The sequence below is a fragment of the Bidens hawaiensis genome, unplaced genomic scaffold (assembly GCF_021521415.1).
Source record: "Bidens hawaiensis isolate Kalapana, Puna unplaced genomic scaffold, B.hawaiensis_p1.1 tig00028598_1, whole genome shotgun sequence".
NCBI classification, from domain to species: Eukaryota; Viridiplantae; Streptophyta; class Magnoliopsida; order Asterales; family Asteraceae; genus Bidens; species Bidens hawaiensis.
In genome coordinates this window covers 125,686-196,317 of record NW_027505126.1, presented here as the reverse complement: position 1 = coordinate 196,317, position 70,632 = coordinate 125,686, and the positions used below count along the sequence as shown (strand labels likewise).

Sequence of the window (70,632 nt, the reverse complement as noted above, 5' to 3'; positions counted from 1 at the left end):
AAAACAGAGGATGGGTCGGACCACCGAATCGGATCATAAATTCGGTCTAGTAAACTGCCATACAATATTTTAAGACCCATTGAAAGAATCGGATCAATAATTTTGACCTCGCGCCACCCCTTGGTTCGTTCGAATTTTGGCATTATTGCCAAAGGGATAGTACACGAGCCGGAGGAAAAACTGAGGATGGGTTGAACCACTGAATCGGATCATAAATTCGGTCTAGGAGACTGCCATACAATATTTTATGAACCTAAGAAAGAATCGGATCAATAATTATGCCCTCACGCCACCCTTTGGCCCTTTCGAAATTTTGTCAATATTGCCAAAGGGGGTAGTACACGAGCCGGGGGAAAAACAGAGGATGTGTCGAACCACTGAATCGGATAATAAATTCGGTCTAGGAGACTGCCATACAATATTTTAAGACCCTAATAAAGAATCGGATTAATAATTATGCCCTCTCGCCACCGCGTGGCCCGTACGAAATTTTGGCTGTATTGCCAAAGGGGGTAGTACACGAGCCGGGGGAAAACTGAGGATGGGTCGAACCACTGAATCGGATCATAAATTCGGTCTAGTAAACTGCCATACAGTATTTTAAGACCCTAAGAAAGAATCGGATCAATAATTATGCCCTAACGCCTTCCCGTGGCCCGTTCGAAATTTTGGCAGTATTGACAAAGTGGGTACACGAGCCGGAGGAAAAACTGAGTATGGGTCGAACCACTTAATCGCCTCATAAATTCGGTCAAGGAGACTGCCATACAATATTTTATGACCCTAAGAAAGAATCGGATCAATAATTATGCCCTCACGCCACTCCCTGGCCCGTTCGAAATTTTGGCATTATTGCCAAAGAGGTAGTACACGAGCCGGAAGAAAAACTGAGGATGGGTTGAACCACTGAATCGGATAATAAATTCGGTCTAGGAGACTGCCATGCAATATTTTATGACCCTAAGAAAGAAACGGAACAATAATTATGCCCTCACGCCACCCCGTGGCACGTTCGAAATTTCGGCAGTATTGCCAAAGGGGGTAGTACACGAGCCGGGGGAAAATTGAGAATGGGTAGAACCACTGAATCGGATCATAAATTCGGTCTAGTAAACTGCCATACAATATTTTAAGACCCTTTGAAAGAATCGGATCAATAATTTTGACCTCGCGCCACCCCGTGGTTCGTTCGAATTTTGGCATTATTGCCAAAGGGATAGTACACGAGCCGGAGGAAAAACTGAGGATGGGTTGAACCACTGAATCGGATCATAAATTCGGTCTAGGAGACTGCCATACAATATTTTATGAACCTAAGAAAGAATCGGATCAATAATTATTCCCTCACGCCACCCCTTGGCCCGTTCGAAATTTTGGCAATATTGCCAAAGGGGGTAGTACACGAGCCGGGGGAAAAACAGAGGATGTGTCGAACCACTGAATCGGATCATAAATTCAGTCTAGGAGACTGCCATACAATATTTTAAGACCCTAATAAAGAATCGGATTAATAATTATGCCCTCTCGCCACCCCGTGGCCCGTACGAAATTTTGGTTGTATTGCCAAATGGGGTAGTACACGAGCAGAAAGAAAAATTGAGTATGGGTCGAACCTACAGAATCGGATAAAAAATTTAGTCTAGGAAACAGCCATACAATATTTTATGACCCTAAGAAAGAATCAAATCAATATTTATGCCCTCACGCCACACCGTGGCCCGTTCGAAATTTTGGCAGTATTGCTAAAGGGGGTAGTACACGAGCCGGGGGTAAAACAGAGGATGTGACGAACCACTGAATCGGATAATAAATTCGGTCTACGAGACTGCCATAAAATATTTTATGACTCTAAGGAAGAATCGGATCAATAATTATGCCCTAACGCCACCCCGTGGCCCGTTCGAAATTTTGGCAGTATTGCCAAAAGCGGTAGTACGTGAGCCGGAGGAAAAACTGAGGTTGGGTCGAACCACTGAATCGGATCATAAATTCGGTCTAGGAGACCGCCATACAATATTTTATGACCCTAAGAAAAAATCGGATCAATAATTATGCCCTCACGCCACCCCGTGGCCCGTTAGAAATTTTGGCATTATTGCCAAAGGGGTAGTACACGAGCCGAAGGAAAAACTGAGGATGGGTTGAACCACTGAATCGGATAATAAATTCGGTCTAGTAGACTGCCATACAATATTTTATGACCCAAAGAAAGAATCGGATTAATAATTATGCCTTCATGCAACCCGTGGCCTGTTTAAAATTTTGGCAGTATTGCCGAAGGGGGTAGTTCACGAGCCGGGGGAAAAACAGAGGATGTGTCGAACCACTTAATCGGATCATAAATTCGGTGTAGGAGACTGCTATACAATATTTTATGACCCTAATAATGAATCGGATCAATATTTATGCCCTCTCGCCACCCCGTGGCCTGTACGAAATTTTGGCTGTATTGCCAAAGGGGGTAGTACACGAGCAGGAAGAAAAATTGAGTATGGGTCGAACCTACAGAATCGGATCAAAAATTTAGCCTAAGAAATAGCCATACAATATTTTATAACCCTAAGAAAAAATCGGATCTATATTTATGCCCTCACGCCACACCGTGGCCCGTTCGAAATTTTGGCAGTATTGCCAAAGGGGGTGGTACACGAGCCGGGGGAAAAACAGAAGATTTGACGAACCACTGAATCGGATAATAAATTCGGTCTAAGAGACTGCCATAAAATATTTTATGACCCTAAGAAAAAATCGGATCAATAATTATGCCCACAAGCCACCCCGTGGCCCGTTCGAAATTTATGCCCTCACGCCACCTCGTGGCCCTTTCGAAATTTTGGAAGTATTGCCAAAAGGGGTAGTACACGAGTCGGGGGAAAAACAGAGGATGTGACGAACTACTGAATCGGATAAGAAATTCGGTCTAAGAGACTGCCACACAATACTTTATGACCCTAAGAAAGATTCGGATCAATAATTATGCCCTCACGCCACCCCGTGGCACGTTCGAAATTTTGGCAGTATTGCCAAAGGGGGTGGTAAACGAGTCGGGGGGAAAACAGAGGATGTGTCGAACCACTGAATCAGATCATAAATTCGGTCTAGGAGAGTGCCAAACAATATTTTATGACCCTAAAAAAGAAACAGATTAATAATTATGCCCTCACGCCATCCCGTGGCAATTTCGAAAATTCGGCAGTATTGCCAAAGGGGGTAGTACACGAGCCGGGAGAAAACTGAGGATAGGTCGAACCACTTAATCGGATCATAAATTCGGTCTAGTAAACTGCCAAACAATATTTTATGACCCTAAGAAAGAATCAGATCAATAATTATGCCCTCACGCCACCCCGTGGCCCGTTCAAAATTTTGGTATTATTGCCAAAGGGGGTAGTCACGAGTCGGGAGGAAAACAGAGGATGTGTCGAACCACTGAATCGGATCATAAATTCGGTCTAGGAGACTGCCATACAATATTTTATGACCCTAAGAAAGAAACGGATCAATAATTATGCCCTCACGCCACGCCGTGGCACGTTCGAAATTTTGGCAGTATTGCCAAAGGGGGTAGTACACGAGTCGGGGGAAAACTGAGGATGGGTCGAACCACTGAATCGGATCATAAATTCGGTCTAGTAAACAACCATACAGTATTTTAAGACCCTAAGAAAGAATCGGATCAATAATTATGCCCTAACGCCTCCACGTGGCCCGTTCGAAATTTTGGCAGTATTGACAAAGTGGGTACACGAGCCGGAGGAAAAACTGAGTATGGGTCGAACCACTGAATCGAATCATAAATTCGGTCAAGGAGACTGCCATACAATATTTTATGACCCTAAGAAAGAATCGGATCAATAATTATGCCCTCACGCCACTCCTTGGCCCGTTCGAAATTTTGGCAGTATTGCCAAAGCCGTACACGAGCCGGGGGAAAAACAGAGGATGGGTCGGACCACCGAATCGGATCATAAATTCGGTCTAGTAAACTGCCATACAATATTTTAAGACCCATTGAAAGAATCGGATCAATAATTTTGACCTCGCGCCACCCCGTGGTTCGTTCGAATTTTGGCATTATTGCCAAAGGGATAGTACACGAGCCGGAGGAAAAACTGAGGATGGGTTGAACCACTGAATCGAATCATAAATTCCGTCTAGGAGACTGCCATACAATATTTTATGAACCTAAGAAAGAATCGGATCAATAATTATGCCCTCACGCCACCCTTTGGCCCTTTCGAAATTTTGTCAATATTGCCAAAGGGGGTAGTACACGAGCCGGGGGAAAAACAGAGGATGTGTCGAACCACTGAATCGGATAATAAATTCGGTCTAGGAGACTGCCATACAATATTTTAAGACCCTAATAAAGAATCGGATTAATAATTATGCCCTCTCGCCACCGCGTGGCCCGTACGAAATTTTGGCTGTATTGCCAAAGGGGGTAGTACACGAGCCGGGGGAAAACTGAGGATGGGTCGAACCACTGAATCGGATCATAAATTCGGTCTAGTAAACTGCCATACAGTATTTTAAGACCCTAAGAAAGAATCGGATCAATAATTATGCCCTAACGCCTTCCCGTGGCCCGTTCGAAATTTTGGCAGTATTGACAAAGTGGGTACACGAGCCGGAGGAAAAACTGAGTATGGGTCGAACCACTTAATCGCCTCATAAATTCGGTCAAGGAGACTGCCATACAATATTTTATGACCCTAAGAAAGAATCGGATCAATAATTATGCCCTCACGCCACTCCCTGGCCCGTTCGAAATTTTGGCATTATTGCCAAAGGGGTAGTACACGAGCCGGAAGAAAAACTGAGGATGGGTTGAACCACTGAATCGGATAATAAATTCGGTCTAGGAGACTGCCATGCAATATTTTATGACCCTAAGAAAGAAACGGAACAATAATTATGCCCTCACGCCACCCCGTGGCACGTTCGAAATTTCGGCAGTATTGCCAAAGGGGGTAGTACACGAGCCGGGGGAAAATTGAGGATGGGTCGAACCACTGAATCGGATCATAAATTCGGTCTAGTAAACTGCCATACAATATTTTAAGACCCTTTGAAAGAATCGGATCAATAATTTTGACCTCGCGCCACCCCGTGGTTCGTTCGAATTTTGGCATTATTGCCAAAGGGATAGTACACGAGCCGGAGGAAAAACAGAGGATGGGTTGAACCACTGAATCGGATCATAAATTCGGTCTAGGAGACTGCCATACAATATTTTATGAACCTAAGAAAGAATCGGATCAATAATTATTCCCTCACGCCACCCCTTGGCCCGTTCGAAATTTTGGCAATATTGCCAAAGGGGGTAGTACACGAGCCGGGGGAAAAATAGAGGATGTGTCGAACCACTGAATCGGATCATAAATTCAGTCTAGGAGACTGCCATACAATATTTTAAGACCCTAATAAAGAATCGGATTAATAATTATGCCCTCTCGCCACCCCGTGGCCCGTACGAAATTTTGGTTGTATTGCCAAATGGGGTAGTACACGAGCAGAAAGAAAAATTGAGTATGGGTCGAACCTACAGAATCGGATAAAAAATTTAGTCTAGGAAACAGCCATACAATATTTTATGACCCTAAGAAAGAATCAAATCAATATTTATGCCCTCACGCCACACCGTGGCCCGTTCGAAATTTTGGCAGTATTGCTAAAGGGGGTAGTACACGAGCCGGGGGTAAAACAGAGGATGTGACGAACCACTGAATCGGATAATAAATTCGGTCTACGAGACTGCCATAAAATATTTTATGACTCTAAGGAAGAATCGGATCAATAATTATGCCCTCACGCCACCCCGTGGCCCGTTCGAAATTTTGGCAGTATTGCCAAAAGCGGTAGTACGTGAGCCGGAGGAAAAACTGAGGTTGGGTCGAACCACTGAATCGGATCATAAATTCGGTCTAGGAGACCGCCATACAATATTTTATGACCCTAAGAAAAAATCGGATCAATAATTATGCCCTCACGCCACCCCGTGGCCCGTTAGAAATTTTGGCATTATTGCCAAAGGGGTAGTACACGAGCCGAAGGAAAAACTGAGGATGGGTTGAACCACTGAATCGGATAATAAATTCGGTCTAGTAGACTGCCATACAATATTTTATGACCCAAAGAAAGAATCGGATTAATAATTATGCCTTCATGCAACCCGTGGCCTGTTTAAAATTTTGGCAGTATTGCCGAAGGGGGTAGTTCACGAGCCGGGGGAAAAACCGAGGATGTGTCGAACCACTTAATCGGATCATAAATTCGGTGTAGGAGACTGCTATACAATATTTTATGACCCTAATAATGAATCGGATCAATATTTATGCCCTCTCGCCACCCCGTGGCCTGTACGAAATTTTGGCTGTATTGCCAAAGGGGGTAGTACACGAGCAGGAAGAAAAATTGAGTATGGGTCGAACCTACAGAATCGGATCAAAAATTTAGCCTAAGAAATAGCCATACAATATTTTATAACCCTAAGAAAAAATCGGATCTATATTTATGCCCTCACGCCACACCGCGGCCCGTTCGAAATTTTGGCAGTATTGCCAAAGGGGGTGGTACACGAGCCGGGGGAAAAACAGAAGATTTGACGAACCACTGAATCGGATAATAAATTCGGTCAAAGAGACTGCCATAAAATATTTTATGACCCTAAGAAAAAATCGAATCAATAATTATGCCCACAAACCACCCCGTGGCCCGTTCGAAATTTATGCCCTCACGCCACCCCGTGGCCCTTTCGAAATTTTGGAAGTATTGCCAAAAGGGGTAGTACACGAGTCGGGGGAAAAACAGAGGATGTGACGAACTACTGAATCGGATAAGAAATTCGGTCTAAGAGACTGCCACACAATACTTTATGACCCTAAGAAAGATTCGGATCAATAATTATGCCCTCACGCCACCCCGTGGCACGTTCGAAATTTTGGCAGTATTGCCAAAGGGGGTGGTAAACGAGTCGGGGGGAAAACAGAGGATGTGTCGAACCACTGAATCAGATCATAAATTCGGTCTAGGAGAGTGCCAAACAATATTTTATGACCCTAAAAAAGAAACAGATTAATAATTATGCCCTCACGCCATCCCGTGGAAATTTCGAAAATTCGGCAGTATTGCCAAAGGGGGTAGTACACGAGCCGGGAGAAAACTGAGGATAGGTCGAACCACTTAATCGGATCATAAATTCGGTCTAGTAAACTGCCAAACAATATTTTATGACCCTAAGAAAGAATCAGATCAATAATTATGCCCTCACGCCACCCCGTGGCCCGTTCAAAATTTTGGTATTATTGCCAAAGGGGGTAGTCACGAGTCGGGAGGAAAACAGAGGATGTGTCGAACCACTGAATCGGATCATAAATTCGGTCTAGGAGACTGCCATACAATATTTTATGACCCTAAGAAAGAAACGGATCAATAATTATGCCCTCACGCCACGCCGTGGCACATTCGAAATTTTGGCAGTATTGCCAAAGGGGGTAGTACACGAGCCGGGGGAAAACTGAGGATGGGTCGAACCACTAATAGGATCATAAATTCGGTCTAGTAAACTGCCATACAATATTTTAAGACCCTAAGAAAGAATCGGATCAATAATTATGCCCTCACGCCACCCCGTGGCCCGTTAGAAATTTTGGCATTATTGCCAAAGGGGTAGTACACGAGCCGGAGGAAAAACTGAGGATGGGTTGAACCACTGAATCGGATAATAAATTCGGTCTAGGAGACTGCCATACAATATTTTATGACCCTAAGAAAGAATCGGATTAATAATTATGCCTTCACGCAACCCGTGGCCTGTTTAAAATTTTGGCAGTATTGCCAAAGGGGGTAGTTCACGAGCCGGGGGAAAAACGGAGGATGTGTCGAACCACTTAATCGGATCATAAATTCGGTGTAGGAGACTGCTATACAATATTTTATGACCCTAATAATGAATCGGATCAATAGTTATGCCCTCTCGCCACCCCGTGGCCTGTACGAAATTTTGGCTGTATTGCCAAAGGGGGTAGTACACGAGCAGGAAGAAAAATTGAGTATGGGTCGAACCTACAGAATCGGATCAAAAATTTAGCCTAAGAAATAGCCATACAATATTTTATAACCCTAAGAAAAAATCGGATCTATATTTATGCCCTCACGCCACACCGTGGCCCGTTCGAAGTTTTGGCAGTATTGCCAAATGGGGTAGTACACGAGCCGGGGGAAAAATGAGGATGGGTCGTACCACTAAATCGGATCATAAATTCGGTCTATTAAACTACCATACAATATTTTAAGACCCTAAGAAAGAAACGGATCAATAATTATGCCCTCACGCCACCCCGTGGCACGTTCGAAATTTTGGCAGTATTGCCAAAGGGGGAAGTACACGAACCGGGGAAAAACTGAGGATGGTTCGAACCACAGAATCGGATCATAAATTCGGTCTAGTAAACTGCCATACAATATTTTAAGACCCTCAGAAAGAATCAGATCAATAATTATGCCCTCGCGCCACCTCGTGGCCCGTTCGAAATTTTGGCATTATTGCCAAAGGGGTAGTACACGAGCCGTAGGAAAAACTGAGGATGGGTTGAACCACTGAATCGGAATCATAAATTCGGTCTAGGAGACTGCCATACAATATTTTATGACCCTAAAAAAGAATCGGATCAATAATTATGCCATCTCGCCACCCCGTGGCCCGTACGAAATTTTGGCTGTATTGCCAAAGGGGGTGGTACACGAGCAAGAAGAAAAACTGAGTATGGGTCGAACCTACAGAATCGGATCAAAAATTTAGTCTAGGAAACATCCATACAAATTTTATAACCCTAAGAAAAAATCGGATCAATATTTACGACCTCACGCCACCCCGTGGCAAGTTCGAAATTTTGGCAGTATTGCCAAAAGGGGTAGTACACGAGCCGTGGGAAAAACAGAGGATGTGACGAACCACTGAATCGGAAAATAAATTCGGTCTAAGAGACTGCCATACAATATTTTATAACCCTAAGAAAGAATCGGATCAAAAATTATGCCCTCACGCCACCCCGTGGCCCGTTCGAAATTTTGGCAGTATTGCCAAAGGGGGTGGTAAACGAGTCGGGGGGAAAACAGAGGATGTGTCGAACCACTGAATCAGATCATAAATTCGGTCTAGGAGAGTGCCAAACAATATTTTATGACCCTAAAAAAGAAACAGATTAATAATTATGCCCTCACGCCACCCCGTGGCAAGTTCGAAATTTTGGCAGTATTGCCAAAAGGGGTAGTACACGAGCCGTGGGAAAAACAGAGGATGTGACGAACCACTGAATCGGAAAATAAATTCGGTCTAAGAGACTGCCATACAATATTTTATAACCCTAAGAAAGAATCGGATCAAAAATTATGCCCTCACGCCACCCCGTGGCCCGTTCGAAATTTTGGCAGTATTGCCAAATGGGGGTAGTACACGAGCCGGGGTAAAAACAGAGGATGTGTCGAACCACTGAATCGGATCATAAATTCGGTCTAAGAGACTGCCATACAATATTTTATGACCCTAAGAAAGAATCGGATCAATAAATAAGCCCTCACGCCACCCCGTGGCCCGTTCAAAATTTTGGTATTATTGCCAAAGGGGTAGTACACGAGTCGGAGGAAAAACTGAGGATGGGTTGAACCACTGAATCGGATAATAAATTCGGTCTAGGAGACTGCCATACAATATTTTATGAATCTAAGAAAGAATCGGATCAATAATTATACCATCACGCCACCCCGTGGCCCGTTCGAAATTTTGGCAGTATTGCCAAATGGAGGTAGTACACGAGCCGAGGGAAAAACAGAGGATGTGTCGAACCACTGAATCGGATCATAAATTCAGTCTAGGAGACTGCCATACAATATTTTATGACACTAAGAAAGAATCGGATCAATAATTATGCCCTCTCGCCACCCCTTGGCCCGAACGAAATTTTGGCTATATTGCCAAAGAGGGTAGTACACGAGCAGAAAGAAAAATTGAGTATGGGTCGAACCTACAGAATATGATCAAAAATTTAGTCTAGGAAACAGCCATACAATATTTTATAACCCTAAGAAAAAATCGGATCAATATTTATGCCCTCACGCCACCCCGTGGCCCGTTCGAAATTTTGGCAGTATTGCTAAAGGGGGTAGTACACGAGCCGGGGGAAAATGAGGATGGATCGAACCACTGAATCGGATCATAAATTCGGTCTAGTAAACTGCCATACGATATTTTAAGAACCTAAGTAAGAAACGGATCAATAATTATGCCCTCACGCCACCCCGTGGCACGTTAGAAATTTTGGCAGTATTGCCAAAGGGAGTAGTACACGAGCCGGGGAAAAACTGAGGATGGGTCGAACCACTGAATCGGATCATAAATTCGGTCTAGTAAACTGCCATGCAATATTTTAAGACCCTAAGAAAGAATCGGATCAATAATAATGCTCTCGCCCCACCTCGTGGCCCGTTCGAAATTTTGGCATTTTTGCTAAAGGGGTAGTACACGAGCCGGAAGAAAAACTGAGGATGGGTTGAACCACTGAATCGGATCATAAATTCGGTCTAGGAGACTGCCATACAATATTTTATGACCCTAAGAAAGAATCGGATCAATAATTATGCCCTCTCGCCACCCCGTGGCCCGTACGAAATTTTGGCTGTGTTGCCAAAGGGGGTAGTACACAAGCAAGAAGAAAAATTAAGTATGGGTCGAACCTACAAAATCGGATCAAAAATTTAGTCTAGGAAACCACCATACAATATTTTATAACCCTAAGAAATATCGGATCAATATTTATGCCCTCACGCCACCCCGTGGCCCGTTCGAAATTTTGGCAGTATTGCCATAGGGGGTAGTACACGAGCCGGGGGAAAAACAGAGGATGTGTCGAACCACTGAATCGGATCATAAATTCGGTCTTGTAAACTACCATACAATATTTTAAGACCCTAAGAAAGAATCGGATCAATAATTATGCCCTCGCGCCACCTCGTGGCCCGTTCGAAATTTTGGCATTATTGCCAAATGGGTAGTACACGAGCAGGAGGAAAAACTAAGGATGGGTTGAACCACTGAATCGGATCATAAATTCGGTCTAGGAGACTGCCATACAATATTTTATGACTCTAAGAAAGGATCGGATCAATAATTATGCCCTCACGCCACCCCGTGTCCCGTTCGAAATTTTGGCAGTATTGCCAAATGGGGTAGTACACGAGCCGAGGGAAAAACAGAGGATGTGTCGAATCACTGAATCGGATCATAAATTCGGTCTAGGAGACTGCCATACAATATTTTATGACCCTATGAAAGAATCGGATCAATAATTATGCTGTATTGCCAATATGGGCTGTATTGCCAATAGGGGTAGTACACGAGTAGGAAGAAAAATTGAGTATGGGTCGAACCTACAGAATCGGATCAAAAATTTAGTCTAGGAAGCAGCCATACAATATTTTATAACCCTAAGAAACAATCGGATCAATATTTATGCCCTCACGCCACCCCGTGGCCCGTTCGAAATTTTGGCAGTATTGCTAAAGGGGGTAGTACACGAGCCGGGGGAAAAATGAGGATGGGTCAAACCACTGAATCGGATTATAAATTCGGTCTAGGAGACTACCATACAATATTTTATGACCTTAAGAAAGAATCGGATCAATAATTATGCACTCTCGCCACCCCGTGGCCCGTACGAAATTTTGGCTGTATTGCCAAAGAGGGTCGTCTACGAGCAGGAAGAAAAATTGAGTATGGGTCGAACCTACAGAATCGGATCAAAAATTTAGTCTAGGAAACAGCCATACAATATTTTATAACCCTAAGAAAAAATTGGATCAATATTTATGCCCTCTCGCCACCCCGTGGCCCGTACGAAATTTTGGCTGTATTGCCAAAGGGGGTAGTACACGAGTAGGAAGAAAAATTGAGTATGGGTCGAACCTACAGAATCGGATCAAAAATTTAGTCTAGGAAACTGCCATACAATATTTTATAACCCTAAGAAAAAATCGTATCAATATTTATGCCCTCACGCCACCCCGTGGCCCGTTCGAAATTTTGGCAGTATTGCTAAAGGGGGTAGTACACGAGCCGGGGGAAAAATGAGGATGGGTCAAACCACTGAATCGGATCATAAATTCGGTCTAGGTGACTGTCATACAATATTTTATGACCCTAAGAAAGAATCGGATCAATAATTATGCCCTCTCGCCACCCCGTGGCCCGTACGAAATTTTGCCTGTAATGCCAAAGGGGGTAGTACACGAGCAGGAAGAAAAATTGAGTACGGGTCGAACCTACAGAATCGGATCAAAAATTTAGTCTAGGAAACAGCCATACAATATTTTATAACCGTAAAAAAAAATCGGATCAATATTTATGCCCTCACGCCACCCCGTGGCCCTTTCGAAATTTTGGCAGTATTGCTAAAGGGGGGTACACGAGCCGGGGGAAAAATGAGGATGGGTCAAACCACTGAATCGGATCATAAATTCGGTCTAGTAAACTGCCATACAATATTTTAAGACCCTAAGAAATAAATGGATCAATAATTATGCCCTAACGCCACCCCGAGGCACGTTCGAAATTTTGGCAGTATTGCCAAAGGGGGTAGTACACGAGCCTGGGAAAAACTGAGGATGGGTCGAACCACTGAATCGGATTATAAATTAGGTCTAGTAAACTGCCATACAATATTTTAAGACCCTAAGAAAGAATCGGATGAAAAATTATGCCCTCGCGCCACCTCGTGTTCCGTTCGAAATTTTGGCATTATTGCCAAAGGAGTACACGAGCCGGAAGAAAAACTGAGGATGGGTTGAACCACCGAATCAGAACATAAATTCGGTCTATGAGACTGCCATACAATATTTTATGACCCCTAAGAAAGAATCGGATCAATAAATATGCCCTCTGGCCACCCCGGGGCCCGTACGAAATTTTGGTCTAGGAAAATTGAGTATGGGTCGAACCTAAAGAATCGGATCAAAAATTTAGTCTAGGAAACAGCCATACAATATTTCATAACCCTAAGAAAAAATCGGATCAATATTTATGCCCTCACGCCACCCCGTGGCCCGTTCGAAATTTTGGCAGTATTGCCAAAGGTGGTAGAACACAAGCCGTGGGAAAAACAGATGATGTGACGAACCACTGAATCGGATCATAAATTCGGTCTAGGAAACAGTCATACAATATTTTATTACCTTAAGAAAGAATCGGATTAATATTTATGCCCTCACGCCATCCCGTGGCCGGTTCGAAATTTTTGAAGTATTGCCAAAGGGGGTAGCACACGAGCCGGGGGAAAAACAGAGGATGTGTCGAACCACTGAATCGGATCATAAATTTGGTCTAGGAGACTGCCATACATTATTTTATGACTCTAAGAAAGAAACGGATCAATAATTATGCTCTCACGCCACCCCGCGGCACGTTCGAAATTTTGGCAGTATTGCCAAAGGGGGTAGTACACGATCCGTGGGAAAATTGAGGATGGGTCGAACCACTAAAGCAGATCATAAATTCGGTCTAGTAAACTGCCATACAATATTTTAAGACCCTATGAATGAATCGGATCAATAATTATGCCCTCGCGCTACCCCGTGGCCCGTTTGAAATTTTGGCATTATTGCCAAAAGGGTACATAAGCCGGGGGAAAAACAGAGGATGTGTCGAACCACTGAATCGGATCATAAATTCGGTCTAGGAGACTACCATACAATATTTTATGACCCAAAGAAAGAATCGGATCAATAATTATGCCCTCACGCCACCCCGTGGCCCGTTCGAAATTTTGGCAGTATTGCCAAAGGGGGTAATACACGAGCGGGGGGAAAAAACAGAGGATGTGTCGAACCACTGAATCGGATCATAAATTCGGTCTAGGAGACTGCCATACAATATTTTATGACCCTAAGAAAGAATCGGATCAATAGTTATGCCCACACGCCACCCCGTGGCCCATTTGAAATTTTAGCAGTATTGCCAAAGTGGGTAGTACACGAGCCGGAGGAAAAACTGAGGATGGGTCGAACCACTGAATCGGATCATAAATTCGGTCTAGGAGACTGCCATACAATTTTTTATGACCCAAAGAAAGAATCGGATCAATAATTATGCCTTCACGCCACCCCGTGGCCCGTTCGAAATTTTTGGCAGTATTGCCAATGGGGGTAGTATACGAGCGGGGGGGGGGGGGGAAACAGAGGATGTGTTGAACCACTGAATTGGATCATAAATTCGGTCTAAGAGACTGCCATACAATATTTTATGACCCTAAGAAAGAATCGGATCAATAATTATGCCCTCACGCCACCCCGTGGCTCGTTCGAAATTTTGGCAGTATTGCCAAAGGGGTTAGTACACGAGCCGAGGGGAAAACAGAGGATGTGACGAACCGCTGAATCGGATAATAAATTCGGTCTAAGAGACTGACATACAATATTTTATGACCGAAAGAAAGAATCGGATCAATAATTATGCCCTCACGCCACCCCGTGGCCCATTCGAAATTTTGGCAGTATTGCCAAAGGGGTTAGTACACGAGCCGGGGGGAAAACAGAGGATGTGTTGAACCACTGAATCGGATCATAAATTCGGTCTAAGAGAATGCCATACAATATTTTATGACCCTAAGAAAGAATCGGATCAATAATTATGCCCTCACGCCACCCCGTGGCCCGTTCGAAATTTTGGCAGTATTGCCAAAGGGGTTAGTACACGAGCCGAGGGGAAAACAGAGGATGTGACGAACCGCAGAATCGGATAATAAATTCGGTCTAAGAGACTGACATACAATATTTTATGACCGAAGAAAGAATCGGATCAATAATTATGCCCTGACGCCACCCCGAGGCACGTTCGAAATTTTGGCAGTATTGCCAAAGGGGGTAGTACACGAGCCTGGGAAAAACTGAGGATGGGTCGAACCACTGAATCGGATCATAAAATAGGTCTAGTAAACTGCCATACAATATTTTAAGACCCTAAGAAAGAATCGGATGAAAAATTATGCCCTCGCGCCACCTCGTGGTCCGTTCGAAATTTTGGCACTATTGCCAAAGGAGTTCACAAGCCGGAAGAAAAACTGAGGATGGGTTGAACCACCGAATCGGAACATAAATTCGGTCTAGGAGACTGCCATACAATATTTTATGACCCCTAAGAAAGAATCGGATCAATAATTATGCCCTCTGGCCACCCCGGGGCCCGTACGAAATTTTGGTTGTATTGCCAAAGGGGGTAGTACACCAGCAGGAAGAAAAATTGAGTATGGGTCGAACCTACAGAATCGAATCAAAAATTTAGTCTATGAAACAGCCATACAATATTTCATAACCCTAAGAAAAAATCGGATCAATATTTATGCCCTCACGCCACCCCGTGGCCCGTTCGAAATTTTGGCAGTATTGCCAAAGGGGGTAGTACACGAGCCGTGGGAAAAACAGAGGATGTGACGAACCACTGAATCGGATCATAAATTCGGTCTAGGAAACAGTCATACAATATTTTATTACCTTAAGAAAGAATCGGATCAATATTTATGCCCTCACGCCATCTCGTGGCAGGTTCGAAATTTTGGCAGTATTGCCAAAGGGGGTAGTACACGAGCCGGGGGAAAAACAGAGGATGTGTCGAACCACTAAATCGGATCATAAATTTGGTCTAGGAGACTGCCATACATTATTTTATGACTCTAAGAAAGAAACGGATCAATAATTATGCTCTCACGCCACCCCGTGGCACGTTCGAAATTTTGGCAGTATTGCCAAAGGGGGTAGTACACGAGCCGTGGGAAAATTGAGGATGGGTCGAACCACTGAATCAGATCATAAATTCGGTCTAGTAAACTGCCATACAATATTTTAAGACCCTATAATTGAATCGGATCAATAATTATGCCCTCGCGCTACCCCGTTTGAAATTTTGGCATTATTGCCAAATGGGTACATAAGCCGGGGGAAATACAGAGGATGTGTCGAACCACTGAATCGGATCATAAATTCGGTCTAGGAGACTACCATACAATATTTTATGACCCAAAGAAAGAATCGGATCAATAATTATGCCCTCACGCCACCCCGTGGCCCGTTCGAAATTTTGGCAGTATTGCCAAGGGGTTAGTACACGAGCGGGGGGAAAAACAGAGGATGTGTCGAACCACTAAATCGGATCATAAATTCGGGCTAGAAGACTGCCGTACAATATTTTATGACCCTAAGAAAGAATCGGATCAATAGTTATGCCCACAAGCCACCCCGTGGCCCATTTGAAATTGTAGCAGTATTGCCAAAGTGGGTAGTACACGAGCCGGAGGAAAAACTGAGGATGGGTCGAACCACTGAATCGGATCATAAATTCGGTCTAGTAAACTGCCATACAATATTTTAAGACCCTAATAAAGAATCGGATCAATAATTATGCTCTCACGCCACCCCGTGGCCCTTTCGAAATTTTGGCAGTATTGCCAAAGAGGGTAGTATACGAGGGGGGGGGGGAAACAGAGGATGTGTTGAACCACTAAATCGGATCATAAATTCGGTCTGAGAGACTGCCATACAATATTTTATGACCCTAAGAAAGAATCGGATCAATAATTATGCCCTCACGCCACCCCGTGGCCCGTTCGAAATTTTGGCAGTATTGTCAAAGGGGTTAGTACACGAGCCGGGGGGAAAACAGAGGATGTGACGAACCGCTGAATCGGATAATAAATTCGGTCTAAGAGACTGACATACAATATTTTATGAACGAAAGAAAGAATCGGATCAATAATTATGCCCTCACGCCACCCCGTGGCCCATTCGAAATTTTGGGAGTATTGCCAAAAAGGGTAGTACACAAGTCGGGGGAAAATAGAGGATGTGTCGAACCACTGAATCGGATCATAAATTCGGTGTAGGAGACTGCCATACAATATTTTATGACCCTAAGAAAGAAACGGATCAACAATTATGCCCCCACGCCACCACGTGGCACGTTCGAAATTTTGGCAGTATTGCCAAAGGGGGAAGTACACGAGCCGGGGAAAAACTGAGGATGGGTAGAACCACTGAATCGAATCATAAATTCGGTTTAGGAGACCGCCATACAATATTTTATGACCCTAAGAGAGAACTGGATCAATAATTATGCCATCACGCCACCCCGTGGCCCGTTCGAAATTTTTGCAGTATTGCCAAGGGGGTAGTACACGAGCCGTGGGGAAAACAGAGGATGTGTCGAAACACTGAATCGGATTATAAATTCGGTCTAGGAGACTGCCATATAATATTTTATGACCCTAAGAAAGAAACGGATCAATAATTATGCCCTCAAGCCACCCCGTGGCCCGTTCGAAATTTTGGCAGTATTGCCAAAGTGGGTTGTACACGAGCCGGGGAAAAACTGAGGATGGGTCGAACCACCGAATCGGATCATAAATTCGGTCTATGAGAATGCCATACAATATTTTATGACCCTAAGAAATAATGGGATCAATAATTATGCCCTCACGCCACCCCGTGGCCCGTTCAAAATTTTGGCATTATTGCCAAAGGGGTAGTACACGAGCCGGAGGAAAAACTGAGGATGGTTTGAACCACTGAATCGGATCATAAATTCGGTCTAGGAGACTGCCATACAATTTCTTATGACCATAAGAAAGAATCGGATCAATAATTATGCCCTCACGTCACCCCGTGGCCCGTTCGAAATTGGGCAGTACACGAGACGGGGGAAAAACAGAGGATGTGTCGAACCACTGAATCGGATCATAAATTCGGTCTAGGAGACCGCCATACAATATTTTATGAACCTAAGAAAGAATCGGATCAATAATTATGCCCTCACGCCACCCCGTGGCCCGTTCGAAATTTTGGCAGTATTGCCAAAAATGGTAGTACACGAGCCAGGGGAAAAACAGAGGATGTGTCGAACCACTGAATCGGATCATAAATTCGGTCTAGGAGACTGCCATACAATATTTTATGACCCTAGGAAAGAATCGGATCAATAATTATGCCCTCACGCAACCCCGTGGCCCGTTTAAAATATTGGCATTATTGCCAAAGAGGTAGTACACGAGCCGGAGGAAAAACTGAGGATGGGCTGAACCACTGAATCGGATCATAAATTCGGTCTAGGAGACTGCCATACAATATCTTATGACCCTAAGAAAGAATCAGATCAATAATTATGCCCTCACGCCACCCCGTGGCCCTTTCGAAATTTTGGCAGTATTGCCAAAGGGGGTAGTACACGAGCCGGGAGAAAAACAGAGGAAGTGTCGAACCACTGAATCGGATCATAAATTCGGTCTAGGTGACTGCCATACAATATTTTATGACCCTAATAAAGAATCGGATCAATAAGTATGCCCTCTCGCAACCCTGTGGCCCGTACGAAATTCTGGCTGTATTGCCAAAGGAGGTAGTACACGAGCAGGAAGAAAAATTGAGTATGGGTCGAACCTACAGAATCAGATCAAAAATTTAGTATAGGAAACAGCCATACAATATTTTATAACCCTAAGAAAAAATCGGATCAATATTTATGCCCTCACGCCTCCCCGTGGCCCGTTCGAAATTTTGGCAGTATTGCCAAAGGGGTTAGTACACGAGCCGAGGGGAAAACAGAGGATGTGACGAACCGCTGAATCGGATAATAAATTCGGTCTAAGAGACTGCCATACAATATTTTATGACCTTAAGAAAGAATCGGATCAATAATTATGCCCTCACGCCACCCCGTGGCCCATTCGAAATTTTGGCAGTATTGCCAAAAGGGGTAGTACACGAGTCGGGGGAAAACAGAGGATGTGTCGAACCACTGAATCGGTTCATAAATTCGGTCTAGGAGACTGCCATACAATATTTTATGACCCTAAGAAAGAAACGGATCAACAATTATGCCCTCACGCCACCACGTGGCACGTTCGAAATTTTGGCAGTATTGCCAAAGGGGGTAGTACACGAGCCGGGGAAAAACAGAGGATGGGTAAAACCAATGAATTCGGTTTATGAGACCGCCATACAATATTTTATGACCCTAAGAAAGAATTGGATCAATAATTATGCCATCACGCCACCCCGTGGCCCGTTCCAAATTTTGGCAGTATTGCCAAATGGAGTAGTACACGAGCCGGAGGAAAAATTGAGGATGGGTCGAACCACTGAATCGGATCATAAATTCGGTCTAGTAAACTGCCATACAATATTTTAAGACCCTAATAAAGAATCGGATCAATAATTATGCCCTCGCGCCACCTCGTGTCCCGTTTGAAATTTTGGCAGTATTGCCAAAGGGGGTAGAACACGAGCCGGAGGAGAAACTGAGGATGGGTCGAACCACTGACTCAGATCATAAATTCGGTCTAGGAGACTGCCATACAATATTTTATGACCCTAAGAAAGAATCGGATCAATAATTATGCCCTCACGCCACCCCGTGGCCCGTTCGAAATTTTTGTAGTATTGCCAAGGGGGTAGTACACGAGCCGGGGGGAAAACAGAGGATGTGTCGAACCACTGAATCGGATCATAAATTAGGTCTAGGAGACTGCCATATAATATTTTATGACCCTTAGAAAGAATCGGATCAATAATTATGCCCTCACGCAACCCCGTGGCCCGTTCGAAATTTTTGCAGTATTGCCAAAGTGGGTAGTACACGAGCCGGGGGGAACAGAGGATGTGTCGAACCACTGAATCGGATCATAAATTCGGTCTAGGAGACAGCCATACAATATTTTATTACCCTAAGAAAGAAACGGATCAATAATTATGCCTTCACGCCACCCCGTGGCCCGTTCGAAATTTTGGCAGTATTGCCAAAGTGGGTAGTACACGAGCCGGGGAAAAACTGAGGATGGGTCGAACCACTGAATCGGATCATAAATTCGGTCTAGGAGACTGCCATACAATATTTTATGACCCTAAGAAAGAATCGGATCAATAATTATGCCCTCACGCTACCCCGTGGCCCGTACGAAATTTTGGCTGCATTGCCAAAGAGGGTAGTACACGAGCAAGAAGAAAAATTGTCTATGGGTCGAACCTACAGAATCGGATCAATATTTATGCCGTTACGCCACCCCGTGGCCCGTTCAAAATTTTGGCAGTATTGCCAAAGGGGTTAGTACACGAGCCGTGGGAAAAACAGAGGATGTGACGAACCGCTGAATCGGATAATAAATTCGGTCTAAGAGACTGCCATACAATATTTTATGACCCTAAGAAAGAATCGGATCAATAATTATGCCATCACGCCACCCAGTGGCCCATTCGAAATTTTGGCAGTATTACCAAAACTGGTAGTACAAGATCCGGGGGAAAACAGAGGATGTGTCGAACCACTGAATCGGATCATAAATTCGGTCTAGGAGACTGCCATACAATATTTTATAACCCTAATAAAGAATCAGATCAATAATTATGCCCTCTCGCCACCACGTGGCACGTTCGAAATTTTGGCTGCATTGCCAAAGAGGGTAGTACACGAGCCGGGGGAAAACTGAGAATGGGTCGAACCACCGAATCGGATCATAAATTCGGTCTACTAAACTGTCATACAATAGTTTAAGACCCTAAGAAGAATCGGATCAAAAATTATGCCCTCGCGCCACAGCCGAAAGAAAAACTGAGGATGGGTTGAACCACTGAATCGGATAATAAATTCGGTCTAGGAGACTCACATACAATAATTTATGACCCTAAGAGAGAATCGGATCAATAATTATGCCCTCACGCCACCCCGTGGCCCGATCGAAATTTTGGCAGTATTGCCAAAGGGGGTAGTACACGAACCAGGGATGACCCTAAGAAAGAAACGGATCAATAATTATGCCCTCACGCCACCCCGTGGCACGTTCAAAATTTTGGCAGTATTGCCAAAGGGGGTAGTACACGAGCCGGGGGGAAAATAGAGGAAGTGTCGAACCACCGAATCGGATCGTAAATTCGGTCTAGGTGACGGCAATACAATATTTTATGACCCTAATAAAGAATCGGATCAATAAGTATGGCCTCTCGCTACCCCATGGCCCGTACGAAATTTTGGCTGTATTGCCAAAGGGGGTAGTACACGAGCAGGAAGAAAAATTGAGTATGGGTCGAACCTAAAGAATCAGATCAAAAATTTAGTCTAGGAAACAGCCATACAATATTTTATAACCCTAAGAAAAAATCGGATCAATATTTATGCCCTCACGCCTCCCCGTGACCCGTTCGAAATTTTGGCAGTATTGCCAAAGGGGTTAGTACACAAGCCGGGGGGAAAACAGAGGATGTGACGAACCGCTGAATCGGATAATAAATTCGGTCTAAGAGACTGCCATTCAATATTTTACGACCCTAAGAAAGAATCGGATCAATAATTATGCCCTCACGCCACCACGTGGCCCATTCGAAATTTTGGCAGTATTGCCAAAGGGGTAGTACACGAGCCGGAGGAAAAACTGAGGATAGGTCGAACCACTGAATCGGATCATAAATTCGGTCAAGGAGACTGCCATACAATATTTTATGACCCTAAAAAAGAATCGGATCAATAATTATGCCCTCGCGCCACCTCGTGGCCCGTTCAAAATTTTGGCATTATTGCCAAAGGGGGTAGTACATGAGCCGGAGGAAAAACAGAGAATGGATCGAACCACTGAATCGGATTATAAATTCGGTCTAAGAGACCGCCATACAATATTTTATGACCCTAAGAAAGAATCGAATCAATAATTATGCCCTCACGCCACCCCGTGGCCTGTTCGAAATTTTGGTAGTATTGCCAAAGGGGGTAGTACACGAGCCGGGGGAAAAACTAAGGATGTGTCGAACCACTGAATCGGATCATAAATTCGGTCTAAGAGACTGCCATACAATATTTTATGACCCTAAGAAAGAATCGGATCAATAATTATGCCCACAAGCCACCCTGTGGCCCGTTGGAAATTTTGGCAGTATTGCCAAAGTGGGTAGTACACGAGCCGGAGGAAAAACTGAGGATAGGTCGAACCATTGAATCGGATCATAAATTCGGTCTAGGAGACTGCCATACAATATTTTATGACCCTAAGAAAGAATCGGATCAATAATTATGCCCACACGCCACCCCTTGGCACGCTCGAAATTTTGGCAGTATTGCCAAAGGGGGTAAAATTGAGGACGGGTCGAACCACTGAATCAGATCATAAATTCGGTTTAGTAAACTGCCATACAATATTTTATGACCCTAAGAAAAAAACGGATCAATAATTATGCCCTCACGCCACCCCGTGGCACGTTCGAAATTTTGGAAGTATTGCCAAAGGGGGTAGTACACGAGCCAGGGGGAAATTGAGGATGGGTCAAACAACTGAATAAGATCATAAATTCGTTCTAGTAAACTGCTATACAATATTTTAAGACCCTAAGAAATAATCGGAACAATAATTATGCCATCGCGCCACCCCGTTGCCCTTTCGAAATTTTGGCATTATTGCCAAATGGGGTAGTACACGAGCCGGAGGAAAAACTGAGAATGGGTCGAACCACTGAATCGGATCATAATTTCGGTCTAGGAGACTTCCATACTATATTTTATGACCCTAAGATAGAATTGGATTAATAATTATGCCCTCACACCACCACGTGGCCCGTTCGAAATTTTGGCAGTATTGCCAAAGGAGTAGTACACGAGCCGGGGAAAAAACAGAGGATGTGTCGAACCACTGAATCGGATCATAAATTCGGTCTAGGAGACTGCCATACAATATTTTATGACCCTAAGAAAGAAACGGATCAATAATTACGCCTTCTCGCCTCCCCGTGGCCCGTTCAAAATTTTGGCAGTATTGCCAAAGGGGGTGGTACACGAGCCGGGTGAACACAGAGGATGTGTCGAACCACTGAATCAGATCATAAAATCGGTCTAGGAGACTGCCATACAATATTTTATGACCCTAAAAAAGAATCGGATCAATAATTATGCCCTCTCGCCTCCCCGTGCCCCGTTCGAAATTTTGGCAGTATTACCAAAAGGGATAGTACACGAGCCGTAGGAAAAACTGAGGATGGGTCGAACCACTGAATCAGATCAAAAATTCGGTTTAGAAGACTGCCATACAATATTTTATGAACCTTAGAAAGAATCAGTTCAATAATTAAGCCCTCACGCCACCCCGTGGCCCGTTCGAAATTTTGGCAGTATTGCCAAAGGGGGTAGTACACGAGCCGGAGGAAAAACAGAGGATGTGTCGAACCACTGAATCAGATCATAAAATCGGTATAGGAGACTGCCATACAATGTTTTATGACCCTGATAAAGAATCGGATCAATAATTATGCCCACGCGCCACCCCGTGGCCCGTTCGAAATTTTGGCATTACTGCCAAATTGAAGTACATGCGTTGGAGGAAAAACTGAGGATGGGTCGAACCATTGAATCGGATCATAAATTCGGTCTAGGAGACAGCCAAACAATATTTTATGACCCTAAGAAAAAATCGGATCAATAATTATGCCCTCACGCCACCCCGTGGCCCGTCGAAATTTTGGCAGTATTGCCGGTAGTACACGAGCCGGAGGAAAAACTGAGGATGGGTCGAACCACTGAATCGGATCATAAATTCAGTTTAGGAGACTGCCATACAATATTTTATGACCCTAAGAAAGAATCGAATCAATAATTATGCCCTCTCGCCACCCCGTGGCTCGTTTGAAATTTTGGCAGTATTGCCAAAGAGGGTAGTACACTAGCCGGACGGTCTATTAAACTGCCATACAATATTTTAAGACCCTAAGAAAGAATCAGATCAATAATTATGCCCTCGCGCCATCCCGTGTCTCGTTCGAAATTTTGGCAGTATTGCCAAATGGGTAGTACACGAGCCGGAGGAAAAACTGAGGATGGGTCGAACCACTGAATCGGATCATAAATTCGGTCTAGGAGACTGTCATACAATATTTTATGACCCTAAGAAAGAATCGGATCAATAATTATGCCCTCACGCCACCCCGTGGCCCATTCGAAATTTTAGCATTATTTCCAAAGGGGTAGTACACGAGCCGGAGGAAAAACTGAGGATGGGTAGAACCACTAAATCGGATCATAAATTGAGTCTAAGAGACAGCCATACAATATTTTATGACCCTAAGAATGAATCGGATCAATAACTATGCCATCACGCCAACACGTTGCCCGTTCGAAATTTTGGCAGTATTGCCAAAGGGGGTAGTACACGAGCCGGGGGGAAAACAGAGGATGTGTCGAACCACTGAATCGGATCATAAATTCGGTCTAAGAGACTGCCATAGAATATTTTATGACCCAAAGAAAGAAACGGATCAATAATTATGCCCTCACGCCACCCCGTGGCAAGTTCGAAATTTTGGCAGTATTGTCAAAGGGGGTGGTACACGAGCCAGTGGAAAATTGAGGATGAGTCGAACCACTGAATCGGATCATAAATTTGTTCTAGTAAACTGCCATACAATATTTTAAGACCCTAAGAAAGAATCAGATCAATAATTATGCCCTCGCGCCACCACGTGGCCCGTTCGAAATTTTAGCATTATTGCCAAATGGGTAGTACACGAGCCGGAGGAAAAACTGAGGATGGGTCGAACCACTAAATCGAATTATAAATTCGGTCTAGGAGACTGCCATATAATATTTTATGACCCTAAGAAAGAATCGAATCAATAATTATGCCCTCACGCCACCTCGTGGCCCGTTCGAAATTTTGGTAGTATTGCCAAAGGGGGTAGTACACGAGCAGGGGGAAAACAGAGGATGTGTCGAACCACTGAATCGGTTCATAAATTCGGTCTAGTAAACTGCCATATAATATTTTAAGACCCTATGAATGAATCGGATCAATAATTATGCCCTCGCGCCACCCCGTGGCCCGTTCGAAATTTTGGCATTATTGCCAAAGGGGGTAGTACAGGAGCAGGGGGAAAACAGAGGATGTGTCAAACCACTGAATCGGATCATAAATTCGGTCTAGGAGACTGCCATACAATATTTTAAGACTCTATGAATGAATCGGATCAATAATTATGCCCTCGCGCCACCCCGTGGCTCGTTCGAAATTTTGGCAGTATTGCCAATGGGGGTAGTACACGAGCCGGAGGAAAAATAGAGGATGGGTCGAACCACATAATCGGATTATAAATTCGGTCTAGGAGACTGCCATAGAATATTTTATGACCCTAAGAAAGAATCGGATCAATAATTATGCCCTCACGCCACCCCGTGGCCAGTTCGAAATTTTGGCAGTATTACCAAATGGGGTAGTACACAAGCCGGGTGGAAAACAGAGGATGTGTCGAACCACTGAATCGGATCATAAATTCGGTCTAGTAAGCTGCCATACAATATTTTAAGACTCTATGAATGAATCGGATCAATAATTATGCCCTCGCGCCACCCCGTGGCCCGTTCGAAATTTTGGCATTATTATCAAAGAGGGTAGTACATGAGACGGAGGAAAAACCGAGGATGGGTCGAACCACTGAATCGGATTATAAATTCGGTCTAGGAGACTGCCATAGATTATTTTTTAACGCTAAGAAAGAATCGGATCAATAATTATGCCCTCACGCCACCCCGTGGCCCGTTCGAAATTTTGGCAGTATTGCCAAAGGGGGTAGTACACAAGCCGGGGGAAAAACAGAGGATGTGTCGAACCACTGAATCGGATCATAAATTCGGTCTAGGATACTGCCATACAATATTTTACAACCCTAAGAAAGAATCGGATCAGTAATTATGCACACAAGCCACCCCGTGGCCCGTTCGAAATTTTGGCAGTATTGCCAAATTGAAGTACATGCGCCGGAGGAAAAACTGAGGATGGGTCGAACCACCGAATCGGATCATATATTCGGTGTAGGAGACTGCCATACAATATTTTATGACCCTAAGAAAAAATCGGATCAATAATTATGCCCTCACGCCACCCCCGTGGCCCTTCGAAATTTTGGCAGTATTGCCGGTAGTACACGAGCCGGAGGAAAAACTGAGGATTGGTCGAACCACTGAATTGGATCATAAATTCGGTCTAGGAGACTGCCATACAATATTTTATAACCCAAAAAAAAATGAGATCAATAATTATGCCCTCTCGCCACCTCGTGGCTCGTTAAAATTTTGGCAGTATTGCCAAAGGGGTAGTACACGAGCCGGAGGAAAAACTGAGGATGGGTCGAACCACTTAATCGGATCATAAATTCGGTCTAGGAGACTGCCATACAATATTTTATGACCCTAAGAAAGAATCGGATCAATAATTATGCCTTCACGCCACCCCGTGGCCCGTTCGAAATTTTGGCATTATTGCCAAAGGGGTAGTACACGAGCCGGAGGAAAAACTGAGGATGGGTCGAACCACTAAATCGAATTATATATTCGGTTTAAGAGACTGCCATACAATATTTTATAACCTTAAAAAAGAAACGGATCAATAATTATGCCCTCACGCCACCCCCGTGGCACGTTCGAAATTTTGGCAGTATTGCCATAGGGGGTAGTACACGAGCCAGGGGAAAACTGAGGATAGGTCGAACCACTGAATCAGATCATAAATTCGGTCTAGTAAACTAACATACAATATTTTAAGACGCTATGAATTAATCGGATCAATAATTATGTCCTCGCGCCACCCTGTGGCCTGTTCGAAATTTTGTCATTATTGCCAAAGAGGGTAGTACATGAGCCGGAGGAAAAACAGAGGATGGGTCGAACCACTGATTCGGATTATAAATTCGGTCTAAGAGACTGCCATAGAATATTTTATGACGCTAAAAAAGAATCGGATCAATAATTATGCCCTCACGCCACCCCGTGGCTCGTTCGAAATTTTCGCAGTATTGCCAAAAGAGGTAGTACACGAGCCGGAGGAAAAACTGAGGATAAGTCGAACCACTGAATCGGATCATAAATTCGGTCTAGGAGACTGCTATACAATATTTTATGACCCTAAGAAAGAAACGGATCAATAATTATGCCCTCACGCCACCCCGTGGCCCGTTCGAAATTTTGGCAGTATTGCCAAAAGAGGTAGTACACGAGCCGGAGGAAAAACTGAGGATGGGTCGAACCACTGAATCGGATCATAAATTCGGTCTAGGAGACTGCTATACAATATTTTATGACCCTAAGAAAGAAACGGATCAATAATTATGCCCTCACGCCACCCCGTGGCCCGTTCGAAATTTTGGCAGTATTGCCTAAGTGGGTAGTACACGAGCCGGGGAAAAACTGAGTATGGGTCGAACCACTGAATCGGATCATAAATTCGGTCTATGAGACTGCCATAAAATATTTTATGACCCTAAGAAAGAATCGGATCAATAATTATGCACTCACGCCACCCCGTGGCCCGTTCGAAATTTTGGCAGTATTGCCTATGTGGGTAGTACACGAGTTTGGGAAAAACTGAGGATGGGTCGAACCACTGAATCGGATTATAAATTCGGTCTATGAGACTGCGATACAATATTTTATGACCCTAACAAAGAATCGGATCAATAATTATGCCCTTACACCACCCCGTGGCCCGTTCAAAATTTTGGCAGTATTGCCAAAGGGTTAGTACACGAGCCGGAGGAAAAACCGAGGATGGGTCGAACCACTAAATCGGATTATAAATTCGTTCTATGAGACTGCCATACAATATTTTATAACCTTAAGAAAGAAACAGATCAATAATTATGCCTTCACGCCACCCCGTGCCCGTTCGAAATTTTGGCAGTATTGCCACAGGGGGTAGTACACGATCGGGGGGGAAACAGAGGATGTGTCGAACCACTGAAACGGATTATAAATTCAGTCTAGGAGACTGCCATACAATATTTTATGACCCTAAGAAAGAAACGGATCAATAATTATGCCCTCACGCCATCCAGTGGCACGTTCGAAAATTTGGCAGTATTGCCAAAGTGGGTAGTACACGAGCCGGAGGAAAAACTGAGGATGAGTCGAACCATTGAATCGGATCATAAATTCGGTCTAGGAGACTGCCATACAATATTTTATGACCCTAAGAAAGAATCGGATCAATAATTATGCCCGCAGGCCACCCCGTGGCACGCTCGAAATTTTGGCAGTATTGCCAAAGGGGGTAGTACATGAGCCGGCGGAAAATTGAGGATGGGTCGAACCACTAAATTAGATCATAAATTTGGTCTAGTAAACTGTCATACAATATTTTAAGACCCTATGAATGAATCAGATCAATAATTATGCCCTCACGCCACCTCATGGCCCGTTCAAAATTTTGGAATTATTGACAAAGGGGTAGTTCACGAGCCGGAGGAAAAACTAATGATGGGTCGAACCACTAAATCGGATTATAAATCGGTCTAAGAGACTGCCATACAATATTTTATGACTCTAAGAAAGAAACGGATCAATAATTATGCCCTCACGCCACCCCGTGGCACGTTCGAAATTTTTGCAGTATTGCCAAATGGGGTAGTACACGAGACGGGGGAAAAACTGAGGATGGGTCGAACCACTGAATCGGATCAAAAATTCGGTCTAGTAAACTGCCATACAATATTTTAAGACCCTATGAATGAATCGGATCAATAATTATGCCCTCGCGCCACCGCGTGGCCCGTTCGAAATTTTGGCATTATTGCCAAAGGGGGTAGTATAAGAGCCGGGGGAAAAACAGAGTATGTGTCGAACCGCTGAATCGGATTATAAATTCGGTCTAGAAGACTGTCATAGAATATTTTACGACGCTAAGAAACAATCGGATCAATATTTATGCCTTCACGCCACCCCGTGGCCCGTTCGAAATTTTGGCAGTATTGCCAAAGGGGGTAGTACACGAGCCGGAGGAAAAAACTGAGGATGGGTCGAACCACTGAATCGGATCATAAATTCGGTTTAGAAGACTGCCATACAATATTTTATGACCCTAAGAAAGAATCGGATCAATAATTATGCCCTCACGCCACCCCGTGGCCTGTTCGAAATTTTGGTAGTATTGCCAAAGGGGGTAGTAAACGAACCTGGGGAAAAACAGAGGATGTGTCGAACCACTGAATCGGATCATAAATTATGTCTAGGAGACTGCCGTACAATATTTTGACCCTAAGAAAGAAACGGATTAATAATTATGCCCACGCCACCCCCGTGGCACGTTCGGATTTTTGGCAGTATTGCCAAAGGGTACTCGAGCCGGGGGGAAATTGAGGATGGGTCGAACAAATGAATCAGATCATAAATTCGGTCTAGTAAACTTCCATACGATATTTTAAGACCCTAAGAAATAATCGGAACAATAATTATGAACTAGCGCCACCGCGTTGCCCGTTCGAAATTTTGGCATTATTGCCAAAGGGGTTAGTACACGAGCCGGAGGAAAAAACTGAGGATGGGTCGAACCTATGAATCGGATTATAAATTCGGTCTAGGAGACTGCCATACAATATTTTATGACCCTAAGATATAATCGAATCAATAATTATGCCCTCACGCCACCCCGTGGACCGTTCGAAATTTTGGTAGTATTGCCAAAGGGGGTAGTACACGAGCCGGGGGAAAAACAGAGGATGTGTCGAACCACTGAATCGGATCATAAATTCGGTCTAGTAAACTGCCATACAATATTTTAAGATCCTATGAATGAATCGGATCAATAATTATGCCCTCGCGCCACCCCGTGGCCCGTTCGAAATTTTGGCATTATTGCCAAAGAAGGTAGTACATGAGCCGGAGGAAAAAACAGAGGATGGGTCGAACCACTGAATCGGATTATAAATTCGGTTTAGGAGACTGCCATAGAATATTTTATAACCCTAAGAAAGAATCGGATCAATAATTATGCCCTCACGCCACCCCGTGGCCCGTTCGAAATTTTGGCGGTATTGCCAATGGGGGTAGTACACGAGCCGGGGGAAAAACGGAGGATGGGTCGAACCACTGAATCGGATCATAAATTCGGTCTAGGAGACTGCCATACAATATTTTATGACCCTAAGATAGAATCGGATCAATAATTATGCCCTCACGCCACCCCGTGGCTCGTCCGAAATTTTGGCAATATTGCTAAAGAGGGTAGTACACGAGCCGGGGAAAAACAGGGGATGTGTCGAACCACTGAATCGGATCATAAATTCGGTCTAGGAGACTGCCATACAATATTTTATGACCCTAAGATAGAATCGGATCAATAATTATGCCCTCACGCCACCCCGTGGCCCGTTCGAAATTTTGGCAGTATTGCCAAAGGGGGTAGTACACGAGCCGGGGGAAAAACAGAGAATGTGTCGAACCATTGAATCGGATCATAAATTCGGTCTAGTAAACTGCCATACAATATTTTAAGACCCTATGAATGAAAACCATCATTAGCCTTACCAATGTGTCCATTAAAATCACCTCCTATGCAAATCCTCTCCCCCCTAGGTATGCCCCCTACCACTGCGTCTTGGCAATCCCAAAATTCTCTCTTTTCCTGATCCCCTAGGCCTACATGAGGCGCGTAGGCGGAGACTACTGCCACTACTTCCTCTCCTAGTACTAATTTCAACACCATAATCCTGTCATTATGTCTTATCACCTCCACCACACTAGTGTGTATTTCCTTAGCCATTAGAAACCCCACTCCATTCCTAGCTCCATCAGACCCCGAGTACCACAACTTATACCCATTACACTCAGCCCCTCTATGTCCTTTCCACTTAGTCTCCTTGAGGCATGCTATCTGAACCCTACGTCTTTTAAGCACATCTACCAATTCTAGCAACTTACCATTTAATGTTCCTACATTCCAAGAAGCCAAACGCAATATACGCTCCCTATCTTTACTCTTTCCTACACCCCTCGTTTCAGGACATGGTCTCAAGTAATAGTCATGGTTCCTACGCTCTATGGTTGCAACTAATCACACAAACACAAGCAATAGAACACCAAATCAATAGTAATAATAATAATAATAGTAACAAAAACTAATAATAATAATAATAATAACAACAACAACAACAACAACAATAATAATAATAATAATAGTGTGTAGCAATAACACAAGCAATTGAAGTTAGATCATGAAACCCAATACCCAGCTCTATTCAAACAAATCGGGCAGCTAAACCCAACTCAAATTATGAAATTGACAAGTGCAAAAGTGCTCAGAAAGAAACATGATTAGTGAGGATGGTGAAGATTAAAGGGGTAGAAATACCTGTGTATCGCAAAAACTATAAATAAGACGTAAAAAAATTCGCCGGCCGACTTACGATCTCGTTGTCTCGCTCCTTCGGTTTCGAGCGGTGGCTTGCGGGTGGTTTGTGGTGGAGACGAGGGGCGAGTGGAGAAGAGAGACTTACCTGTTGTCGGAAGCTTTCCAGTTGATACCGCCGGAAAAACTGCCGGAGGACTTGTACGGAGATGTGAATGTTGGGGGTAATTGGTAATTGTACGGAGAGAACGTTGGGACTTTTGAACGTTATATTTTTGACAAACACAGGTTTTGGCCCAAATCGGAAAATTGAAAGTGAGAAATTGGTGTTTGTTAATTTTGAAAGAAGAGATGAAGAATGAGAGTTGAGAGATGAGGATACAATTATTACTGTGAAAGAAACATAGTTACTCATATAACATAGTTATGTAAGAAGAGATGAAAAACACTATCCGTGTAAGTTACTCATATAACATACTTATTTAACTAAATCAGAACAAACTAAATATTTTAATTAATTAATTTATTTAGAAATATTATTTAAACAATTATTTGTTAGAATTTGTATTTGTTTCTTGGGCTAAGAGCAATTAGGTTATTGGTTAAAAAAAGGTTCACAATGAAACCAGTTTAGGGTCCGAAGAAACCGAAACTGATTCGATCAATCAAGAAACCAGTTCGAAATCAAACCGAACCGCCAGTTTATAACCGGTTTGAGAACAAACTGAACCGGACTTGATGTATCTAGTGTGTAATTTATTGGTACTCTCACTTGGAACAAATTCATACTAACAGGTAGTTCGATTTAGTTACCTGATCAAACATATTAGAGATGATGAACCGAATGATTCTGTTTTAGTGGTGTCACCAAAGGTGTTTCACGTACAAAACCTGCAAGAATGGGAAAACCGATATGATTAGAGATATGAAGACAATAAAAACACGTATAAAGGGTAATTTGACGTAACAAGAATTTGATGTACGGGATAGATTCCAGCAAATTCAGAACTTTACTAAAAGGGTAATTTGGTCTTTTTGGAAAATCCGGACATGGGAAAGAATTGGGTCAGCTTTAAAGTTTGTCAAATTTGACTTTTATTGGGTCAAAGCTGCTGGTTGGTGAGTGTTGACTTTGGTGGTGCATTGATCCAAGTAGGTTGGACGATGCTGGGCTCAAATGAATAGTATTAGTAAATAAAACATTCGGGCTCTTTTGTTAAAGACTCCGTTTCTGTGTGATTACTATGAGTATTAGATAGCAATGACAGTTGGGCCATAAAGAAGGCACCAAATGAAAGAAAGAGGTAATATGTTAAATTTTGGAAATACACAAGATTACAACTTGCAGAATTAATATGTAAGGGTAGTTTTGGAATTTTTGATTCGGTGAAGGTTTATGAAGATACAGTTTGACCAAAAAATTGTAGGTTTATATTAACAAGTTACAGACTTCAGATCGCACATGTTTACTATGAGATCAAACTGAAGTTACTGCTACAAGATTCAATCAATCAATCAATCATACCCAGTAAAATCCCACCGACAGCAAAGCTATAGGTAGGGTCTGGGGAGGGTGGGATGTAGGCACACCGTACCTCTATCCAAAGGAATAAAGAGGTGGCTTCCCGAGAGACCCTCGGCTCTAAGTACATGTGTATGAAGCAAAATAAAGGAAATCAAAGTTTAACAGTTATATAAAAACTACTACTAATTATAATAATATTAATAATAAGGTCACAGTTTAACAGCAATATAAAAGCTAATAATAATAATAATAATAATAATAATAATAGTAACAAAAACTAATAATAATAATAATAATAGACACACGGCACACAGTAACAGATAAATTGGACTGACTACTCTAGCAGCATCAAGGCCTATTGCCAACAAAAAATAAAAGATATGAAACGATCTCACCGGGATTTTAGCAAGTCACCAATATTGATCAGCTTCAGTTAGGGTGATTAAGAAGAAAAAATAGCAAATAACCTTCCTTTAGGGTTATTTCTTCAATCTCATAATATTACCACCTCTGAATAACAGCAACACAACACAACAAGGCCCAATCTTCTTTGACCCGAAGAAAAATTAGGGTTTCTGATAAGAACCCTACAACTCAGTTTCTGGCAGCAACAAAAAGGAATGTTTGATTACTAAAGACAGGAGAGACGCAGCGGAAGATAAATCACCAGACTTGTAGCCCACTGATTCCAGTCGGAGACACCACCACAGAAGCGGAGATCAGTTATTGCAAAGAGACCGGGCAGGTAACCAACTGATATAGATCAATTAATTGGCCCTTGTAATCGAGTCGGAGAAACTCAGATTTGCTGTAGCGGTGTGTTTGAAGTGGCAAAGGGGGCTGACGAGTAGTTAGGGTTTGCCGATAGATCGACGAGCATGCAGTGGTCTGAGCGTCTAACGAGCAGTGGGGGCTACGAGATTGATAAAGACAAATAATAAAGGTCAAACTCATATTAGATTGAGAATTGTGGTCGTTTTTAAAAGCATTTATAAGGGTCACAGTGGAAGTACAAGGGCATTTGGGATACGGGTCGATTTATTTAACATGTGTGTTATGGGTCAAAGGGCATTCTAGTTAATTCAAGTTATTTCTGGCCGATTACACATCTAATAACCCATAAAACCCCTCATAAAAGTCAACCCAAATACTCAGATTAAAGTTATGATGTACCTGAACAGAAGTTGATGCTGAATCAAGAGTACAATAACTGCTTCTGTCATAAAATGACCTGCACTCAAACACTGAAAAGTCAATAAATTCTGAAAATCCATATCCACGGTAAACTGATTATTTCAAAACAACAAACCTTAACCGAGCGGAAGATATTTAAAACACATGCAAGCAGTGACACGTACATCCACAGAAGTATGACTCAGAGCATCAGTTATGATGTCTAGCACCTCCATCTCCGATGTGTCAGTGCGTCACACCCCAAATATGAAACAAATGAAACTGGATTAATATCATATAAATACAATAACTATGCTAATTAACTATTCTTTCTTAGCAGGTAAACTATTAGAAACAGTTTTTTTCAAACCTACTTGTTTTATGTTGATTTTTCAAACTTAAATTAGTTTTATGTTATGTTAAAAAATAAACATAAATTTAATTCCACAATAGAGTTTTGCTTAAATATAGATTTTACTAAAGTATATATAAGATTATAATAATAAAAATGAAAAAAAAAAATTAAAGTAGAACAATGGATGTCCATTGTTAATGAACATGTATATATAATCAGAGGTTACTATAGAACACTAAGTTACAGTGAGAACCAAAAAAGTTCTAAATTGTTTAATTTTCTATTAATGTTTCATATTTTTTTTTGAATTTATACATCTTAGATGCAAACACATATGCTATATACATAGAAAAAAACCATTAAACTAACTTGCAAAAAATTGATAAATGAAACAAATCAGTTTAACGATTAGAAATATATATAACATCCACATTTGCATGTAAGAAGTAATAAACTTTGAAAAAACCACAAATCACTAATTAAAAAAATAAACGATCTAGTTTGCTTTTTTATTCTCGCATAATATCAGTGTTCTATCATGAACCCCACCATATATATGTACAACATTTAACTAGTTTAAAATACTCAATTTTTAAGGAAAACCTTTAATCTGTTGGCCATCAATCACAAGCATATAGTTTCAAGAAGAATATCACAAGGCAATCTAGATGTGAAGTTGAACTTGGAAATTGAATTCCAAGATACGGATGGAAGTCCTTATTGTTGAAGGATACTTTGGAAATACTAAAACGTGATTACAATTTGCAGAAGCAAACAAAAAGGGTGGTTTTGGAATTTTTGATTGGTGAAGGTTTTTATACAGAATTGAAAGTTCAAATTAAAGTTACTGCTACAAGAATTCAGTTTATTTAATGATTTCGAGGATCGGTCTTTGTTACTAATTGATTAAAACCCCTCATAAAGTCAACTCAAATAAAATTTATGATGTACCTGAACAGAAGTTGAAGCTGAATCAGAGGTATAATAACTGTTGCTGTCATAAAATGACCTGCACTCAAATACAGAAAACGTCAAAAAAAATTCTCAAAAACACTATCCATGGTGAACTGATTATTCAAAACGACAAACCTTAACTGAGCAGGAGATATTACAATCATTAGCATGCAGTAACATATACATCCACAGTAGTATCACTCAGAGCATCAGTTATGATGTTTAGCACCCCCATCTCCGATGTGTCACACCCCAAAATGAAACCAATGAAACTGGATTAGTAGCGTATCAATACAATAAATTATGCTAATTAGTTATTCTATCCTAGCAGGTAAACCATTAGATACTATTTTCAAACTTGTTTTATATTGTTTTTTTCAAACTTAAATTAGTTTGGATTTATGTTAAAATAAACATATATTTAATTTCATAAAAGACTTTTTCTTAAATACAAATGTTACTAAACTGTAAAATAAAAACCATAATAATAATAGTTTTATGTTAAAATAAACATAATTTAATTTCATAAAAGACTTTTGCTTAAATACAGATGTTACTAAACTATATATAAAAATTATAATAATAAGAATGAGAAGAAATAATTTATACAAAAAAAATCCAAATTGTTTAATTTTCTATTAATGATTCATATTTTTTTTAATTTATACATCTTAGATACAAACACGTATGTTATATACATAAAAAAAACCACTAAACTAACTTGCAAAAAATTGTGAAATGAAACAAATCAGTTTAACGATTACAAATGTATATAACATACGCTTTTGAATGTAAGAAGTAAAAAGCTTTGAAAAAATATAAATCAGTAATTAAGAAAATAAAACGATCGAGTTCGCTTTTTCGTTCTCGCATAAAATCACCGTTCTATAATGAACCTCATCATATATATACAACATTTAAGTAGTTTAAAATAATCAATTTTCAAGTAAATGGCCAAAATGCAAAACACAAATTTTTAATAATAGATGCATAATCAGTAAGTACTTTTCTGTTATGTTTTGTCAATGACAGATGATCGGAACAAAAGGAGGTATGATCAATCATTAACCTGTAGTTGATTCCAACAATTAAAACCTATCATCATAAGTCTCCTATCATTATTTACTCTTATTGTATCTATTGTGTATCATTAACCACTTAAAAGCTATTACCATCGATCACCGATCGGTAATTACGCCTACCTGCTACCATAAGTCTCCTATCATTATTTTTACATTGAAAAAACAATTGTAACCCTAAGTGACAGCAGAATGTATGAATTTACAACCAACTCTTCAAACCTTTAATTGTAATATATATGTATAATAAGATGTTTAGAATAGGACACTAAGTTATGGCGAGACAAAAAAAAATCCAAATTGTTTAATTTTCTATTAATGATTCATATATTTTTTTTTTGAATTTATACTTCTTAAATACAAACAAATATGTTATATACATAAAAAAACCATTTAACTAACTCGCAAAAAATTGTGAAATGAAACAAATCAGTTTAACGATTACAAATGTATATAACATACGCATTTGAATGTAAGGAGTAAAAAAACTTTGCAAAAATATAAATCAGTAATTAAAAAAATAAAACGATCTATTTCGCTTTTTCGTTCTCGCATAAAATCATAGTTCTATAATGAACCTCATCATATATATATACAACATTTAAGTAGTTTAAAATAATCAATTTTCAAGTAATTGGCCAAAATGCAAAACACAAATTTTTAATAATAGATACATAATCAGTAAGTACTTTTCTGTTAGGTTATGTTTTTGTCAATGGCAGGTGATCGGAACAAAAGGAGGTATGATCGATCATTAACCTATAGTTGATTCCAACAATTAAAAGCTATCATCATAAGTTACCTATCATTATTTACTCTTATTGTATCGATTTTGTATCATTAACCACTTAAAAGCTATTACCATCTATCACCGGTCGGTAATTACGCCTACCTGCTACCATAAGTCACCTATCATTATTTACATTGAAAAAATAATTGTAACCCTAAGTAACGGCAGAATGTATTATTTTACAACCAACTCTTCAAACCTTTAACTGTAATATATATGAATAGTAAGAGGTTTAGAATATAAAACTAAGTTATGGCGAGACAAAAAAAAATCCAAATTGTTTAATTTTCTATTAATGATTCATATTTTTTTTTTTTTGAATTTATACTTCTTAAATACAAACAAATATGTTATAAACATACAAAAAACCATTAAACTAACTTGCAAAAAATTGTGAAATGAAACAAATCAGTTTAACGATTACAAATGTATATAACATACACATTTGAACGTAAGAAGTAAAAAACTTGGAAAAAATATAAATCAGTAATTAAAAAGTTAAACGATGTAGTTTTCTTTTTTCATTCTCGCATATATTCGGTGTTGTATCATGAACCTCGCCATATATATATATATATATACAACATTTATTTAAGTGGTTTAAAAGATTCAATTTTCAAGTAATTGGCAAAAATGCAAAACATAAATGTTTTATCTGTTGCTCATCGACTACAAGCATTTAGTTTCATGCAGAATATCACAAGGCAATCTAGATGTGAGGTTGATTTTAAAAATTAAATTCTAGATCAGTAACTAATAAGTACTTTTCTGTTATGTTATGATTTTTGACAGTTATTCCAATATCAAAGACAAGATTCAAACAATTATCGTCTATCATTAACCACTTAAAAGCTATTATCATCACCTATCATTATTTAGTACCTAATCATATTAACACTTATTGTATCGTCTATCATTAACCACTTAAAAGCTATTACCATATATCACCGGCCGATGACTACGCCTACCTGCTACCATAAGTCTCCTATGGTAAAGCAATGGACGTTAGTGTGTGTGTGTGTGTGTGTGTATAATAAGAGGTTTACTATAGAATCCTAAGTTATGACGCAAACAAATAGAAAATTCAAATTGTTTAATTTTCTATTACTGATTCATATTTTTTTTTTTTTGAATTATACTTCTTAAATACAAGAAAATATGTTATATGCATAAAGAAAACCATTAAACTAACTCGCAAAAAATTGTGAAATGAAACAAATCAGTTTAACGATTACAAATGTATGTAACATACGTGTTTAAATGTAAGAAGTACAAAGCTTTGAAAAAAAATATAAATCAGTAATTAAAAAGTTAAACGATCTGGTTTCCTTTTTCGTTCTGGCATAAACTCAGTAACTATGTTGTATACTGAACCTCACTGTTTTACTCAAATCTCACCATATGATCATTAACCTATAGTATTCACTATTCTTATATCTCAGACAAGGAACCAAATATTAAATGCTATTACCACAGATCGGTAGTCGGTAATTACGTCTATCACTTAAAAGCCATCACCTCTTAAAAGCTGCTACCATAAATCCCTATCATTATCATATCAATCATCATTTACTCTTATGAGTATCGTATCGTCTATCAATAACCACTTAAAAACTATTACCATAGATCGTAATTACGCCTACAGGCTGCTACCATCGAAAGTACCTTTCAATGATGAGAGTGTAGCGGTTTAAATATGTGAGATTTGACTATCTTACCGATAATGAACCGTGAGTTGTGGTGGTAAGAATACATCACAGGCTCACAGCGGCGGAGAACCGAATCAGGATTGGAGAATCGATCTGTTACAACTCAACTCTAACAGTAACCCTAGAAAGTAATTTTGAACGATGAGTAATGAACCAAAAATCGTTGTTAAATATAATTGTAACCCTAAGTAGTAATAATAACAGAGAATCGAATTTTTTTACCGGAATTGATGAACGAGTAATCGAATAGAAATCACTGAGTATTCGATTAATTTATTTGATTTGATTAATTGCGTAGTCGGAAAGCAAAGGCGGGGTTTATTGACCGTTAGGGGTTTAGGGTTTTCCTCCGTTTTAATTAAATTAATAATACGTTTTCTATTTCTTCAAAGTAACCAACCGACATTATTATTATTATTATTATTATTATTATTATTAGTTTATGTTTCTTTAATGACGGTAACTCTAATACAAATTGGGTTTTCAAAATATTGGTTTTGGATATGAAAACGGGTATTTAAAAATCGAGTATTGTTAATATTCAGATTGGGTTTGGGTCCAAGTATTGTCTCTAAAATCATACTCTATGCATCTGGTTCGGGCAGGGTATAGAATCGGGTATTTTAAAATCGGGTACATGAATACTGAAGAGACTACGTCAAGATTGGGCTTGCTTGGCCCAATAAGCGGCAATAAGACAGATAAGCCCAAGAAGTAAAGCCTAGCCCAATGATATCCAGTGCACACTAAGACAAGAGCCAATGTCAATGACAGACCGGTCACAGGACAAAACTGGAACATACGTATTCCAGGAGGAGAGGAGATGTCCAGCAGGTAATAGCAAGTGATGTGGGGAGATCAAACATTTACCAAATAATGAAGACATAGGTTATGGAATTACAAGAGTTTATAATTAATATTTTATGTCTTTTGGTTTAATCATTAGAAGCCCAATGGTTTATAGTTTCTTTTAAATACTTGAGATTTTGTCATGTAAGAAAAGAAGGTTTGGAATATATAAAAAAATCATTTCCTCTCTATCACAGTGTGTGTTAGTGTGTGAAGGACCTAATTATCGGTATTCTTCGTGAATCAACGATAGTTGGAAGAATTGATCCTGGTATTCGTGTGAATCAACAGGTTCAATTATTTATCTTATTTACGATCTACGTCTTTTCTGGGAGTTTTGAGAAGTTCTTCACGGGTATTCTTAGAATCAATGTGTTTGACATCCAATTCTATCATCACGCTACATCAGCAAGTCTCCTGTCAAAGTCAAGAGGAAGAAGGGAAACCAGTGGATAATAGACTAGGCCTAGAGAGTAACGATCCAGAAAAAGATTCATCTGAATCATTATATATATATACAAACCCATTGTAAAATGGTTATGTTGGATCAATACAATAAACTTCCATTCTTTCTTTGCATGATCATCTTTAGCTAAGACGAACTAACAAAAACCACACTCACGCACTAATAGCCGATCATGATTAATTCAAAATTCAAACTCAATTGACTAGTCTTTGGTTGTTGTAACTTATTTTTGTAAAGGAGAAATTTACTCCACAATAGTTGTTATCCTTCTGTATATATTATTTATTTAGTTAATGAAAATAATCATTCAAGATCAATTCCTTTCATGGTATCATACTAGGTATACCTTGCCTAGCAACCATCGAGCATCCTACCTTCCTCTTTCTTCTTCACCATGACTGGCTCTTCCTCAAACTCCTCCTCTGATCCAACAACCACCCCGTTGCATACTCGTTTACACCTAATAACCATCAAACTCTCTTCCACAAACTTCCTTCTGTGGAAAAATCAAGTTGAACCAGTGCTCTCTTTCCTTAACCTCCTCAATCATGTTGACGGCTCTTTCGTTGCCCCTCCTGCAACCCTCACCGATAATAATAAAACCATCCCCAATCCTGCCTTTATCACTTGGAAGGAGGCTGACCAGCGAGTTCTCCTCCTCCTTCACTCCACCTTAACCGAAGAAGCCATGGCAGAGGCCATTGGCCATACCTCTGCCTCCCATGTTTGGCAGGCACTTGAGCATGCCTACAATCATCAAGTTTACTTAAAACAGAAATAACATCAAACGACATTGGCAGGGCGGGACGATTGACAAGTTCCCATGTATGATTATTTTTTAAGGCATCAAGTTCATCATGCATGGCACTCACCCAGTGTTGACTTTTGGAGGTTGTTTTGACTCCTTTTGGAATGTTGGTAGCAAATAGAGCATGATGAAGGTTATTGTGGAAAAATTCGTAAGATCGGCAAAATATTTTGTCTTGGAGATTCCAGATTTGGAACGGGTGTTCATAGGGTGAATGGAGGTTGTTGGAGGGTCTATGGGTGGTGTATTTGTTGTTTCTGTGGGAATTGAGAAAGGTTGAGTGGGTGGGGTAGGAATGGTGGTAGTAGACATAATGGTAGAGTTGAGTTGAGATGTAGGTGTAGTGTTTGATGGAGAAGATGAACTGATGGGGGCTGGAGTGATTTGGTCAATTATGATCTGGTCATCTTGGGTTGTGGATTGGGTGGGGTTTGGTGTTATGGTTGGAGTGGGATGATGTGGACAAATAGTGCACATGGGTTTTGTTTGAGTGGAAATATTGTTTTGAGTGTTATGAGACATGGGTTTGGTAATGTCTGAGTTAGTAATTGGTTGAGGTATGTTGTCATCAAAGTTTGATAACAAAAGCTTTTCTTCATCAACCATGGGAATAATCCCAGTAAATAAAAACGTGTCTTCATCAAACTTTGCATGTCGTGTTATATATACCCGCGAAGTGGATGGTTCAAGGCATCGATAGCCTTTATATTTAGGACTATAACCAATAAAGATGCACGGGGCACTTCGTGGAAGAAGCTTGTGCTTGGCGTAGTCTCTTAGATACGGATACACACGACAACCAAACACCCGAAAAGTAGCAAAAGAAGGTGGTTGTTTGAAAAGTACCTCAAATGGGGATTTGTTATCAAGAACAGGGGTCGGGAGACGGTTAATAATGTATGTGGCGGAAGAGAAAGCATCAAGCCAAAGTTTAGCTGGTGCATGAGAGTTGAACATCATGGCTAATCCTGTTTCGGTTATATGACGGTGTTTGCTTTCGGCTCGTCCGTTTTGTTGTGGTGTATGTGGACATGAAAACCTATGATGAATACCGTGTTGGTGAAAAAGATTTTGAACCCTTTGATTTGTGAATTTGGTACCACCGTCACTTTGAAAAACTTTGACACTGCATGCAAATTGGTTTTGCACAAAGTTTAGAAATGTGGTGAGAATATTATAGAAATCAGATTTGTATTTTAGCGGATAAAGCCAAGTGAAACGAGAATAATCATCCACAAATATAACATATACAAGTAGCCATCCGTGGATGAAATGGGTGTGGGACCCCAAAGATCACAATGAACTAAATCCAAAACATGCGATGATCGTTTGTTATTCTCAACAAAAGGTAAACGATGAGCCTTAGATAATTGGCAAGATGAACATAAACCCGGTTTGGGCAACAAAGAAGTGACAAAAACATGTCCAAGTTTACTTAAAAAAGAAATAACATCAAACGACATTAGGCAAGTTTTCATCATGCTCTATTTGCTACCAACATTCCAAAAGGAGTCAAAACAGCCTCCAAAAGTCTACACTGGGTGAGTGCCATGCATGATGAACTTGATGCCTTAAAAAATAATCATACATGGGAACTTGTCAACCGTACCGCCAACTCTAATGTCGTTGGCTCAAAATGGATATATCGTATCAAATATAAAGCGGATGGTTCTCTTGATCGTTACAAAGCTCGCTTGGTTGCTCAAGGTTTTACTCAAGTACCCGGACTTGATTTCTCTCACACGTTCAGTCCCGTTGTAAAGGCATCTACCATTCGTGTCGTGCTAAGTCTTGCCACCATCTACGGTTGGCAACTTCGTCAACTAGATGTAAACAATGCGTTCTTAAACGGGCATTTAACAGAAACTGTTTACATGGAGCAACCACCGGGTTTCATCGATCCAAAATTCCCTAATCATGTATGTCGACTCAAACGTGCTTTATATGGCCTTAAACAAGCCCCACGCGCTTGGTTTCAACGTTTGAGCACCTTTCTTACGTCTCTCGGTTTTAAATGTAGTAGAGCCGACCCATCACTTTTCATTTATAAAACCGATAACGTCCTAATTTACCTCCTTGTTTATGTCGATGATATCGTAATTACCGGTAATAATGCTCAAGTTATCAATGACTTCACTGTTCGTTTACACAAGGAGTTCAAAATCAAAGACCTTGGTAAATTAAACTATTTTCTTGGTCTTGAAGTCACTCAAAATTCATCCGGTCTCTTTCTAAGTCAAACTAAATATGCATTTGATATTCTTTCTAGAGCTGGTTTACTTGATGCCAAACCCGTGGCGACTCCACTTACCACCACCGACACTTTCACCTCCACCGGCTCCCCGTTTCACGATCCAACTTTTTATCGTTCCTTAGTTGGTGCTCTTCAATACCTCACAATAACTAGACCGGACCTATCTTATGCCGTTAATCAAGCCAGTCAATATCTCCAAAACCCAACCACCGCTCATTTTCAACTCGTTAAACGAATCCTTCGGTACGTTAAAGGCACTCTCTCTTTTGGCTTAACTTTCGACCGACCCATCAAAACTTCCTTGGTAGGATACTCGGATGCAGATTGGGCAAGGTGCATTGAAACAAGACGATCCACATATGGTTACTCCATCTATCTTGGTGGCAACTTAGTCTCTTGGAGCGCAAAGAAGCAACCAACTGTATCTCGTTCATGTTGTGAGTCTGAGTATAGAGCTATGGCAAAAACTGCCGCCGAGATCATTTGGCTAACTCACCTGTTACGTGAACTATATGCTCTTCCGCCAAACCGCTGTGATAACAAAAGTGCATTATTTTTAAGTCAAAATCCCGTGGCACACAAACGAGCAAAACATATTGATATCGATTATCATTTTATTCGGGAACTAGTTGCTGCAGGTCGTCTACAAACAAAATTTGTTCCTACCACGGTCCAGGTAGCCGATATCTTCACAAAGAGTCTACCTCGACCTCTGTTCGAACGTTTCCACACGAAGCTTCGCGTTGGACCCCTACATGTTCGCTTGAAGGGGGGTAATAGCCGATCATGATTAATTCAAAATTCAAACTCAATTGACTAGTCTTTGGTTGTTGTAACTTATTTTTGTAAAGGAGAAATTTACTCCACAATAGTTGCTATATTATTTATCTAGTTAATGAAAATAATCATTCAAGATCAATTCCTTTCACACACATAATTCCCATATAGTTCTTTTGAGGTTTCAACAAATACCATATTTTTAGGTATTGAAAGAATTCTATTTTTTTTAGGCTTTTTTCCCAGTATTTTCATGTATAAATTAAGTTTTTTAAAGGTCTTTAGTTTTTTAGGTATTTGTCATTTATTTGCCACATGGTATGACGCATCATGAGCTTTCCGTTATAGGTAATGGTTCCACTTATAGATCAATTTTTTTTTAAGTGTGAGCTCATTTTGCCCCGTTTTCCCATATATAAGAGTTAGCAAACTTTTAGATCAACACTTCATCACACACTATACAATAATCTGCCTAATATATAATAATAACTATTAATTGAAAGTCGCCATTTATTCCACAAGTTGGAAGCTTAGCTCCTTATTCATTTTACATTACATATATGGTTAAAAACATAATCATGTTAGTAATATACAAGAACTAGAATCTATTTCTTGCATACAACACCTCGTCCATCTAATCCACTTGGGCACCTCAAGCTTGGCAATTGCAAGTTCAATGGTGAACCTTCTTCATTATTAGCACTACCCTTAAACTTAGCAACCGAACAATCCGTAGCAAATAAATCCGCACTCAAAAACTTACTATAACCTCCCATAACAGGCATTAACACACCCATTTTCGCCTTGCTCACATAGTCATTCTTGTAAGTCTGTCCCAAAACCCCGTCCACTTCATCACCTAACGAGAAGAACTTGAACTTGAGATCAAGGTGCGCGAAGCAATCTTCATCGGTTACATCATAGTTGTGGATTCTTGATTCTTGCTTTGTGATTGGAACCACTTTGGCAGTGATCTTGAACATGTTTTCAACTTCAACAACGATGTTGTTTGTGTCTTCAACCCGAGTGATGGATGTTAAGGAAGACTGCCATTTGGAACCTTCGGTTTCTGGTAGAATAATGTTTTCTCCATCAAATGTGATGGAGATACGATCGATGGAGTCATCCCAAGTGGATGTTTTTAGAGCACCGATTTGTAGCTTGTGGTTTTCATAGAGAATGCCAATGGATTGAACCCAAGTGAAGTCGCGCCCCATGTTTTGGTTCCTCTTGCCGATGAAGTGGCCGTTGATGTGGAGGTTGTTGTCGGTAACAAGGCAAAAATCTTTATCCTTCTTTCCATGGAAGTAGAAAGTGATGCCATCGGCACCGATGAAACGAGGATCTTGGCACACCGCTCCAGGCATATCGCAACCTATAAATCATTAGCAAGTATTTATAAATATACATGGAGACAGATAATTAAGTGAAGCACCATCTTTAGGCCACCAAACTTCAAAGGCCTCCATTTTATAAGAACTTTACATATATAGTGGATATTATTATTATTATTATTATTATTATTATTATTATATATTTGTTGTTTTACAAACGTATTGCTATAGTTTTGTGGTGGTAGCTTTTCAGCCATGATTCAGTGAGACGCTATTTCCAATCTCTCCCACGACCTTAAATTATTTATTTAACATATGTATGTTTTTTTATATGACAGCCCCTGTAGATCAAAAATTATATATATTGTATGCCTAGTACCAAAAGGTGCAGCTATTAATACTAGGTGTGCAAAGTTGCAAACACGCAAAGTGGCTCTTGAGCTACTCGAGATCGGCTTGTGAAAATGTTAGATCGATCCGAGCTTAAACAAGCTTGAGCCTAAAAGTAAACTCGTTTAATAACTTTTGGCATGTGACTTGTATATGTAACCAAGTCTGAAGGCATTAATTTTCTATAGTATATAACAATTAAGTAAAACAATTATTAGAATTAATTGTAAGCAAAATAGTTAAGTTTATTTATCCTTTTTAAAGGCCTTGGTTTTAAAATTCGCTTTAGACCATCAAAAAGATTGAGCCGGCTCTGCATGGAGATTATAATGGTAAATGAGTTCAAACTCCATTGTAGTAACTTTAGCTAGACTAAAGCCCATTAACAAACAAGTTCAAACTCGAGCTTTACGTAGTAACTTTAGCTAGACTCGTGAGTCTAAAAGTTCATATTATCAGGCATATATAATAACTTTTGTAAAAAAATATTTGTGCACATATTTCAACTTGTGTTTCATAAAAGAGTATGTAATTACATAATCAATATATACAATTATGCAAAATATATAACTAAATAATATATACGTACTTTCTCATATTTAAAAGTATAATTATGCATGTATATAAAAGTAAATATTTGTGTGTGTATATAAATATAAAGTAATTAAATGTTAATAAACAATAAACGAGTCAATATAAGCCCAAGTTCGAGCTCTCATAGATGAAACAAGCCTAATCTAATCTATTGGTAAATGATTCCTTGTTAATCCTTCTGGCTGTTCCTAACATACATCACTACAAGAAAAAAAAAAGAAAAAAAAACTATTGTGACCCATAAAATTTACGCTTTCTTGATTTAGTGACAAGTTTGGCTTGTAGCAATATTTTTATGAAAATCCTTGTGTGACAAAAAAAAATAAATAAATAATCTTCTCATGCTCTTTTCCTCTAACTATAACTACTTATAGATGATACCTTTCAACTACATTTTTGTGCATAGATTATTGAACTACTGGACATCTTTGGTGGCTGAATATTATTCACTTTTACAGATCAGTTTTCGTGCATCGCCTTTGGGCGTTTTACGTTTAGACATTAAATAAAAAGGATAAGGTTATGTAGCACTTACTACAAACTGGCTTGCAGGTGACACAATCAACCTCACATTTGTCAGGACAAGAAGGAGGACATGCGTGCTTGGTAGCATAACATTGTGGATAGTTTTGTTGTTTGCACCAAGCTTTCGCTTTTTGAGGAGCTGGTGGAGGGGTCCATGTAGGTGGTGCCGGAGATGGTGGTGTCGGGGAAGGCGGATTAGGTGGAGGAGGTGGTTGTGGATCAACATGTAATGTGGAGTTGCTACAAATAGGTTTGCATGAGGGACAATGCACATAACAACCATAATCACAAAACTTAGGACAAACATGCACCAAGTTGTGACATTGTTTGAAACTTGGGTCCTCACATTTCGCTTCCGTCGGATTCTTAGCGATTCCAGGTGGAGTCTTTGCTGACTTAGCAAAAGCTATCATCGTCAACATGACAAGTAATGTAACATGACCAAACATAGAACGAGCCATTGTGGTTTATTTGGTTATTTCTAGGTAATGAGAGTTGTGTTTTGTTATCCTTGTTTGGTTCCCTATTTATAGGATTATGGAAGGCAAATAAAGGCATGAATCTAGCAACTCAATCTTAAAAAAAAGTGTAGTACTAATAGTACCTTAAGTTTAGGGTATAGTTGCCACCCCTTTAAAGTACTTGTAATGAAAGTTATTTAATCCATAGAATGGAATAAAAATAATTTTGAGGCTTGTTGGGTACTTAACTGAAAGCACCAAATATGGCACATGAACATGTTCATAAGAATTAAGAAAATAGGATAAGATATGACACCAAATCCAACCTGCCTTGCATCACAAACTATCATGTAAGTAGTGAAAAAAGTTTTCATGCAACTTCTAATTGATTAAAATGACTTTGATTTTATTGAATGAAATTATCTAATTGTTTATTACAATAACTAGGGACCTTATTTGCATCCTCGTCAGAATCCCCATTGAACTGACACGACGTTTTAGCAAACGATGCCATGCATCGGTTTGATCCAAAAGAAGCCCAGAGCCTTCACCTCTTGGATTATGCAACTAGTCACCACCTTTTAATTGTTGAAGAAAATCCTGAATATTTAACATTGGGGCTGCAGACAAGAAATTAGGGTCCTAGAGGCCAGGTTGTGGCAAACGTCTATGGCCTTTTGTTAATACTTTCGGCTCGTTAAGACACTTTTGTCCGTTACTTGTGAACCTGGTAACTCCGAACGAAATAAAACTATGCTAGTTTTTAGTTTGTTCATTTTTACACACTATATATCTAGTTGATGTTTAATGTTCCATCAATCGTGCTCAAGTGAATATTATTAATAACCTAATTATTTAGATGTTTAAATAATATTATTATTTTAATAATATAGTTTGTATACTTTAAACATTTATAAAAAAAACCAGAAATTTGGGCTGGTAATTTTGATTTGCTTTTCATTCATAAATTTTCTCTTGAATTATAATATAAAGGTATGAATACAAAAACAAGCCATCCTATATTATTTTTTAGCATTAAGTACGTATATGTTCAGTATATAGGCATCTTCAATGTCACATGCTCATCAAAGTCAAATGTCTTTTGAGTAGGAAGATGTATACAACACCTCTTGTATAGTTTTAGCAGCCGTCCAAGTCATAAAGTTGTAACTACAACTACGGGTCCAGTTCTTTTTTTCTTCAATAAAAATTGGTTTTCATAAAGTAAACTATAACAAATTTCCATAAGCTTGACCCCTTAATTATAATCGGTAGAGAATAAAACCTTATGTTGACTCTTCGATAAGGTTCCGGTCAGTGGCGGAACTTGACATTCTTAATTGGGGTGGGGGGGGGGGGGTTCAAAATATTGAAAAAAGAAAAACCGAAAATCAAAGAATTACTTAGTTATTTAATTTAAGGTTGTTTAAAGTTAAAATCAAACTAAAAGATACATTTTATAACTTCTCTTAAATTAAGGGACTTGATATACAAATTATTGTTGGTAAACACAGCCAACAAATTTCCATAACTTTGCAAATCCCAATGCTCACCCTTCTCCACCTCTCATCTTCATTGCCGGAATCCATTTACATTGCCGGAAAACCTCCATGAAAAACTTGCAGACACCCCTTTCTCCACCTCTTGTCTTCCCCCCTCACTCTTGGATTTTAGTTATCGGAGTGGGTCAAGGGGAAGTTCTATATTTGCTTAAAGTTTAACATTGTTCGACGGATTTCCGGGGGGGGGGGGGGGGGGGGGGGGGCACGACCCCTCCCCGCCCTTAATAAGTCAGCCGGTGGTTCCGGTACCCCCATTGGTGATATTCCAATCCCAAATTGTAGAAGTCTTATCTTTGAATACAATGAACTTCGATTTTGGAAGGAGATTAATATTAAGAAAAATTATGAACGTAATCCGTATCCTTGTAATAAAGTATTTAAGAACAAGATCAATCGTGATCGGCTAGATTCATGATATTCTCAGATCAAACTTTCCTCCATATATTAGACATGTTATACATACATACATACATACATACATACGTGCATACGTATGTACATACATACATACATATGTTCATGTATTGCACATGATATTCTCAAATCGAGCTTTCCTCCATATATTAGACACATTATGCATATCATACATACATACATACATACATACAGACATACAGACACACACATATGTTCATGTATTGCATCTTGGTGATTTGTGCTTAGAGACACGACATATATAGTCAATTTTCTAGTAGTACCAATGCGTAGCGGATCTAGCTAGCTCCTTGACGTCATCAGTGAAAAGATCACTATGTGAGGATGAAGGTGGATTGTGGATAAACAGAAAAACCTGTTATTTATCATTGATATTGATTATCTCAATAATATATCTTAGGTACTTAGTTGGATTCATGAGCTATCTATAGCTATATATTAAGTATATAGTTTAAACTCGTTAGATCGAATACGCATATGTTGGATTTGACAATCAAATGTATTCCGTGTATGCATACAGTGTAAATCTTTCACAAAGAGATCTTTCACGAAGGGTGGTGTTTAAGACAGTTATGTCAATGCGTACTAAACGAACCAAAAAAATAGAATCATACCACCTAACGGGCTCAAAGAAGACACATATTCACCACATGATCAAATATGTTTATTAATTTCCCTTCAATTTTCTTTTATCAATATTTCTAGAAAAAATAGTATCAATAATTATACAAAGTTTTAATAGTTTTATTGTTTAGATTGTTTATCTGATAAATTTAGGCTGTTTACTTACAATGGATATGTGATATGTCATTTGCAGAAAAATATTTCCTGTGGACATTTTGCAAGTCAACTTCATTAGGCAAATCAGTAAAATAGGAATCGGTTCTACAGAGCTCGGATTTGTTGTCTTGCATACATCGTAAGATTATACCGCATAAAATACAACCCTAAAACGCCTATTATGCAATACATTATACATGTGAGACAACACATTTCATCTCAATTATTGTATAAGGTTCGTGTTCAAGATTTCAGTAACGGATTCATGCGCGTCGGTAAGTTTCACATAATATGGCATTTGCATAGCTGTATGCTTGCCTCCTAAGGCAACTTTTAACTTCACATGCTTACCCAAGTCAAAGGCATCTTAAAAATGGAACTACTCTTTTTTCTAATCATACAGTTATATATGCATATAATCTTGCTTTCAATACAAGTTAGGCGCATATATACAACACTTTAGGTACATATATACAACAATTGTGTGTGTGTGTGTGTGTGAATGCGGTCTTGCTTTCACAACAAGTAAACAATAGCTTTCCAACAAGCAAAATTCACAACTAATATGATGTTTGATGCGCATATATAGATGAACCTAGTATATAGGGTGTGAAGTCAACTGTCCACGTAGTTATTTTAATTTTATACTTAAAATATATTACGTGACCGATCCGTGACATTCTTAGACATTGAACCCTGAGATGTTTAAGCTTAGAAAAGATCACTTTATGCATGCTTCATTTGAAAACAAAGTGAAAAACAGAATAATGGGATGGAAGATTAACCGGTTAGTGAAAGAAAATGAACTGGTCACTAATAGTGCACATAGAGGTAGGCAAACAGGATTTTTTTTTCAGGAACCGGTTCTTAGTTTGGTCAACAAAAGTCAAGAACCGGGTCGGATAGAAACTGGTTTCAGGTATGATCAGGTTTTTATCAGGTTTTGGCTTGGTCGGATATATATTTTGAGTGGGTAGAGGCGGAACCGGTTCTAGGTCCAGGTACGATTTCTCTAAGAAACTGATATCTAGTTCGTAAACACAGGTTAGGTACACCTGGTCGGGTTTTTTTCCCCACCTCTAATTGCACAATAAAAAAGCTAGTGTGTTGGGCTTCTAAAATTGTACAAGAGTAGGCATGATGGGCTTCAATAAAATTGCATCATTTTGGGCCAAATTCTACCCATATGAGTTTCAAGTTACCCAACACAAAAATCCACATATGGTCAAAATGATACCACTGAGAACGGTATAAATTAAGATGAAAGTCATTTTATTCAGACATTATATGGGAAGCAATGTTCCTTATTACACAAATTTGTTTTACACAGCTTTGTTACATAACTACACACTTAGTGCATAATTATGCATGAGCAACAAACAAGAAGAAAATTTTTATCTCTTGCAAACGACCCCGCGTCCGTTCACACCACTTTGACACATCAAGCTCGGCAATTCCAAGTTCAAAGATGAACCGTCTTCACGGCTTCTGCCCTTAAACTTAGACACAGAACAATCCGTCGCAAACGAATTTGTACTTGCAAACTTGTTATTTCCTCCCATGACAGGCATCAACACGCCCATTTTTACCTTGCTCACATAGTTACTCTTGTAAGTTTGTCCCAAAACCCCGTCCACTTCATCACTCAATGAGAAGAACTTGAACTGGAGATCAAGATGAGCAAAGCAATCATCATCGGTTATACCATAGTTATGGACTCTTGATTCTTGTTTTGTGATGGGAACCACTTTGGCAGTGATCTTGAACAGGTTTACAACTTCAACAACAATGTTGTTGGTATCTTGAATACGGGTGATTGCTATTGAGGAAGATTGCCATTTGGAGCCTTCGGTTTCCGGTAGAATGACGGTTTCTCCATCGAATGTGACGGCGATACGGTCATTAGAGTCATCCCAAGTGGAAGTTTTTAGAGCACTAATTTTGAGTTTATGGCTATCAAAAAGAACTCCAATAGATTGAACCCAAGTAAAATCTCGGCCCATGTTTTTGTTTCGCTTGCCAGTGAAGTGGCCGTTGATGTGGAGATTATTGTCGGTTACAAGGCAAAAAACTTTGTCCTTCTTTCCATGGAAGTAGAAAGTGATGCCGTCAGCCCCAATAAAACGAGGATCTTGGCACACTGCTCCTGGCATATCGCAAGCTGCAAATTTACATGCATATATATTATTAGAGTTGTGGTGTATATGACTAAATGTTATTATCTATATATAAATAAATAGAGATGTAAAGGACTTACTGCAGACCGGCTTGCAGGCATTACAATCAACTGTACATTGGTTAGGACAAGAAGCAGGACAGGCGTGCTCAGTGGCGTAGCATTTGGGATACTTGATGCTTTTGCACTTTGCTTTCTTTGGTTGAGGTGGTGGAGTAGGGTACCATGGAGTAGGAGGTGATTGAGGAGTTGATGGTGAAGGAGTGGTGGGAGGTGGTGAAGACGGTGTTGGTGGTGAAGGGGTGGTGGAAGGTGGTGAGGATGGTGTGGGTGGTGTAGACTCTGTTGGTGGTGAATGGGTGGTGGGAGGTGGTGAGGATGGAGTTGGAGGAGTGGACTCTGTTGGTGGTGAAGGAGTTGTGGGTGGTGGTGAGGATGGCGTTGGTGGTGTAGAATCTGTTGGAGGTGAAGGGGTGGTAGTGGGTGGTGAGGATGATGGTGGAGGGATGGTGGGAGGGGGTGAGGATGGTGTAGGTGGAGAGGGGGTAGTAGAAGGTGGTGTTGGAGGTGAAGGTGTGGTGGGAGGTGGTGATGGTGGTGTATTATCTATAGGAGGTGAAGGGGTGGTGGGTGGTGGTGAGGAAGATGGTGGAGAAGTGGCTGGAGGTGGTGAGGATGGCGCTGGTGGTGTGGAATCTGGTGGAGGTGAAGGAGTGGTGAGGACGGTTTTGGTGGAGACGAGGTAGTAGGAGGTGACGTTGGAGGTGTGGGAGTGGTGGGAGGTGGTGAGTAAGGAGGTGGAGATGATGGTGTTGGAGGTGTGGGAGTGGAGGGAGGTGGTGAGTGAGGAGGTGGTGGTGACTGTGTTGGAGGTGTGGGAGGTGGTGATGGTGTTGGAGGTGAGGGAGTGGTGGGAGGTGGTGAGTAAGGCGGTGGTGATGGTGTTGGAGGAGGCGGAGTGATGGCAGGAGGTGAAGATGGTGGAGGTTCTATCTCCGGTGTTGATGGTGTAGGAGAGCCTATACAAATAGGTTTGCACGACTGACAATGCACGGTGCATCCGTTATCACAAAACTTAGGACAAACATGCACTAGGTTGTGACATTCTTTGTAAGTTGGGTCTTTGCATGTTGCGTGGCTAGGGTTTTTAGCAATTCCTGGTGGGGTTTTCGCCTCACCAATTGTCGCCATTATCACCACCACAAGCAAAATAACATGACACGCGACTGACCGAGCCATTGCAGCCCGGACTTGAAAATACTCTTAAAACTTTGAACTAGTTTGTAGTTGTAAAGGTATACTCAATTGTTTCTATGTAATGAATTGGTGCTTATTGTAACTGACAACCTCCATACTTATAGGCAAATGAAATGCATGCATGAACCTCAACAACTAATCATGTAACAATGAAGTACCTTCAATTTAAGGTATCTTCCAAACCCCTTTTTATTTGCTTTAGGTATAAATTTGGCATCCCTTATTTAGTAAGCTATATGCTACACTTTCTTAAAAAAGGAATCTGCCTTCTGTTTTATGAACAAACTTGTGAACCCAAATCCATACATTAAAAGAGGGAAAGGTCAACTTATGTTAAAAAAAAAAACACGTTGAGCTATATTATGTTCTTTTCTAGCACATCCTGTGGGTAAATAAAAATTTGAGACAATAAGGCAACATGTCAAATTAGTCTATCAAAAAGAATCCTTATTTTAATAATAGTTTCTGCAATTATACTTGATATCTATTTAAAAAAGTTCACAAAATGGGAAAACATTTACTAACATGTTACTAGAAATGCCCATCATACCAATGGGGGTGGCGATCCATAGCAAAGGCAAAATCTTTAGTTCTTTAAATACCCCGGTTTAGAATGGAAGGTTTTAGGTTCAAATCTCATACACAACGGTGATTAAAAGAAATTTTCCGTTAACCAAAAAAAAGTAGACACGTCCATTTTTATACCACCTATCCTTTATATTAGAAAATAAAATTGAAGTAATATATATGTAACTAAAAGGTGTAAAGATTCTTTCATTTCATAATTGACTTGTATTGGAAATGTATCCAAAAGCCAGGCATCTGATAATATATTTGATCATAAAGTTAGCACAACATAAAGCATCAGTGATCCCACATGCTCATCTAATCAAAAACATCCATTGACTTATAACATCTTCCAATATTGTTGCAACATAACTTGTGACATACTCCACGTCTTCATGAATCATAACAGTATGATCATAAATCATAACTAAAACTCTAAAAGGCAACCATTTATTTCATTATAACTAATGCATGCCTATTAGGGCTTGTTCGATTGGTATAAAATCCCGGTGGAGGTCATGAATTTGAATCTCAGAAAAACTTTGTAATTAATATTGGCCTTTTAGCATTTTAATTTACAGTTTACATAATTATTTTTATTTTTATTTTTATTTTCTTTTTTTGCAATCTATTGTGAAATAAGTGCTTGATTTTACCCTAAGTACAAGTGTACAACAAGTTTGTACAACAAAACTTTATTTAGCCGAACTCTTTAATCAAGAATAGAGTAAATATACGGCTGTAAATAGCGGAGGAAACTTCCAGTGCTCGCCGGCCATTTATTGTCATAAATGAGACCACGGTGATGGAGAGTGTTACAAGTTTAAAATTTGGAGGATACCTTATTTTTGGACCAAACCACATGGACGAAAACTAAAGTTTACTCAAAATATAAGGTAATAGGCAAGTATCTTTGGACGATACCTTATTCGTCGGATATGCCATAGCATTGTGTAGACGTGCATTTTGAACAAGCTGCAGAAAGTAGGGTTTGTACTATGTTTCTTTCAATTCAAGTCTGTTTATTATCAATCCTAATGAACTATCATGGTGCCTTACATCCTCTATTGATCTATGGCTATAACGATTTCCAGTTTTCGACTTACTAAGTTACTATACCACTTACAAACCTATTCTTTGCCTAAATGTTGTCATTTAACTAAAGAGAAAAAAAAAGCAGTGTAGTTTGCTAGTTTATTTTTGCAAAGATTAGCACCACCCCGAATTGGTACACTATAAATTTGAGATGAAAGTCATTTTATTAATCAATATCTTGGAAGCTACATGTTCCTTATTACACAAATTTATTTTACACAATTTTGTTGCACAACTGATACACACTTACAAGTCATGCATACATAGTAACAAGAAGAAGAAAAATCTATCTCTTGCAAACGACACCTCGTCCGTTTAAACCACTTTGACACATCAAGCTCGGCAATTCCAAGTTCAAAGATGAACCGTCTTCATGGCTGCTGCCCTTAAACTTAGCCACAGAACAATCCGTCGCAAATGAATCTGTACTTGCAAACTTGTTATTTCCTCCCATGACGGGCATCAACACGCCCATTTTCACCTTGCTCACATAGTCACTCTTGTAAGTTTGTCCCAAAACCCCGTCCACATCACCACTTAATGAGAAGAACTTGAACCGGAGATCAAGATGAGCAAAGCAATCTTCGTCGGTTATGCCATAGCTATGGACTCTTGATTCTTGTTTTGTGATCGGAACCACTTTGGCAGTGATCTTGAAGAGGTTTTCAACTTCAACAACAATGTTGTTGGTATCTTGAATACGAGTGATTGATGTTGAGGTAGATTGCCATTTGGCACCTTCGGATTCTGGTAGATAAATGTTTTCTCCATCGAATGTGATGGAGATAAGATCGATGGAGTCATCCCAAGTGGATGTTTTTTGAGCACTGATTTTTAGTTTATGGTTGTCAAAAAGAACCCCAATGGATTGAACCCAAGTGAAGTCTCGGCCCATGCTCTTGTTTCGCTTGCCAATGAAGTGGCCGTTGATGTGGAGGTTGTTATCGGCGACAAGGCAAAAATCTTGATCCTTCTTTCCATGGAAGTAGAATGTGATGCCGTCAGCACCAATGAAACGCGGATCTTGGCACACTGCTCCCGGCATATCACAAGCTGCAAATGTTCATGCACATATATTGGTGGTTATTTGTATGTAATAGTTACTCAATCTAACTTATATATACCAAAAAAAATTATTTATAAATTAATAAACAAAAGAAGATAGAGTTGTGAATGACTTACTGCAAACTGGTTTGCATGAAACACAATTAACTGTACATTGGTTAGGACAAGAAGCAGGACACGTGTGCTCAGTGTCGTAACATTTGGGATGCCTTTTGCTTTTGCACTTGGCTTTCTTTGGTTTAGATGGTGGAGTAGGGTACCATGGAGTAGGCGGCGATTGAGGAGTTGGTGGCGAAGGAGTGGTGGGAGGTGGTGATGAAGGGGTGGTTGGAGGCGGTGGTTGAGGTGGGGTCTCGAAATTTGGTGGTGACTGAGGTGGGGTCTCAAAATTTGGCGGTGACTGAGGTGGGGTCTCGAAATTTGGTGGTGATTGAGGTGGGGTCTCGAAATTTGGCGGTGAATGAGGTGGGGTCTCAAAATTTGGCGGTGAATGTGGTGGGGTGTCGACCTCAGGAGGTGGTGATTGAGGTGGGGTGTCGACCTCTGGTGGTGGTGATTGTGGTGGGGTCTCGACCTCTGGTGGTGGTGGTTGTGGTGGGGTCTCGACCTCTGGCGGTGGTGATTGAGGTGGGGTCTCTACCTCTAGTGGTGGTGATTGTGGTGGGGTATCTACCTCTGGTGGTGGTGATTGAGGTGGGGTATCTACCTCCGACGGTGGTGGTGATTGTGGTAGGGTCTCTACCTCTGGTGGTGGTGATTGAGGCGGGGTATCTACCTCCGGCGGTGGTGGTGATTGTGGTGGGGTCTCTACCTCCGGTGGTGGTGATTGAGGTGGGGTATATACCTCCGGCGGTGGTGGTGATTGTGGTGGGGTCTCTACCTCCGGTGGTGGTGATTGAGGTGGGGTATCTACCTCCGGCGGTGGTGGTGATTGAGGTGGGGTCTCTACCTGTGACACCCGGTAAATTCCCAATCCCTTAAACTAAGTAATCAACCTAATAATTAGGTGATTGTAAATATTATGCGCGCCATATTAGAATCAGCGCGGGCAATTGTTATGTTCGCCCTGCGCGAGCGCGCTATGTTAGAATCAGCGCGGGCAATTATTATGTTCGCCCTGCGCGAGCGCGCTATGTTAGAATCAGCGCGGGCATTTGTTATATGCGCCGTGCGCGAACGCGCCATGTTAGTCAGCGCGTGCATTTGTTATGTGCGCCCTGCGCGAGCGCGCCATGTTAAGAACCTGCGTGGGCATATGTTATATGCGCCATGCGCGAGTGTATTGGTTTTATGTTTCTATAACTTAATGTTGTCTAATGGGCTGACCGTCTCGCATGATGCTAAGGCGGGTGCATCCCAAATCGTCTATGCGCGTGCGGAAGGGGAACTAACCTCCCCGCATGGCGGGAACATTGAGAGCTAGTTTGTCTGAAGCTCCAAGATGGAATTGACTTCAACATGACTGATCACTATGTTGAAATACCAAGACCACCTGGAGAATCTACAAATGAAACTCAATGTCCCTAACTGCGAGAAGGTTACGCACCTACCCGCAGCAAAGAAATGTCCTTCACGCAGAAAGCTATGCGCACAAAGTGATACGCACAGAACACTTAGTCTATTCTCCAGACGTAAGGAGATTACTCCCGCCCAAAAGGAAACAGTAGCGTGTTTCAGAGATTTTCCACTTTTTACTGTACACTGACAAAAGTACCTGAAAAAGCACACTGTAACATGAAAAGTCAACTGTCAGCCACCCTATTCTCACCAACCCCAGACCTGCATGTCCTGACCAAATCAAATCAAAATCTTTTATCCACTACTCCACTTTTAAATAAATAATAATAATTTCCATACTTTATCATCATTACACCTAGATATGAAAAGATTACAATCCCCTAAAGCAAGGGATTGTGTTCCCTTGAGTTTGCCTATAAATATGTAACCTAAGTTATCACCCAAACACACTTCAAACTTCTCTCTTAAGAACTGCAAACTTGCACTAATCATCTCCCAAGCATCCGTTGTTTTCATTTCCGATCCTGTTACTAGGTAAGCCGAGAATATAACCTTGAGATCTACTTTCCAACCCTTATATTCTCCTATTTCTTGATCTTAATATATATACTTCTTGTTATTTAATCGTATTCTAGACCTTCAATTCAAAGGCCAACACCAAGAAAACCCGAATCTCGATTAATCCCTTAACAAGAACCACAGGTGAGTCTCACAGCCCCTATTTTCACTGTTTTCACTATTTTTAAACTGTTTTCGGGGCGAGGGACACGTACTTAAATAATGTTTTATCATGGTATACTTACAAGCTATGCAAGCGATTATGTGTTTAAGTTATGTTTCATGATGAGCAATGCGAACGGTTATGGTTTTTCGATGTTAGTGCACCAGATTCGAGTAAGTGATCACTTTACCATTGGAACTCTAAGGGTAGGGACTGCTGGTTTGATCCACCCACTCGTAGGGGTCGCACCTCTTACACAGACGAGTGCCTAGCATGTCACGGGGCAGTACTATGGGATTGAGCCCGCTCGTAGAGGTCGCTCCTCTTACGCAGACGAGCGCCTTGTTTTCCGGCACAATGTCCACGCGCAACCCGCGGGACGGTATTAATTATTTCGCTCGTAGTGGCAGCGCCACTTACACAGACGAGCACAGTTCCCAGAAATGTTCGCGCGTAACCCGCGGAACGATTTTATCAGAATGTGTTGATAGAACTATGTTTTACCAAGCATGTGTTTTAATGATGCTATCAGAATTATGTTTCAGAATGATTTTTATCAAGATTATGATGCAATACGATTTATCAAGTTACTAAAACTTGTGAACTCACTCAGTTTATACTGATTCAAATGTTTTTACGTGTCTTTCAGGAGATAACTAGGTAGCGCATGGAGTCACACTTAGAGCACCTCACGCTGAACATCTAAAACTAGCTTTTTGGAGGATTTTAGTTCTATCCCTTCGATGCGCGTGGTTGTTCTCGCCGCGCAAGGGGATATGGCGTGGAAATCTTCAACAGTTTTTATACTTGGATGATTTTATGTAATTTTTAAACAATGTAATGTATTTGTATTAAACATTTCATGCGCAATGAAAATCTTATCTTGAATGTTTGCAATGGCCCGTGCTTAAGTATCAATCCCCACTCGCGCGCGCCCGGCTGTTTCCGCCGTTCAGGGCCGGGTGTGACAGATTGGTATCAGAGCACTGGTTATAGCGAACTAGGAAAAGAAGTTTTAACCTAGACTATAACCGTTGGGGAATCGCATGAAATATTTTTCAAAGAAAATATTTTCAAAAGAAACTATACACACACTTAGGAACACGGATCACACAGTGTCTAGTGAATAAAGATAAAGAACATTATGTGCTCAGAGTAAATGCGCTAAGTTTAATATATTCTTCGTTCTCTTTTAAAGCGAGAATGCCTCCAACTAGAGCCAAGGGAATCACCATGACACCCGAGGAACTCGCGGAAATAATCGCGCTGGCGATCGCGACACATGAGGCCAGCAAGGCCGAATCAAGTCAGGGTCGTCAGAACGAGACCCCAGAACCCGATTCAGGAGCCTTGGACAAAGGATGCTCCTATAAGACATTCATGGCCTGTAGGCCTTGGCCATTCAAGGGTACCGAAGGGGCCATTGGGCTCTACAACTGGATTGATAAGATGGAGACAGTTCTCTCCATTAGCAGATGTAGTGAAAACCAGAAGGTCCTTTACGCGACATGCATGTTCCAAGAAGCAGCTTCGTCTTGGTGGAAGCTTCAAGTGAAGACTTTGGGGCGAGAAGTTGCTCTTCACAAGACCTGGGAGGAACTGAAGGAAATGATGATGAGAAAGTTCTGCTCTCGCGCAGAAATCCAGAGTCTGCAGCAGGAATTCTGGAACCACACCATGGTAGGAACGGATATCGACGCCTACAACAACCGGTTCAACGAGCTTTGCTAGCTGGTGCCAGACATGGCAAACACGGAGGAAAAGAAGATCGAGAGGTATATTTTTGGGTTACCTCCTGTTGTTAGGGTTCCGCTCAACGCCGCAGCGCCTCCAACCTTTGATGAGGCGGTAGCGCGGGCCATCACCCTTACAAGGGATACGGTCCGTGCGGGTATGTTGACTACGCGCGGAAACGAGCAGCGAACCTCTGACTCCAAGAGGAAATGGAACCCTCACCACCGAGGGTCCGACTCCAAACAGCCACCGTTCAAGAAGCAGGAAAGCGCAAGGGTTTACGCGATCCAAGCCGCGGAGCCATCAAGGAAAGGATACAGCGGGCCTTACCCATGGTGCAACAAATGCAAGTTTCACCACGAGGGTGAATGCGCGAGCGTCACGTGCGCCAAATGTAACAGGCCAGGGCACAAGACGATGAATTGCCGTGCTAAAGAAGCTGGAGCCAGTAACAACTGCTACGCATGCGGAAAGCCAGGGCATTTCAGTCGGGATTGCCCGCAAGGGGGAAACCAAGCTCGCGGGAGAGCTTTTGTGATCGGCGCGGGTGAAGCTAAAGAAGAGCCGAATGTGGTAACCGGTACGTTTTTGCTTAACGGCCATTTTGCATCTGTCTTATTTGATACTGGCGCTGACCTAAGTTTTATATCTGCTGAGTTTAAAAACTCCCTAGGCTTAGCAACCAGTAGGCTAGACACGCCTTATACTATAGAACTAGCCAATGGTAGGCAGTTATGCGCGAACGAAAGAACTGAACAATGTGTTATAGTCATGGGAGGTCACGGGTTCAATATTAACTTGTTGCCAATAGACTTGGGAAGTTTTGACATTGTGGTAGGTATGGATTGGTTAGTCGAGAACCGCGCGGAAGTTATTTGCCATGAGAAGCAGGTTCGGATCCCACTGTTGAACGAAGAAACCTTGGTAATTCAAGGGGAAAGAAGGGGAGTTGCGACAAAACTGATTTCGTGCCTAAAGGCGCGCAAGTGCCTAAGGAAAGGGTGCTACGCCTTCCTGGCGCATTTAGTAGAGAAGAAAGGAGATGAGCGAAGAATTGAAGACTTACTGGTAGTGCGCGAATTTCCAGAAGTCTTTCCTGAAGATTTGCCCGGATTACCGCAGCCGCGACAAGTAGAATTTCGTATTGATTTAGTCCCAGGAGCTGCGCCAGTAGCTCGAGCGCCTTATCGATTAGCTCCATCTGAGATGCAAGAGCTATCCAATCAGTTACAGGAACTATTGGATAAGGGTTTCATACGCCCAAGCTTTTCACCTTGGGGAGCTCCAGTACTGTTTGTTAAGAAGAAGGATGGTTCCTTCCGGATGTGTATTGACTACAGGGAGCTGAACAAGCTGACAGTCAAGAATCGGTACCCCTTACCGAGGATTGACGACTTATTTGACCAGTTGCAGGGATCCAGTTATTATTCGAAGATAGATCTACGGTCAGGATACCACCAACTTAGGGTCCATGAGGAAGATGTGCCGAAAACAGCCTTCCGAACTAGATACGGCCATTATGAGTTCTTAGTGATGCCTTTCGGGCTAACTAATGCGCCGGCTGTATTCATGGATCTGATGAACCGCGTGTGCAAACCATACTTGGACAAGTTTGTGATTGTGTTTATAGATGATATTCTGATTTACTCTCGGACCAAGGCCGAGCATGAGCAACACCTGAGATTGATTTTGGAATTGTTGAGGAAAGAAAAGTTGTATGCAAAGTTTTCCAAATGTGAGTTTTGGCTTAGAGAAGTTCACTTTCTCGGTCACGTTGTAAACGAGAAAGGAATACACGTTGATCCTTCCAAAGTCAAGGCCATCGAAAACTGGGAAGCGCCAAAAACCCCAACTGAGGTGAGGCAATTCCTAGGACTAGCTGGCTACTATCGACGCTTCATTGAGAACTTCTCCAAGATAGCTCTACCACTGACCGCGCTAACTCAGAAGGACAAGAAGTTTGTTTGGAGCAAAAATCAGGAAGCGGCGTTTCTAATGTTAAAACAGAAATTATGTAGTGCGCCAATTTTGTCTTTACCCGAGGGGACGGATGACATCGTCGTTTACTGCGACGCTTCACATCAGGGACTCGGATGTGTCCTTATGCAGCGAGACAAAGTCATAGCGTATGCCTCGCGCCAACTCAAGACCAATGAAAAGAACTACACAACGCATGATCTGGAACTTGGAGCGGTTGTCTTCGCGTTAAAGATTTGGCGCCATTACCTCTATGGTACAAAGTGTATAATCTTTACGGATCACAAGAGCCTTCAACATATATTTGATCAAAAGGATTTAAACATGAGGCAACGAAGATGGGTGGAGTTGTTGAATGATTATGATTGTGAAATTAAGTACCACCCTGGAAAAGCGAATGTGGTAGCAGACGCGCTAAGTAGGAAGGAGCGAATAAAAACGCTACGAGTCAATGCTCTAAGGTTGACCATTCACACAGATCTATCTACCCGCATCCGAGACGCTCAGCAAGAAGCTTTGAAACCAGAGTTTGTTAAAAACGAATGCCTTGGGGGTATGATTAAGAGTTTGGAACTTAAAGAGAACAGCAATCTATATTTCGCTAACCGCATATGGGTCCCTCTCAAGGGAGGATTGCGCGAGCAAGTATTAAACGAAGCTCACAAGACACGGTATTCCGTACATCCTGGCGCAGACAAGATGTACCAAGATGTTAAAACGCTGTATTGGTGGCCCAATCTTAAAGGCGCCATCGCGACGTATGTCAGTAAGTGCCTGACGTGTTCGAAGGTAAAGGCTGAATACCAGAAACCATCAGGGTTGCTTCAACAGCCAGAAATTCCCATATGGAAGTGGGAACAAATCTCTATGGACTTCATCACCAAACTGCCAAGGACACCTGGGGGTTACGACACGATCTGGGTTATTGTAGATCGGCTAACTAAATCAGCACACTTCCTGCCAATCAAGGAAACCGATAAGATGGAAAAGTTAGCCCGATTGTATATTCGAGAAGTAGTTTCAAAACATGGAGTCCCAGTGTCCATCATTTCTGATAGAGATAGTCGGTTCACATCAAGGTTTTGGAGATCGTTACAAGGAGCTCTAGGTACTCGCCTTGACATGAGTACGGCATATCATCCCCAAACAGATGGACAAAGCGAGCGAACAATCCAGACATTGGAAGATATGCTACGCGCATGCGCAATCGATTTCGGAGGTAGCTGGGATACTCATCTCCCATTGGTCGAGTTTTCTTACAACAACAGTTATCACACAAGCCTCAAGGCTGCGCCGTTTGAAGCTTTGTATGGGCGCAAGTGTAGATCCCCACTGTGCTGGGCTGAAGTGGGTGACAAGCAAATGACTGGTCCAGAATTGATCCAAGAAACAACAGACAAGATTTTTCAGATACGGGATCGCCTTAAGACAGCGCGCGACAGACAGAAGAGCTACGCAGATGTGCGAAGGAAACCGTTGGAGTTTCAAGTAGGGGATAGAGTACTTTTGAAAGTCTCTCCTTGGAAAGGAGTCCCCCGTTTCGGCAAGCGAGGAAAGTTGAATCCGCGCTACATTGGACCATTTGAGATCCTGGAAAGGATCGGTCCGGTTGCTTATAAACTCCGTTTACCCGCCGAACTCAGTGGAGTTCATGATACGTTTCATGTGTCCAACCTCAAAAAGTGCTTATCTGACGAAACGTTGATTTTGCCGTTGGAAGAGATTCACATCGACAAACAGCTGCACTTCGTAGAAGAACCTATAGCAGTAACCGATTGGAAAGAACAAAAGTTACGCAGAAGCAGAATCAAGTTAGTAAAGGTTCAATGGAACTCGAGGCGTGGGCCTGAATTCACTTGGGAAAGAGAAGATCAAATACGCAAGAAATACCCACACCTCTTTCAGAACATGGCTTCTGCCAGCGACGTCTCCTAAATTTCGGGACGAAATTCGCTTAACAGGGGGAGAATGTGACACCCGGTAAATTCCCAATCCCTTAAACTAAGTAATCAACCTAATAATTAGGTGATTGTAAATATTATGCGCGCCATATTAGAATCAGCGCGGGCAATTGTTATGTTCGCCCTGCGCGAGCGCGCTATGTTAGAATCAGCGCGGGCAATTGTTATGTTCGCCCTGCGCGAGCGCGCTATGTTAGAATCAGCGCGGGCATTTGTTATATGCGCCGTGCGCGAACGCGCCATGTTAGTCAGCGCGTGCATTTGTTATGTGCGCCCTGCGCGAGCGCGCCATGTTAAGAACCTGCGTGGGCATATGTTATATGCGCCATGCGCGAGTGTATTGGTTTTATGTTTCTATAACTTAATGTTGTCTAATGGGCTGACCGTCTCGCATGATGCTAAGGCGGGTGCATCCCAAATCGTCTATGCGCGTGCGGAAGGGGAACTAACCTCCCCGCATGGCGGGAACATTGAGAGCTAGTTTGTCTGAAGCTCCAAGATGGAATTGACTTCAACATGACTGATCACTATGTTGAAATACCAAGACCACCTGGAGAATCTACAAATGAAACTCAATGTCCCTAACTGCGAGAAGGTTACGCACCTACCCGCAGCAAAGAAATGTCCTTCACGCAGAAAGCTATGCGCACAAAGTGATACGCACAGAACACTTAGTCTATTCTCCAGACGTAAGGAGATTACTCCCGCCCAAAAGGAAACAGTAGCGTGTTTCAGAGATTTTCCACTTTTTACTGTACACTGACAAAAGTACCTGAAAAAGCACACTGTAACATGAAAAGTCAACTGTCAGCCACCCTATTCTCACCAACCCCAGACCTGCATGTCCTGACCAAATCAAATCAAAATCTTTTATCCACTACTCCACTTTTAAATAAATAATAATAATTTCCATACTTTATCATCATTACACCTAGATATGAAAAGATTACAATCCCCTAAAGCAAGGGATTGTGTTCCCTTGAGTTTGCCTATAAATATGTAACCTAAGTTATCACCCAAACACACTTCAAACTTCTCTCTTAAGAACTGCAAACTTGCACTAATCATCTCCCAAGCATCCGTTGTTTTCATTTCCGATCCTGTTACTAGGTAAGCCGAGAATATAACCTTGAGATCTACTTTCCAACCCTTATATTCTCCTATTTCTTGATCTTAATATATATACTTCTTGTTATTTAATCGTATTCTAGACCTTCAATTCAAAGGCCAACACCAAGAAAACCCGAATCTCGATTAATCCCTTAACAAGAACCACAGGTGAGTCTCACAGCCCCTATTTTCACTGTTTTCACTATTTTTAAACTGTTTTCGGGGCGAGGGACACGTACTTAAATAATGTTTTATCATGGTATACTTACAAGCTATGCAAGCGATTATGTGTTTAAGTTATGTTTCATGATGAGCAATGCGAACGGTTATGGTTTTTCGATGTTAGTGCACCAGATTCGAGTAAGTGATCACTTTACCATTGGAACTCTAAGGGTAGGGACTGCTGGTTTGATCCACCCACTCGTAGGGGTCGCACCTCTTACACAGACGAGTGCCTAGCATGTCACGGGGCAGTACTATGGGATTGAGCCCGCTCGTAGAGGTCGCTCCTCTTACGCAGACGAGCGCCTTGTTTTCCGGCACAATGTCCACGCGCAACCCGCGGGACGGTATTAATTATTTCGCTCGTAGTGGCAGCGCCACTTACACAGACGAGCACAGTTCCCAGAAATGTTCGCGCGTAACCCGCGGAACGATTTTATCAGAATGTGTTGATAGAACTATGTTTTACCAAGCATGTGTTTTAATGATGCTATCAGAATTATGTTTCAGAATGATTTTTATCAAGATTATGATGCAATACGATTTATCAAGTTACTAAAACTTGTGAACTCACTCAGTTTATACTGATTCAAATGTTTTTACGTGTCTTTCAGGAGATAACTAGGTAGCGCATGGAGTCACACTTAGAGCACCTCACGCTGAACATCTAAAACTAGCTTTTTGGAGGATTTTAGTTCTATCCCTTCGATGCGCGTGGTTGTTCTCGCCGCGCAAGGGGATATGGCGTGGAAATCTTCAACAGTTTTTATACTTGGATGATTTTATGTAATTTTTAAACAATGTAATGTATTTGTATTAAACATTTCATGCGCAATGAAAATCTTATCTTGAATGTTTGCAATGGCCCGTGCTTAAGTATCAATCCCCACTCGCGCGCGCCCGGCTGTTTCCGCCGTTCAGGGCCGGGTGTGACACTACCTCTGGTGGTGGTGATTGTGGTGGGGTCTCTACCTCTGGTGGTGAGTACGGTGGAGTCTCTACCTCTGGTGGTGATTGTGGAGGGGTCTCTACCTCGGGTGGTGATTGTGGTGGAGGTTCTAGCTCCGGCGTTGGTGATGTAGGAGAGCCTATACAGATAGGTTTGCACGACTGGCAATGCACGGTACATCCATTATCACAAAACTTAGGGCAAACATGCACTAAGTTGTGACATTCTTTGTACGATGGGTCTTTATAGGTTGCGTGGCTAGGGTTGTTAGCAATACCCGGTGGGGTTTTTGCCTCACCAATTGCCGCCAACATCACCACCACAAGCACCAGCATAACATGACAAACGACTGATCGAGCCATTGCTGCCCGGACTTGAAAATACTCTTAAAATTTTGAACTAGTTTGTAGTTGTAGAGGTGTACTCAATTGTTTATATGTATTGAATTGGTGCTTATTGTGACTGATAGCCTCCATATTTATAGCCAAATGAAATGCATGCATGAACCTCAACAACTAATCATGTAACAATGAAGTACCTTCAATTTAAGGTATCATTCAAACCCCTTTTTATTTGCTTCAGGCATAAATTTGGCATCCCTGTATTAGTAAGCTACATGCTACACTTTCTACAAAAGGATTCTACCTTCTAATATATTGCAGTGTATGAACCAATCTGTGAAACCCAAATCCATAAATAAAAGAGGGAAAGTTCATCCATTCTATGTTAAAAGAAGTTTTTTTTTGGGCTGTATTATTTTCTTTCTAATTAACACATTTAACTAATAAAATAAAACTTTAATTAGTAAAGAAATATGCCAAATTACTTTATTAGAATTAATATGAACATGTTACTCATCAAATCCATTTTACCATCTATATCAGAAAAAGAAAAAAAATAAAGTAATTGTAATATTTCTATGATTTCAAAGTTCAAACTCAACTCTTGGTTATATTAATATTGGATTAACTTATAGAATAACAGATATGGTTAAATTAGCATACTGAACAACTAATCGTTTTTAACCGCCACCAGAAAGCGCGTAGCCAATAACATAAGATGGCATACCATAAATCCTGCTATTGAAGTATTCTGTAATACAAAAGGGTATACTATACTTCTCTTAAAAAGGGTATACTATACTTCTCTTAAGCATTGACTTGTATTTTGTAATGTCTCCAAAAAACCACCCATCTCATATATATTATATATGATCATAAAGTCAGTGCACTATAAAGCATCTTTCATTCCACATGCTCAACAAAGTCAATATCATCCCATTGACTTATCTTACTTTTAATGCAGGATTGCCTTGTTCACATCTGCATCCCTTCACTATCAAGGTAGACATATATATTTACTTGGCGTTTTCAACAACCAGTTTTAAGTAAAGAACTGCGTAAATATTTGTGCATTGTACATGCCACATATAGTGGGAGAGAACGAGATGTCGTTACATGACAACCGCCTTAGATATAATTGTTAACAATAAGTACAAGTGTTTATACGACTAGTTACCATTGGTTATACATGTATATACTGTTGGATTTAATGGTCGGTTCGGGTCAAATCAACGCGACCGACCCAAATGTGACCCGGTATGAGTTACACCGGGGGTAACGAGATATAAACCTACTTAAATGTTAATTAGGCCCGACACAATCTATAAGTTGGACTGGATGGTGGTTAAAGGCTTTGTTTTGTTAATTGGGCTCAAGCCCAATTGGTTTAACTTATTAAACCCTATTATCATTCTATAAATAGAAAATGATAATAATATTAGAAGATAACCTTAAACAAAACAAACCCTAGCTGCTAGTAATTATCCGGCGCCGAATTCCGGCCAAATCGGTTTTCCGGCGAGCCAATTCCGGCCGCCGCATACCTACCTCAGCCACCACCGGTTCTTCTTCAACCACCACAAACACCACCGCAGCTCCAGTCAATCCCCGGTGCTGTCAAAACCCACCTCACGGTTTTCCGGCAGACCTGCAACTCCGGCGAAACCGAGATTCCGGTCAACCAGGTTTTCGGTGAACTGCTGTAGTTGTTGTGTTGCTGTCTGTTGTCCAATCTGCTGTCCGCCGCCGTTCACTGCTGTCCAACGCTGTTAGCTGCTGCCACACCACCTGCCGGAGCTTCCGCCGCCGCCGCCTTCAGCCGCCGGATCTTTCGCGGGTTGTTTGATTGTGTCATTCTAGTTTTTCTCGTTAGCCTTCGGTGTCTTCCTGGTTTCGATAACCGATGTATATCGACTAACTTAACTATGGTTGATTTATTATTGTTTAATTGTGCTCGTACATAGTTGTAATCGGATCCGGGTTTTGGGTTTCGGTTTTGGTTCGTTTAATCGTTTATCTTTCCGCTGCGTTTTATTGTTCGTTTTAAACATATATATTAATATTGATTAATATTTATTGAAACGAAAATTATTAACTAAAACGGGTTAAAATAACTTGACCGTTTTCGTTCCGAACCACCGTTGAAACCCAACAGTGGTATCAGAGCCGAGGTTACAACGTACGAGTCGATTCCAGTTCGTTTAAAACCGGATCTACATCTTAAACTTTAAATCGTTTAAAGTTTATAGATCTAGATTTATTTTCGGGTGATTTTGATTTGGTCAAAATTTTGTTTATTTTATTTGACCAAGTCAAAACGACCCGAAATTTTATTTATTGAATATGTAAATTCGGCCCCGACCTATGTTTGTTTGGTTGTGTTTGGTTGTTGAGCTTGTTTTGACCATATGGTTGATTCAAAAGTTGTAAACGGTTATTATTTATTTTTTCAGTTTTCTTTTGGCCATAAAGATGGTTCAAATTTGTAATAGGGCAAATTGTTATTAGTTTATAAATTTGTAATAAAGAAGACGCGAAGATAACCGAGGACGAGCTCAAGGATTTCTTGGAGTTAGTGGGAGTTCGGGCAAGATGACGGGATGCACGAAGAAGTCCATCCTTGTGGTTGTTTTGTGTTGTGAACCCCTTGACCCGATCGGTCTCCCTAATTGGCTCTAGCGGGACCGATCACCTTTTGGCCATATGGATTTACATATTATTATTTGCTATTGTGGTTGCTTGGATTGTTTATAATAGGATTATAATATCACCGACCTAATACCAAATAAATTGGAAAATAAACATTTTTTTAATTAACCATTTATGTTTTGCAAATTAAAAGCGTTTTGATTTTCAAAACTAATAACTTAATAGATTTTCTATTAACTTAAAATTGGTTAGTCATATCGCGACAAACTTAGTTTTTAATAGGTTATTTAAAACTAAGTGTCCTGAGAGATGAAAGGGTTTATCAATTCGTCCCGATAATAAATACAGTAAAATTTGACTTTTACTCTATTTGGTAATTTTAAAATTAATCCCAATTTAAAAACCAATAGTTTATGCCAATCCTACTACAAGTCACACTTGAGGCATAATGCGAAATTTCGAGTGTTTGGAGCTACAGCACCGCACTTGTTTTCTAGCCTATCCCATCAAGGTGAAAGCGCTTCGTTGACACATCCGGCTAGACGTGCACAAAATAACCGGTTCTGGAACCGAACCTGTGGAACCGACCCGGAACCGGTTCCTGACCGGGTATAGGATTTCTCCTCGGAGCCGGTTCCGGTTCCGGAACCAGAACCGACCCGGAACCGGTGGAAAAAACCCGGAGGAACCGGTCAAAAACCCGAAAAAAACCCGGAGGAACCGGTCGAAACCCGACCCGGAACTGGTCAAAACCCGGTCAAATACCCGACTATACTCGGAACCGGTTCCGAAACCGAACCTGGTTTGACTTTTGTTGACCATACCCGGAACCGGTTCCTACTCGGTTCCGGGTTTTTTAAATACCCGATTTGTGCACATCTACATCCGGCCCTTTCACACGTCACGGTACTAGGATAACTATTACTTTACTCTCTTGTTACGTGCTAAAGCTGTCTAGAGACTTAAAGTGGGCAAAGATGAGGCTAAACGTATCTATACAGACAATCGTTGTCTCTATAGGCCTCATAACCGAGAGTTGTGCTCTATTCACAATTGACAATCGTTGTCAGTCTGCCTAACTACTTATTAATGTTGTGTGCTACAGCTGCCTTTAATAACTGGAAGCCAGATTCTCATACTTCTAATTAATTAATGTTATTGGGTCATTAATAATAGGACTACAACGTCGAAAATACTAATTAAATTTACTTTTGCTTAATTAATCAGATGTCGTCAAACGAAAACTCACCCTACGCCCTTAAGACTATCCTTGAGAAGGATAAACTGAACGGTACCAA

General features: G+C 41.0%; 2 protein-coding genes across 2 annotated transcripts; both read right to left on the bottom strand.

The window, feature by feature from the left end:
• Positions 1–44,340: 44,340 nt before the first annotated feature.
• On the bottom strand, positions 44,341–48,044 carry LOC143610893 (uncharacterized). Its single transcript, XM_077085248.1, has 2 exons — positions 46,765–48,044; positions 44,341–45,286 (listed from the first exon to the last, which is right to left on the bottom strand). Exons 1-2 carry the CDS (start codon positions 47,213–47,215, stop codon positions 44,517–44,519), a joined length of 1,221 nt encoding a protein of 406 aa, XP_076941363.1. The 5' UTR covers positions 47,216–48,044; the 3' UTR covers positions 44,341–44,516.
• A 2,294-nt stretch (positions 48,045–50,338) lies between these two features.
• LOC143610895 (uncharacterized) lies at positions 50,339–53,510 on the bottom strand. The gene is made up of 3 exons (XM_077085249.1): positions 52,915–53,510; positions 52,250–52,786; positions 50,339–52,153 (listed from the first exon to the last, which is right to left on the bottom strand). The coding sequence occupies exons 1-3, from the start codon at positions 53,405–53,407 to the stop codon at positions 51,387–51,389; spliced, it is 1,797 nt and encodes a 598-aa protein (XP_076941364.1). The 5' UTR covers positions 53,408–53,510; the 3' UTR covers positions 50,339–51,386.
• Positions 53,511–70,632: the final 17,122 nt, after the last annotated feature.

Excerpts from the sequence above, each read along its gene's own strand:
- LOC143610893 (XM_077085248.1), bottom strand. The coding sequence starts at position 47,215 with ATGGCTCGTTCTATGTTTGGTCATGTTACATTACTTGTCATGTTGACG. Across the intron at positions 45,287-46,764 it reads CACCTGCAAGCCAGTTTGTA|GTTGCGATATGCCTGGAGCG; the intron begins GTAAGTGCTACA and ends AATGATTTATAG.
- LOC143610895 (XM_077085249.1), bottom strand. The coding sequence starts at position 53,407 with ATGGCTCGGTCAGTCGCGTGTCATGTTATTTTGCTTGTGGTGGTGATA. Across the intron at positions 52,787-52,914 it reads ACCTCCAACGTCACCTCCTA|CACCTCCTATAGATAATACA; the intron begins CTACCTCGTCTC and ends CCACCACCCCTT. Across the intron at positions 52,154-52,249 it reads TGCCTGCAAGCCGGTCTGCA|CTTGCGATATGCCAGGAGCA; the intron begins GTAAGTCCTTTA and ends GTAAATTTGCAG.